The sequence below is a fragment of the Rutilus rutilus genome (assembly GCF_951802725.1).
Source record: "Rutilus rutilus genome assembly, chromosome: 1".
Taxonomy (NCBI): domain Eukaryota; kingdom Metazoa; phylum Chordata; class Actinopteri; order Cypriniformes; family Leuciscidae; genus Rutilus; species Rutilus rutilus.
This window is the reverse complement of record NC_140209.1, coordinates 59,784,750-59,856,838: the sequence shown is the minus strand read 5'-3', so window position 1 is coordinate 59,856,838 and position 72,089 is coordinate 59,784,750. Positions and strand designations below refer to the sequence as shown.

The following is a 72,089-nucleotide window of genomic DNA, read 5'->3' as shown; positions in this document are numbered from 1 at the left end:
ACTTATGTCTGCCCAGCATTCCATATGATACATTTTTCATAAATTAAATAATTTATCATTTTTGAGAAATAGTCTATGTTAACTTAAAAACGACCTGTATGTGTTTTTATTTTATTTTTTATTCATTCATTTTTATTTATTTATTGCTGTTTAGGAGAATTTGAGATCTCTTAAAATCCCCCTGTGGTGAGAATCAAAATTTTCATGTTGTTTATATATCTGTGAGGTGCTTTTAATATGTTTTAAGACAAACCATGGGCAAATTCATAAGTCAACACCATTGCTGAGTATTTTCTCCTTAAAACTGCAGTGAAAAGACAGTCTCAAAAACACGTTTTGAAACCATCCCTAATTCTTACCATCACAAATATGTAACCAATCCCATCAGTGTGTGGGGCGGGGCTTTTCCACAGTGAGCACAAGAACACCTTTAAGATGGGACAGGATAATCGGGTACATATAGCGATATAGAGGGTGAATTATGTATATTACAATGTTATAATGAACTATATGCCTTTCTCCACTGACATTTTACGTTGTTCAATGCACGGGAACATGGTTTGTGTAACATTAGCAACACATTATTAGCTGTTTGATAATGTAGCCAAAAGGCTAATCATGTCAATTATCATTATGTATCTGACAATAGAGAGTGATAAAAAAAAAAATAAAAAAAAACATTCTGATACATCGACTTATGGACAACCCTGTATAATTTGCTCTTGAAGAATCAGTTTCTTATAAAAGCTTGTTTCCGCCACAGACCAAGTCAGAATTGTAAGATTTAAACTAAACTGCAGGAAAGAAAGTCAGAATCACGAGAATAAAAACCTAGAATTGTGAGACAAACGTCAGAATTGCAAGAAAAATGTCAAAATTGCAAGATATAAATTCGTTATTGTGGAAAATAATTCTGAATTACGAGAAAAAGTCAGAATTGCAAGAAAAACGTCAAAATTGCAACAGTAAGAATTTTTGGCTACGATGTCCGATAAATATTTCGCCTTTGCAATCTTGGCAGCCTTTTGAAAATTATGCAAAGAGGCCTTCAGTATTTCATATGATACCTGAAGCCAATCCTTCTTCCACTTTCGGTCACACTGACAACATTGCTGTCTAAGTTCCTGAATATCATTGTTTATCCATGGTTGGGATTTGCATTTCCGATTAACAAGCTTTCGAGGTGCAATAAGATCTAAAATATTACAACATCTAGAGCCCTATTTTAACGATCTGAAACGCAAGTATCAAATGCGAAACGCAAGTAACTTTGTGGGCGGGTCTTGGGCGCTGTTGCTATTATACCGGCGGGATAAATGACTCTTGCGCCCGACGCAAATCTAAAATGGGTTGGTCTGAAGTAGCTTCAGTGTGGTTTGGGCGTAACGTGAAATAAACCAATCTGGGCTGAGTTTCCCGATAACGATGTATCTTAGCTCTTAAGAGCACTCTCTACGTGCAAGGTTACGAACGCTCGCCGCAATTCCACGCGCGTTTCCCAAAAATGCACTTAACATGAACGTTCTACGTTCTACGTGCTACTTAAGAGTCGCTGTCCATTTGTCAAGTGCTGAAATGTCACCTTGTAGAATGGCTCGTAATTGTAGCACACGCTTGTATTTTGAAATGTTTAAACTAATTGTTTTCAACTGATGTGCATTTTCTACGAGGCCAATAATCTACAAAAGCACAAACCTACAAGTGTTTACCATTAAACCTACACCAGCAAAATGGCTGAACCAAAAAAATCTAAGAAATACTTCCTTTTTTTTTAAAGAGGAGATTAAAACAGGTGGTGCCCAATGAGTCCTCCCTTCTCACAGCAGAGGAAGAAAAGGCCTTGTCAATGCTTGGCACAAGTGCTTCAGATGGCATTTGTGGTGGTATCGACATCCATGGAGGAGTAGGGGTAACACAGCTTGAGCCTGAGTCAGGTCCTTCATCAGTTTCATCTGCCATCTCCTAGTCCTCCAAACAACCCTCCCAGGCCTCAGCCTCCATCTTCTGTTGTCCAGACTGCAGCCACAACACCTCAGCAGTTTGAGAATGTTTGTAGTTGTTGTCAGGGCATATGAGAGTGTCCTTACTTAACAGGGAGGAATAAGATGAAGAGGTGGTGGAGGACTAGGAGGACAAAGATGGCATGGGACCACATGATGGCCAACCAATAAATGCCCAATACATGGCTGGTTTTCGTGCATATCAGCAAGTCATTGTCAGATTGTTTCCTATTTTTCCCAGTCTTTGAAGCATATCACATCTTTTATTTATTTTTTTGTTCATTCGTTTAATTTTTATTACAATTATTAGATTAAATTTTCTGACCTTTTTAATTATTTTATTTATACATTCATTTAAAAAAAATAAAAAAAATAATAAAGTAATAAAGTGTACAACAAAGTTCAATCAAAACCTTATATTATAATCACATTGCATCTGAATAAAGTTAAAGGTGTAATCTGCCGGTTGTCCAGGAGGTGTCCTCATAACTCTGTCTTCTTACGACGCACTTAGGGATTTACGATTACTCCAGAGCACTCGTAGATCTACGATGATTTTCAAGTGCTACTTAAGTTACGATGTTTTTGGGAAACAGACCGTAATATTAAGATCAGTCGTACGATCGTTTTTATGATCTACTTAGGCTTACGATGCTTTTGGGAAACGCAGCCCAGAACGACATCTCACATTCCCTTTAAGAGCAGGCGCGCTTGTTCCATGGCGGATGCTATTATAACGGCGGATTTGCCAGGTGCATGCCAGGAGCGGTTCACAGCTGAGGAGACCGACGTTCTCGTCAGGGCCGTAAAACACAGAGAAGTGACATTGTATGTGTCACGGGATTGTGAGTGCAGGCAGATGAAGACTATAAGGCTGAAGGCTCCAATATAAGAGTTTAATCACAGATATACTTCTAAAGGTACAGACAGGCAGGGTATACACTCAAAACACTAGAAGACAACGACAACTACAGACAAAGACTAACTGAACTGAAGGGAACTAAATACTAACACTGATGAACAGAAACAGGTGAGACAGATGATGATAATTAACAGGACACAGGTGATTTAACTGAAATGATAATGGCAGGCGGGAAAACTTAACTAGACAGACATGTGACTAATGACAACAGGAACACAGAACAAGCGTGACAGTATGGGGATGGAGAAACCCACCCAAATTAGCTTCGGTTAAACAGACATAAAAATGTGGGTAAATGTGTAAGTTATAGATTTATGCCTATTTTTTCACAAATTCATGGACACAACAATGATTTCCCTTGTGCGTTAATATTTTTCCTTGTAATAATGTATGGTTTTCTAAAAATGAGAACTGCTGCGTCTGTGTGTAGATGAGATAAGCAAAGTGAATGCACGTTGTGCACATGCTACATTGATTATGGCCAAGCATGCACCCTTAAAATAGCATATGAATAACATGGGCAACGCTTGTTATTCATATGCTATTTCATATGCTATTGTTTTCTAAACCTGCAAAATAGCAGCAGGGAACGTTTGCGCCAGAACACGCCTCCTCTTTTCGCTGAACCGCCCCCGGGAGCGCAAGTTCATTTCCTAATTTACCGACGTGCGTCTGTGGAGGGAAAAGTCCGCTGTATCATTCAATAGGAATGATACATGCATCGGTGTACAAAGTCAATTGCGCTGGGTGCAAGATAGTTGACCAGTTGCACTTGACCATCAACACTCAAGTGAGAAGGAACAGAGTCCGAGGTAAGAGGTTGATATTCCTCCAGATCCATATTAGAAAATGCATTACAAGAATGAGCAGTCAGAGTACGAGACCAGCATGCTTGAGCCGGTTTGGTACTGGGTAGAGAAGGAAGAAGAGTAGAGAACAGCACCGGTTAATGATCAGAAAACGAAGTGTCACTGGTGACAACATCAGCAACAGATAAACCATAAGTCAAGATCAGATCTAACATATGACCAAGACAGTGAGTGGGACCGTTTACCCATTGCACAATGTATAGTGTAGATATGAGGTTTAAAAATCCTTTGCTAAGGCATTGGCTGCACATGAATATTGAAATCACCCAAAATTTTGTCAGAATGTCCCCCAAAAAGTCAGCAAATTCTTCAATAAAATTATTCGATGCCAGTGGTCGGTAGATTAAAATGATCAATACAGAATTAGAGGAATTCAAATGAATCAACTGAACCTCAAAGCTAGTAGGACTAGCGGTAGTCAGCAGTCTGCATTGCAAGTTATTTTTAAAAACCGTCACAAGACCTCCTCCTCGACCTGTAAGACGAGGGGTATTGAAAAATTCAAAGTCAGGGGGTACTAGTTCAGAGAAAGGACTTAGGTCACCTGATTTTACCCATGACTCAGACACAAAGAACAATTCCAGATCATTTGAAACGATGAAGGCGTTGCAGATAAAAGTTTTGTTGACCAGGGAGCGAGCATTAGCTAGCGCTTCATTTAACATTGGTCAGACCGTTTGGTGTTCTCCTTGGCTTGGCTTCCAACTGGCAAGATGGCGCCGGTGTGTGTGGCAGGCCGTCTACTCTCAACTTTATCCATGTTAAATCTGACCTATATTAAATGAAGCAAGGGTGCTGAGATACATTCAAGCTATTTTAAAACAGTAAAATTGATTGCAAGGGGACTTTAAAACATGTGAGATTACTGGGGGGACTGGAGAAGCAGGAGACTTGCGTCTCAATTTCGTCTCATTACTGTCTGGAAGCAGCAGTTAAGATAGTAATGAGATCTTCTCCATGCTTTTTCTTTTTACTTTAGCTTCTCTGCTGCTCTTCTTTGCATCTTTCATGCATGTGAACCCCTCCTTACCTGTTCCCTACAGGCAGTTATCCACATTCCCTGTCAATTGAGTCTTTTCCAATTAATAGTTTTACCGTCTCCAGTGCAGTGACTAGGATGAGGCTGGCCCTGATCGGAGAGGTTGCCATGACAACATACCTTGTTATCTTCTGATTAAATTTCCGTAATATGTAATAAATTCAGCGGAGTGGCAGGCGTTACGAGCACAACTGCAGGCATTTTCAGAGGTTTTATTGAAGCGCAGCCATCCAAGGCTACTCTACTGTTCTGATCAGACAGAAGAATGAATGCATGGTGTTCAGACAGCTCTGAGACTGTATGCAAACATTTCTTTTTAAAGTTTCAGCAGCATTATGCAACATTCACCAAATATTTCACAGTGGGTGCCATTTTGTCTTTGTTCAGTCTCTAGTGTGACTGCAAACAAGACCAACGACCCGGGCACAGTGCAAACGTATTAAGATGTATAATTCTGGACAGCTAGAGAAGAAATATTTCTGGCTGATGAAATGAACCTTGCATACACTGACCTGATGCCATACGTTCTCAAGGTTTATTAATTTCTGAACTTAGGAACTTAGGAACACATTTGTAATGATGAAGTTGCTAAATTAGTACATTTGAAATATATTCATTTTAAATGTGATATTGAATAACACATTACAGTTAAAATTTAAGTACTTTACATGTGTTTTAGTATGTTAGTCAACACATCAAAATAAGTGCACTTCTTTAAAGCACGACAACATATTATTAAAGCATAATGATTTAAAATGTACTTTAAAGTAAAACTTGATTGTAAATACCTTTGCAGTGATATACTGTTAACAAACATCCGGCGCCGTCCACGCTGCTGAGAGCGACTGTAAGATGAATATGTAAATATGTGCCGCCGCACGCTTTCCTCTCAATAACAAAATAAGCAAACAACAAAAATGATAGCGGTGAGAAAACAGCAGTTCAGAAAGCATCGGATCATAGTGATGATGTGGATATGTTTGAACCAGCTTTGCGATTCACCGGCATCATGTCGACAGATCAGGTAGGATAATTCAAATTAAACTGTTATGATATTTTAATTTATAAAGTAGGCTATATTTGAGACTATAGACTATAAAGATCGATATGTCGGACTATAGTTTGAATTAATCCCGTTTCTCAGCATGAAACATTGACAATACAGTACAGAACTAAACCAAAAAGCCCTATTCGGACGGTAATCGTTTCTCATGGGGTCATAAGGTATTTTCAAGATTTTTAGGGGCTAGCCGATGATTTTATTGCCTTCCGAATCCAGAATGACAGTGTTTTTTTTTTTCCTCACACCACCTGCATAAAAATCCTTGGCCAAATTACCTACTGTTTTTTGATAAACCAAGGTCGTGTTTAATTGTCGTCAGAATCCCCACCTCTGAGTTTACAAGAAGAGATCAAGTGTTACTACATCCTCCTACTAATTATTTGGAACAGTGCATTTGTATTTGTACATCTATGTTAAATGGTAACTAAACCCCTGGTCAGAGCCTGACTCCACCCACTGGCAATATTTGAAAAATGCTAGAAAAGTGGGCAGACCCCAACGGAGATAGAGGGGACGAACCGTGAGCGGAAGGGCGTGCACCTGAGAGTCCTGATGTCAGACTGTCTAAAATGGAGAGTTTGCTCACAGGGTCGCAAGACGACGTAAATATGCATCTGATGAGTTTTATCGAGTTGATGTCAATAGTGCGCGCTCTGTATAGGCATATTCATATTTTGCAGCTCTGTGAAAAAATCCAGCAAAATGCGCCGACGCGTTTGTCGACCCCAGAGGATTAACTTTAGCCTAACCATAAATTGTGATTTAAATATATATGATCACTCACATCAAGACGCCGCTGCGGTGGTGGAGTCCATGCAGGATCGAGGAACAGCGTTTGGCACTGCGTCGCTGTTCAGCGCGAGCTGTGTGGAGAAGCCAATGTCCACCTCTATTGTATCGTTGGAAAAGCAATTCCGCGTAAAATGCAGGTTTTACACTTACGGTCTTCCAGGCCAAGTGCATGCAAACACTGGCGCCTAATTTCCAAGTCTGCTGGAAAGCTATGCAGTTGCACCCAGCAACACTATACCTACCACTGTACTAAATACAGATAAATCTACGCTAGCTCATCCAAGGGCGTGGTGAGCTCGTACCAAGTGAGGGCGTGGTGAGCTGGAACCAGCCTACGTCACGCAGTACCGTTTACGTCACGCAGTACCGCAACATCCAATAGGAAAATTCAACTGTAGTAGCCACCGTTCAACCTGAAGAGGGCAGCACTCAGACGTTTTTACACCATATATTGTAGAATTAAAACACTTTATACCCAAATATCAAAAAAGTTACTCGAATCAATGAACAACACTAATAAAGCCCCATTCTTACAGATCATTAACAAAAAAAAGTTGGTTTAGGGTTTAGTTACCCTTTAAAGTGAAAAAAAGCATGAAAACTCTAATGACTGAAGTCATTGTAAGCTTTTGGGGTTTTTGAAAGGTTTTGGATAATGACTCAAGTGTTTCCTCATCTTTCTAAAGAAATTACTAATTATTTGGAACAGTATTCTATAGTGAAGGTCATGGTAACCCACTAGTAATGGTAATCCATTGGAAGGAATTACTATCCAACACTTTATAAAAACCTCAAAAGCTTACAGACTTCGGTCATTGTAGGGAATTATCTTGCTTTTCACTTTAAAATACTAATGCAAATAATTATTAATTCCTTCCAATAGATTTGGTAATACTTGAGTCATTACTAGTGCTGGGTTATCATGATCTTCACTTTAGAATTAATGATAGCTTATGCATTATTCATGTTAATTATGAACCTGTAAAGTTCCTAGTAGTCCTCTGGGTAGTATGAAAAAAAAATAGTACTTATTGATTAGCTAATAGTGAACTACCACATTCAACTGAGCGCTATTACTTACTAATTCATTAATCTTGTTAGTTTAAGTATCTTATTAGTTAATAGTAGTTACTAGAGTGTCAATATTGCATTACTCATTTGTTCCTGTGTATTTATTAATGACGGAACAGTATTCTAAAGTGTTACCGTTATATTATAGTTATACTTTTAATATTACTTGAACTACACTACAAGTGGACAACACAATTTTGCACAATTCTTTTTCATGTATACTGGATATGCTGGACAAACCCGAGCTACAGTTGCATTATAAGTCTGTTGTTAAATTATTAAATCTGTCGACTAATTTCACAAAAACTGGCCCGGTATGATTTGAGTCAGACTAAAGTGTTTACATCACATTTTAAAAAAGACAAATGATTGCTTTTTCCGACTTAAATCAAACTTTTAAAGTGCATGCAAATATATTTAATGAAACAGCCCACAAAAGATAAGATCTGATAATTAAAGGCAAACATAAGGGTATATAGAGGGGCACAAAGCAATTAACACAAGAGAGTAAATGTGTAGGTTAGGTTTGAAAGTTGTAAAGGACATATTGAGAGGAGGCAGCAGACAACCCTGACATTATCATTTTTTAAAAACATCAGTGATTAAAGCAATGAGTCACAAGACCTTGATCCTATTCAGAACGCTGTAGTTAAAATGCCATTGCGTGGATGTCAGCCACAATTCTATCACAGACTCTGTCTCTTATCTGAAAACCCTATGGAAGCCCGTTTCCGCCACATTGAGTAAAAAAAAAAAGATTCTTTAAGTCATAATAATGAGAAACTTTCTCATAATAATGACTTAACATCTCGTAATAATGAGAAACTTTCTCATATTAATGACTTAACATCTCGTAATAATGAGAAACTTTCTCGTAATAATGAGAAACTTTCTCATAATAATGACTTAACATCTCGTAATAATGAGAAACTTTCTCGTAATAATGAGAAACTTTCTCATAATAATGACTTAACATCTCGTAATAATGAGAAACTTTCTCGTAATAATGACTTAACATCTCGTAATAATGAGAAACTTTCTCGTAATAATGACTTAACATCTCGTAATAATGAGAAACTTTCTCGTAATAATGACTTAACATCTCGTAATAATGAGAAACTTTCTCGTAATAATGAGAAACTTTCTCATAATAATGACTTAACATCTCATAATAATGAGAAACTTTCTCGTAATAATGACTTATTTTCTCGCACTTCTACGCATGCGCAAAGCAGCGGAGCAGAAGATCCGCTGGTCAAAGCCCTGTAAATGCATCACAGCAAACATGGCACACTCTGCAGTGAATAACATTAATGATAAATTCAGTATATGAGACGGGCTTCCATACTAGATAGTCTTTTATTCATCATTTGTAATATTAATTTGTATTTTTGTGTATGAACAAGTATCAACACAGAATGTGATCCATGGATTTCAAATAGATGGAGGAATGATAAGACAGCACACCTTTCCAAATCTGTTTAAGAACACTTCATCTAGAAATCTGTGTTTATACAGAACGCGCTTTTTCACTGCTTTTCTAGGCATACGCGCACTAGACGGACGTTGCAACGCTCGCTCTTCTGCAGCGTCTCGCGCATGACACGGCGTTCTAAAAACGCGGCGCTCAATTGAAAAGTTCAGCTTTTAAAAACACGTCTCGACCTTGCGTTTTCCCCCATTCCACTGCCCACTTATGTGTAAATGTCCCCAAAGTCATAAACATCTTAAACGTGATTTCTGTATTGATATCTTCCAGATGAACCTGCACATCAAATATCCTAGAAGTATCTGCAAAATACGTGTTATTAACACACAATACCCATATATTTTATGAAGATGTTACACTTAAACTTGACGAATGAATGTAATATTCCAACTTTAATCTGATAGTTTTGTAAATTCATGTAACAATTTCCATCGGTGTGCACAAGCAGGCGTCCGATCGTTACCATGGTAACCGTCCTGCTTCTGCATTCCACTTTCACACCTTATCGTGCGCATGGAAAAGTATGGAAGATATAGGCCTACTGATGATGTTATTTAATGATACTAAAGATTGCACTTAGTAGATCACACTGACTTTTAATGAAATCAACTGTTTTGCAGAGCGTGCCATTTTTGCTGTGATGCATTTACATGGCTTTGACCAGCGGATGTCGCTAGTGTGGCATGCTCTTCTGCTCCGCTGCTTTGCGCATGCGTAGAAGTGAGAGAAAATAAGTCATTATTACGAGAAAGTTTCTCATTATTATGAGATGTTAAGTCATTATTTCGAGAAAGTTTCTCATTATTACGAGATGTTAAGTCATTATTTCGAGAAAGTTTCTCATTATTACGAGATGTTAAGTCATTATTACGAGAAAATTTCTCATTATTACGAGATGTTAAGTCATTATTACGAGAAAGTTTCTCATTATTATGAGATGTTAAGTCATTATTACGAGAAAGTTTCTCATTATTATGAGATGTTAAGTCATTATTATGAGAAAGTTTCTCATTATTACGAGATGTTAAGTCATTATTATGAGAAAGTTTCTCATTATTACGAGATGTTAAGTCATTATTACGAGAAAGTTTCTCATTATTATGAGATGTTAAGTCATTATTATGAGAAAGTTTCTCATTATTACGAGATGTTAAGTCATTATTATGAGAAAGTTTCTCATTATTACGAGATGTTAAGTCATTATTATGAGAAAGTTTCTCATTATTACGAGATGTTAAGTCATTATTATGAGAAAGTTTCTCATTATTACGAGATGTTAAGTCATTATTATGAGAAAGTTTCTCATTATTACGAGATGTTAAGTCATTATTTCGAGAAAGTTTCTCATTATTATGAGATGTTAAGTCATTATTTCGAGAAAGTTTCTCATTATTACGAGATGTTTAAGTCATAATTACGAGAAAGTTTCTCATTATTATGAGATGTTAAGTCATTATTACGAGAAGGTTTCTCATTATTATGAGATGTTAAGTCATTATTATGAGAAAGTTTCTCATTATTATGAGATGTTAAGTCATTATTTCGAGAAAGTTTCTCATTATTATGAGATGTTAAGTCATTATTATGAGAAAGTTTCTCATTATTATGAGATGTTAAGTCATTATTATGAGAAAGTTTCTCATTATTACGAGATGTTAAGTCATAATTATGAGAAAGTTTCTCATTATTACGAGATGTTAAGTCATTATTTCGAGAAAGTTTCTCATTATTACGAGATGTTAAGTCATTATTTCGAGAAAGTTTCTCATTATTACGAGATGTTAAGTCATAATTACGAGAAAGTTTCTCATTATTATGAGATGTTAAGTCATTATTACGAGAAGGTTTCTCATTATTATGAGATGTTAAGTCATTATTATGAGAAAGTTTATCATTATTATGAGATGTTAAGTCATTATTATGAGAAAGTTTATCATTATTATGACTTAAAGAATCTTTTTTTTTTTACTCAACGTGGCGGAAACGGGCTTCCTTAGAAAACTTCCTGCTCCAGTGAAATCGCAAACCAAATCTGTCGATTTGTTTTTTTTTAAAGCAGATGCGATTTTTATTTGTTTTTAAAAAATGTTCAGTCAAGCAAGATTCAATCTGATATCATCTGACACTTATATTAAAATAAATTCTCTTAACCCAGTTTAATGCTCATTGACTACTATTAGTAAGCCGTTCATGGGTTTACAGAATTGTAAACATTTAGCCTCCCAGACACCATCTAAAGAGCGGTTTGCGCAGATCTGTCAATCACTTTTCAGCTCAACCAATTGCAAGAGTTTGGGGCGTGGCTACTGTAGCAGGCAGAGCCAGAGGGTGTTTAGCCGTGTGGGACTATGGCTGATGCGTTACATGGGCTAAGACATTCAGCTTTGATTAAAGAAGTGGAAGCCAAAATTTGCTGCATTTAGACCTTCAAAGATTAAACAGGTCAAAGCGAACATTGCATTGCATATGGAAGAATGATGACAAATGTGCTTGAGTTGCACTAATTGAAAAAAAATCCTTTACATTAACAGTGCTTGCATTTTAATGCATTAGGGGCTGACATTTTTTTTTTTTTTTACAAATTCAAAACATTTCACACACATTTTCATTGTTAAAAATTCAATAATTCACATTCGCCTTCCAGACTTCACTTCCAAAATATTCAGTCTGTTTAAAAATACAGCTTATATTATTCGACAGGCAATTTTCGGGCCATTTTATTTCACTTAACAAATTCGCTTCCACAAATTCAAATTCCAAAATGTTTTTTTGTAAGGTTTTGGATAGTATATAGACTTTAGTCAGGGTAGCACCATATTGAATTTTTGACAAGAATGAGAACGATTCTGTGAGGGACAGAAGTACAGTGTGTTCAATGGATCGTACTGTACGTGGTTTAAAACCATACCGATTCCTCACAGCCTTTTCATCTGTGTTAAATACAATATGGCATCTAACCTGACTAAGGTCTATAGTTTATACGATGATAGTCAAATGATTACATATAATGAATTATATAAATAAAAATTCCTATAGGCAAACATATTTAAATCATCAGATATCTACGGAACTACTCCATGTTGCGCATATAGAAACATGTTTATGTATAATTCATATTGTTCACAGCATTTATATGAATTGTATTCCATTTAACTTATACTTCCTGAAATATAGTATTTGAGTTGAGGGTATACTGAAGTTAAATTGGAATTTTAGAAGCATTCTCAATTTACCTCTGAACGTGCAACGCTCTGGTTGTTATGGTGACAGTCGAGTCCAAGTTTGTGATATTTTTCGTATTCTATACCACCATTCTACTGTATCTCTCTCAGACCATCAGATAATGCCATTCATAAGCACTTGACACTTAAACACGATTGAACAGATCTAACAAAGGCATGCATGAAAGAAGAGAAGCTCTTCTCTTCCCCCTCACGTCCTTCACCCGCACTCCTCTCAGAGGCCTGATATTTGTTAACACAAGCCTGAAATGACATGCTTTTTCTATCGCATGACACCGCGTTAGTGTTTGACATGCCGGTAAATGTTATTTTCACATGCACAAGTTGTTGGAGTGCACATTTCTGTCAGGGTTATGGTTGGTTTGTCTGATTTTTAGGGTACGTCATTTACACGACAACGATGTACTAAAAACAGAACAGTTTTTCCTTCGTGTTTTTCGCATACAGACGACAATGTTATCAAAATGATCCCGTTCACACAGATCCGTGAAAAAAAACGAAAACGCTGTATTATTCATGCCAGGCCAGTAGTTGGTGATGTCACTTTGTACAGAAATACTACTTCCGATTTTAGTTGAAAACGGTGTCATTTCATGTTTTGGTTTTTGCTTGCCTGCCTGTTTGATTTCCTTGTTAGTTGCCTTGGTTACTGATTTGATTTACACACCTGTTTTGTAGTTGAGTTGCTCATTATCTTGTTTCCTTCCTTTGTTCTCCAATATATACACTGTATAGTCCTCTGTTTGTATCATTGGTTGTCCGTTCTTGTCATTATATAGAGGTTGTTCTGTTTGTGTTTAAAGTGTTTGAAGTTACCTGAGTATTTTCTTACTTTTTTTTTTTTTTTACTTTTTTTTTTATTAAACACCTACTTCTACAATTAGATTCTTTATTTTTCATTCTCTGCGTCAACCCAAACGTTTTTTTTTTTTCGTTTTTTTTTTCTGCAAATACAATTTAGAGGTTGTGATGAAATCAAATGAAGAAATGGTAATGTAACTGGCTGATAAAATTGTTCTCTCTTTTGAAGCCCTTTGGAGGTTTGAGCAGCTAAAGGATTTAGACAAAAATGAGAGGGATTGTTTTTCAAACTTGAGTTCCCTAAAACCCTAAAATTATTAGTCTAAAAGTTTTTTTTAGCAGAATTTGAATCCAATACTACTTTATGAATGTTGAATATTTAACAGGGGGATTGTGTAAGCCAGCTTTATTGAGGGGGTTTGTCTTGTGCAGTCAGACTTATTGGCAATAAAGTGCTTAGGGTGCTTGCAGGCTTTTGCAAGTTTTTGGTGCAGATGTTAGAGTTGAGTGTTAGAGTGATATTTAGACATTGTCAAAAGCAGCAATTCTGACATTGAAACCTGTCCATCCTGGTCAGGACTACAGCTTCCTATAAACTGTTTGCGTAGAGCACCAAAAGGCACCATCTTAGTTGCACAAATAAATACGTTTGTATATTAATAAATCATATTTTTATATAGTTTTATATATTCATTTATTAAGTATTCCTCAATCTATTCATTATAAGCAATATAACAAGAAAAAAATATAAAAGAATGTCTGTCTTCTAATTCATTTTTTTTTTTTGTAAAAAAATTATATATATATATATATATATATATACCCGAGGTATGTAATAGTGTAAGTATATTTTTTCTGCGCAACAATTATGGAATCTCTGATGACTCAAAGTCCAATTCCCCTTTATTCCTCAAGGTGGCAAAGTCTGATGCACAGTGATGATGTGATGTTTCACCAAAGTCCCTTTCAAGGAAAAGTCTGATCACTCGGTGGACATATTTGCAACGCCTCCGCTCAGCTATTTCGGACATCCAAGACCAAATCCTATCTTTTTGAATGGGGGAATCCTGAAATCTCAAAAACTGCTTACTGAACTCACACTTAAATTACATATTTCAAATCAGCAACAAAATCTTAAATGAACTGTCCCATAAATGTTGATTCTTAGGCTCAAATAGCGTTAAAAAAGTTTATTTTTCAGGCTAGACCAGACATGGCATGTGAGGTCCTAAGTGCGATTCTCAAGTTTATATGGGAACCGGAGCTTCTAACAGCAGCTGCAGTGACGTAATGACTTTACCAATCAGTGATTGGCTCTTTTACTTAGAAGGCGGGACTATTCCACCATATTGTTTCTCCCATTCATAAGTAATAGGAGTGAACCGTCTTTCTATATCTATAGTCTTTGGTTTCACTCATAATTACCACAGGCATAAAACAAAAGAATACACAGCTATCGTCCTTTTACGCTCCCTAAAGGGACGTAGTGCTGAAAAAATATGAGATGGGAGGAAAAATTATATTATATTATATATATTATAATATATTATGCGTTATCTAAGAAATCTGTTGCCGAGAAACTTTTGTGTGTAGCACATATTTACATATTCATCTCGGGATGTCCACTAACAATGAGTCAATGCAAAAGTATTTCAAACTTCTTTTTACCCCTAAAACAATGAGCGAAAAAAAATAACTTTGCCGTGAGTATATCAGGGCCTTTAACTCTATTGACTTGCCATATATACAGGGTGTTTCCCTGCCTATGGCCCAAAGATGCTGGTATAGGCTCCTGCATTCCTGTCACCCTACATAGGACAAGCGGTTTGGAAAATGCATGGATGTCAAAACTAATCAGAGCATTCCTGACATTCATCCAGTAAGCCAGTGAAATGCAGCTACAGGGATTTATTCTGTATAATGCAGAAAGAGTTTCCCCCTCACTCGTCTCAGACGGAGTGGCCTATTTCGCAGTCGCGCAGAGACAGCTGATGGACGGCATTGCTTTTCTCTCGCTGATGTCACTATTGATTTGTGAGCGGGCTTCCCCGGCATTCCTTGACTCAGTGGTGGAGGAGCTCATTTTAATGAAGATGTGGAAAGACGAGAGAGAATTATCGAGATCTGCTTGATTAAGGGGGGGAATTCCGGGGTCCCTGGCCTGTTTTCAGACTACTTACACAATCGACCTTCAGATCAACCCTAGGATGATGAGCACGACTGAGTTTGACGCGTATCAAAACTACAAATGAGATTCAGAGGGAATGGAGTGATTGAACAAGAAACTGCGGGAAACACAGTCAGAGAATCAGATAGTGCAGACATACATTGGAATTACACAGTAGAAATGAAATATAACAATAATATAAGAAACACAATATTAAATAATGCAATATACTACAGTTTCAGAACAGAGAGATATATATAAATAAAAGATTCAGTTCAGAGTAAGAAACCGTTCTCAGTTCATTGGATCATTGGGTTGATGCAATCCTGTTACAACATTACATCCATTGTCTTTGCCTGTGAAAGAGATACACAATATTATTCAGTTCATTTCAGTTGAATGATTCTGCATGACATTTCAAAGAAACCACAAAATATAGTGTTGCATAAAAGAAAACTTTTTGTGGCAGATAAAGGTAGGAACATTTGCAATTCAGTGCACTTTCAAAGCTTCTTGCTGTAAAGTTTTACATCACTCTGATACTGACAGCGGGGCTAAGTGATGACATCTTGTAACTTTTGGTAAGGATTTCTGTCTTTGAAATAGCAGCAGAATGGAAGGCAACAAATACCGCAATTCTAGAGGGTTTTTATATTGCATCTGTGCTGTGGCTTCACCCATAGGAGTGTGGCTGCCAAATGTTTGAAATCCCCACCATTTGGCCTCAACAGTTTCTAAGCCAGAAAAGTACACAGAGGACCACTAACAAGGTTAAGAGTTAATGGAACAGTACACCAAAAAAGTACTTCTTTTGTGGAACATATGAGAATTTTGAAGAATCTTCACACAGCATTACAGGGAAAGTTTGCCCAAAATGACAATTCTGTCATCATACCTCATTTCGTTTTGACCGAAAAATAAAATAAAAATTCTGTGGAACAGAAGATATTTTGTAGAATGTTGGAAAGACCGACTCAATCGGCCCAATGGAGGCATCCGATCAGCGGGTGAAGGCCTCTGCGTGTTACTGTCTTTACTCGTGACAAAGTAATCTGATTAAAATGAAATACTTTTTTTCATATGTATTACCTTGTTATTTCATCTGACTCCATAAATGAAAAGGTTTTAATGATATCTGTGCATCATTAAATGTGAGCGAATGTTTGACTATTCTTTTTAACTCTTCACTGAAAATGATGTCAGAGTCAGTTAGAATAAAATCAAATGTTTACAATTTATTATGTCAGGTTAATGTATCATGCCAATTTCATAATCAGTTCAAAGATAATAGAAACATCAAATGCTCTGGAATAAAGAGAGAAGATGTGAGCCTTGACATTATAAAATACATGATGCAAAGTGTTTTGCATACACTTCACATCACGGGATTATAGAATCGCCACGAGCCTTCTTCAGCATCTCTCACCTACTCAGACCAAGGCAGAGTTTACAGTGGCAATTTGCATTAATCACCATCCAAGACTTATTAAGGACAGAGGTTGATTTACATGGAAACATTTGCTGACTATGGGAATTTGCACTGACTTTACACCTTTGAGAGCAGGATGCCATTTGCCTGGAAGACACACCCTCCTTTGTATACAAGTTATCCCTAAAACTCTTAATAACTTATTACCTTTTGGTTTACCTCTTTGGGAATGAGACATTTGTACCAGTCGCACTGATACATTTCAAATGATACCAAACATGTATAATACTGTATGATAATTGTTCATATTAAACCATATAGATTTTTGGGTGAATTTCAGGTGATCTCAGCATGAGAGAGAGAGAGAGAGAGAGAGAGAGAGAGAGAGAGAGAGAGGGAACGGGGGAATGGGGGGTCAAGGGAAAAAGATGTAGATTAGGATTGCTTAGGTGAGACTTGCGTCTCGAATGGTAATGCTAGTTTGACAAGAGAGAGTTCAAATGTTAATTTCCAGAAAGGTCCTTTGTCTTCTCAGGGAGTGGTTGTTCCTCAACCACACTGCTCAGCATTTTCTAATTTCTCAAGTCTTACAGTTGGTACACAAGCAGTTTTGCTGACCGATGACTTCTACTGTATAGACAAAAAAAAAAAAAAAACTATTTCTCAAAATATATTCTTTTACAGTATGTTTCAACTATCCGTTTAAAGCATCATAAATGCAGTCACTAAGTTCTAATACTTATGAAGTCATGCAAAAGGTTTGTGTGGGAATAATACAAATTGAAAAATGAAAAAAAGTCTTTATTCACTTATAAGCAGATTTTGTAAAATCATGTCGAATTGGCATGCCGCATTGCGCTATGACACACATTATACTACCTAACATGAGATATTAACGTGCCATTTTTGCTCTTGAATGCAAATTAGATTATTAGCCAAGAGTTTTGGCAAAGAGAAAGAATGTTTTTTTTTTTTGCAGCACTTTTACTGCAAAGTAAAAGGATATGAAAGTATCTGTATGATGCTGTCTTCAGATTTAGATTACTGCTCCCAGAAACTACAAGTGAATGTGTTTAAAGACCCTGCAGAGATGTTCTAGTGGGCTTTTGTCCATGAAATACTGCTTGCAAGGATTTTATGGTAATGTTATGTGATCAGCGTTGAGGCTGAGAGCAGGGTTTAGAGATGATGGGGCAATGGGGAAAACTGTGGGTCAGCGAATCTGGAAAGTTGTATCAAAAATAAATTGATGGTGTTATTATCACTATTTTTGGGGAATAAACATTCATTAACATACAATATATTCACATTCAAAGTTGCAATGTGTAATTTCTACACCATTAGTGGCACCAAACTGAATTGCAATAAAGATAGTTTTCAAATAGATTTTGGTTGAGCCAGAAGCTTACAAACCACAGCATTATGGTAGCAAAAAAGCATCTTTCTCCATTGGTGGCCATTCAAAAGCATGTAAATATTTTATTATGTTATGATAGCTGTTTTAGCAGTGCCCATTTTGAAGGGCTCTTAACAGCTTGAAACAATCTTTCCTTATAAGCCGTTATTGACGTCAAAGCACAGGATAGACGTATGCTGCTTAAGAAAACCATAAAAGAAGAGTTCCCTTTCAGTCGATCACTTTCGACATAGTCGACGTGTCGACTGATCGGGATCACGCTTAGGGAGCCTGTCATCTTCGAGTATTAATAAAACGAACCAATGCACATTGGTGTGCGAGATTTGCATCTCGTGCTCCGCCCCGCAGCACGGGTATAAACACGGAAGCGGATGCACGCAACACTTGTCTTTCGCTTCGGAGCCGAACGGTCTTCATGACGGTGTCTCTGAAGAGTGTTGATTCATTCAACGAGCGAGTGTGTCAGTGCTTTTTCTGGAAGTCTCTCCTGGTGTGTTGGGTGGTCGCAAGCCTTCTGAGCACTCAACTCCTGTTCTAACAGCATTCCTTTTTGTGTTTGTTTGTCTGACGGCCGGTTGAGGGCGAAGAAAGTGAGTGCTTCACTTGTACAGGCTGCACCATCCCTGCCAGTGTTGCCGTGATCATTCCCCTGTGTGCTCCGGCACTGGTGAGAGTTTTAATTTACTGAAAGAGCAACACGGGTGCGTTTGCATCTTTTTCAAGATGTAATTCCACCCGTGCGTTTCTGGATGCGGTCGTTCCCTGTCCCCCTCTGACGGTCACAATAGTTGCATCACGTGTTTGGGCTTAGTACGCTGAAGCAGCTTTTGTGGATGCTTCATGTTCCCATTTCCGGAATATGACCATCTCGGTGTTGAGATCAAGACTCGGCTTCGTCCGCGAAGGTGGAGTCCCCATTACCACGCCCCACCCTAGGGTGCCGTGTGGGATGGCTGATCGGAGGATCATAGTGATGGCTTCCCCGCCCGGTAACCAATCCCTGTGGGCCCCTCACTCCTCAGCCGCAGCCGGTGGAGTCCCCCGTTGAGCGCGCTGGTCCCTCTGTAATGGACCAACCAGCCATTTCATTCAGGGCCCCTCCAGGGGACAGGATGCCGACTGCAACATCAGAGGGTGAGCTGACCTCTGGAGATGATGACTCGGCTGTGTTATCTCCCTCATGGAGTGTAACGTTGCCCGAGCCGGATCCACAGTTGTCAGCTATGCTGAAATGGGCCACCCAGGCTGTCGGGCTCGAGTAGAACCCTCCACCGTGTCCCAAACAGTCTCGGTTGGATGATTGTTTTCTCGGGTCGGACCGCACTGGTTCTTAGCCCGCCGCCCCAGTGCCTTTCTTTCCCGTAGTGCATGGAGAGCTTACCAGATTGTGGACGGCACTTTTCACTTCCAGAAATTGCCTGAGTAGCTCCTCCCCCTTCAATACCCTTGACGGAGGAGCGGTGAAGGGTTATGAGGCTATCCCTCCAGTGGAGTGGTCTGTCGTGGCACACCTTTATCCGGCGGCCGCTGCCTCTTGGACGGGGGATCCTCGTTTACCCTCTCAGGCCTGTGAGTCCTTATGGGCAGAGCTTACAAAGCCTGTGGGCAAGCTGCTTCCTCTTTGCATGCCATGGCTTTGCTACAGGTCTACCAGGCCAAGGCACTCATGGACATGCACGAGGATAGCCCAGACCGTGCGCTCAAAGGTGGACACACCTTAGTGGATATCGCACACTCAGACCTCGCTTGAGGCATCCCCCGGGCCTTCCGAGCCAGGTCCCTGTCCTCCACCTTGCTGCCCCACCCCAGTTACATCTGTGGTGCCTCTTGGGCGTCCGCCCAAGTTCAGCGGTGTTCGTTACACTTCGGTATTGAGCGAACGTGCCCCTTTCATGCGCGCGGAGATCGCAGTCCTACTGGTGAAGGATGTGGTAGAGCCGATTCCTCTAGCTGATATGAAGACTGGCTTCTACAGCCCGTACTTCATTGTACCCAAGAAAGGCGGTGTGTTGCGGCCAATCTTGGACCTGCGAATTTTGAATCGGGCCCTTCACAAGCTTCCGTTCAAGATGCTAACAAGGAAACACATTTTCAAATGTATCTGTCGCAGCGATTGACCTGAAGGACAGGCCATTCCTGCGCTTCATCATATCAGTACAAAGTCCTAGCCTTCGGGCTGGCCCTGTCACCCCGCGTCTTTACGAAGGTCGCAGAGGCGGCCATTGCTCCTATGTGAGACCATCTGAGGTCGCTTCGTGTCACTTATATTCCTGGACAGGATGCAGAGGTTCTAGATGATCTACCACAATCATTCATAGACACCATCACTTCTACGAGGCATGCTTACGCCCTGAAGTGGAAGATGTTTGTAGTTACACTGTTAACTTTAACCCTAATCATAACCTAACCATTCCCCCAAAGCTGAGCTCTAACCCCTATAATCCTAACCATATAATTCCTAAAGTGAACCATACCTCAAAATCATTGGCAGAAAAGTGGAAATTATCCAGAACAACATGTAGTTACACAGTGAGTCCATTGTCTTAGTAGTTAAGGCCACCTAATATACAGTGTGACCCTAATTTCTACACTCTTAGAAATAAAGGTTCTTTATTGGCACCTATGGTTCCATGAACCTTTAACTAGTGATGGGATTTATGGCTCTTTGAGGGGATCCGGATCTTGGCGATCCGTTCCTTTCAAAGAGCCGTTCAAAAGAACGGCTCTTTTGGCTCTTTTTAAATATTTAGTCAGTTTTAAGAAGCCAGCTTGGGGGCATCTCAGTTTATCCTGGAAATAATCACTGGGAGGAATGATGAGGTGAGATTTGTAGTCAAATAATTAAAACTCAGATATCACACACCAATATCTGAGTTTGAATTATTCTGAAATATTGATTATTACCTCATTTGTCATGTGTGGACTATATTCCATAGGGTTGCACAACATCCCTCTGCTTAGACAGTGACATCACTATTTTGGATTTACCTTTAGTACAAAGTGTGTGTATGTGTAAAGCTACGTTGATTTATGTTATTCATACAATACCTACTCACAAATAAACATCAAAAACAAAGCCGGCTGCAATGAATTTCTGTGCAAAACAGCTTTTACTACAAACACTTCCACACAAGAACATTGTTATCACACAAGAACATTTTGATAGAAAACAAAAAAATATTTAAAGTTTTAAATATATACTGTAGATAAAATTAGAATAAATAAAATGGAAATGTCTACATACAGTCCACTATTAGGCTACTACTATTACTACTGTAAACTTTGCAAATAGGACATAGGCAGTAGCACCCCTGCGCTGGGTGCGCCCCTCCCCTATAACTGTTCTGGGGTGCGTTTCCCGAAAGCATCGTTGGCCAACTATGGTCGCAAGTTCCGTCGTTACCAATAGAGTTCAATGGACATTGCGATGAACTTGCGACCATAGTTGGCCAACGATGCTTTCGGGAAACGCACCCCTGTCTCGCGGAGGAGCTAATTTGTGTGCATCTGTGTGAAACACGCATAGGAAAAAAAGAACGACAGAAAGAACGGCTCCCGTCCAGCCGCGACTCGGCTCCCATCGTTCATGTTTATGAGCCGTTCAAAAGAATCGGTTCGTTCGCGAACGTCACAACTCTACCTTTAACATCCATGGAATCTTTCCATTTTACAAAAGGTTTTTCAGATTATTAAAATGATCTTCTCACTAAAGGTGATGATACACAGGGCAACTTTTTGAGCGATGTTGATGTTGTAAATAAGACTTTGTCTGGTCGTTAATGTGCTTGGAACACCCAATTACAACATTTACGACTCCATTTGAAGGGATTGAGACATGTGCTGCCATCAGCCAATCAATCAGTGCTGTTCTTATGTTAAATGTGGTAGCATTTACAGCTCTCGTTTTGGCCCCAAAATGAATGAGCACCCATGAGCAAATATGGCAGAAATGTTATACTTTCAGGGGGTTCTGCACCCACTAATGAAGTGCTATTGAGTTCATGTGAATGCTAAGGGATAGCATCCAGGTATTATATAAACTTAGTTGGATGACTCAACCCATCCGAGGTGTCTGCCACTTGTGTACACACGTTTCCGTTGAGTTGGCTGTGCAAACACTGACTCAACATATTGTGTCAGTTCTCCCCAGCAACTGGCGGAGTAAAAGAAGCGACCATCTAAAAACTGTTCATGTCATGTATTATTGATGGACCACAGAAGGGAAGAGAGACAGAGAGATAAAAAAGAGGAAGATAAGATGCACATTCAGGCATTTCACTCTGCACTTAACTTTGGGTTTGTTTTATCAAGCCTGGGTAGTGGAACATTTCACACTTGTAATTTAGAAGGGAGGTTAGCACCGCTTTTTATCTGCGGTTATAAAACCCTGCTCCAGAGTTTAGCAGTGTGATACGATGTAGTTTAAAAATGTTTTGGCTAGATGTCTAGCAACAGACATTCACTCAGATATTGAAAGCACGTGCCTCATATCGCAAGCTTTGTACAGTCACACAAGCCAAACAGCCAAGGAGGATTTACGCAGCACTAATGGGAAAGTGCAAGACAAGTCAGTTTAAACCGACAGCGTACTTTTGTTGCAAAGTGAAATCTATGCTTCCTTACTCTTTCATGAGAGTGTCTGAGAACAGCAGTTCACTCCAGCTCCCCCAAGCCAAGCACACAAACACACCATTTTGATTAAAACACGACACAATACATGAGTCCAAGAAAATTAGATATCGCTTTCTTCTGAGCTGAACATCTCTATTGTGGTTCTGTTGTCGTAAACAACAACTGCGAGTTCTCTGGTTCACATCTGTGGCTCTGTCCCAAATGGATTCTTCTGAGTCCACACTTCCCTGGTGTAATGCCACTTTGACTGTTGGATAGAAGTCTGCTGCAACCTTCTGAAACCTAAAATGTCTAATGGGACACCCTACGGTCTTGACTTAATGGACACATGCACAATATTAAGGACATACAGGCCAAAATACAGGCCAATGTACCATGGTAATAGGAAGGAATTTTCTGTATTGACTTTTCACAGGTGTTTTACATTTATTTTGCATTATGCATTGCATTGTGTTGTTTTAGGGTTGAAGGAATTGTCTGGAAACCCGGAACTTAACGGAAAACAACCTGGTACATTTCAAAATATCAGTCCAACAATGCTGTCCACTTAAATAAGATTGATATAATAATAAGAAAAAAAATAGTTTTTAGACAATATTTTAACAGTTTGCTTTAACCCTTAAACGCATACCTCTGGTCTTACTATCCTCCTCCTCATTCATTTTTTAAAGTTAAACATCAACCTTCTCAGTATTCCTCAATCAAGTCATTATAAACAATATAACAAGAAAAAATGTCATTTTTGTAAAAAGGACCCAATGACCCAAGGTGTGTACAGTGTTTTTTTTTTTTTTTTTTTTGCATAACAATAATTTAATCTGTGATGACTGAATAAGTGCAATTCACCTTTATTCATCAAGGTGGCAATGTCTGATACACAATGATGAAGTGAAGTTTCAATCATAGTTATCGCAGGCAGAAAACAAAAGAATACACAAGTATCGTCTGCAAAACTTGAAATGACTCAGTGATTTACTGCAGAGCAAGTACTGAACACAATCGAATATTGGTGTCACTGCCACTTGATGGTGAGTCTGGTGAAGAAGCTGTCAGCAATCAAAATATTGAATTTGAAGATGTTGAAAATGATAGTTTTGAGATGGTGAATATGAGCCAGATGATGAATGTACTGGGAAATGAGCTCTGACGAAGACAGTGATGATGGTATAAAACATCTGCTCAAACTGAACCCTTCCAAGCTCCAAAAGGTAACAAAATATGCTTTATTTGCTATGTGCTAATATCAGGAGAGTTTTATATTACTTGACAGGTAGAGATCCAGGTCGCTAAACGAACGAATGAACGAATGCCACACGAAACACAGGCACCCGCCATTTTTAAAAAGCAGTGTTAACACACAGTTTATATACTTACTCCACAAACTAACTCCACAAACTTGGAAAACAGCGATAGATGGACCGACACCAAAGTTCAGGCACTTCTCAACCTTCTCCTTTATCACGAAACCCATGACACACAGCAAAAACACAGCTCCGATCATGCCGTCCTCCATTCTCCAGTTGTTGATGTTGTTAAATAACGCCGTTTTCAGCCGGTTTCAGTCGGTTTTCAGCCGTTTTTTTGATAAACCATCTTTTGATATCTCATATTTGAATTTTTTCGCACAAAAAAAAAAAAAAAAAAAGATCAATCACAATACTATAGACTGTTACAAATCCAGTTTCTATCAACATCAACAAAAGCCATCTTTACACTACAAATGTGGAAGAGAAGTTGCATCTGACATGCCATTTATGCTTATTAAAATTTACACAGACTATTAATGCTGTTAATTAGAGGGTGAAGCTATGTTGTCACAAAATCATATTGTAATAGTGATCATTACTGTCGATTAATAGATTGTATCTGTGGAATAAAAAAGCACGTCATATTCTTGCTACAGACGAAGCAATAAGCACCGTTTATAAATTTATTAGAAAATTAAGACTTCACATTGGTTAGTTCAGTAGCTGGTGTCTAGCTGCAACCAGCTCCAGAACACCTGCCTGGAAGTTTATAGTAATCCTGGAGACTTTGATGAGCTGATTCAGGTGTGTTTCATTAGGGTTGGAACTAAACACTAGCGCTATGTCAGCCAACTCATGATTGTTGCTTCATTATATATTAACATTACTTCAATATTATATGTGTAGAATGGTTAATTAAACCACGGTAGAAAGAAGTTCTTCTGGTCTTCTGGCAAGTAACACAAAAAGCCCACCAGGTGTCGTCACTAGATATTGCAGCTAGCATCTAGAGAAACTCGAATAGCAGAAACAATGTTAAAGTTCCCTTAACCACTTTAAGCTTGTTTTCATTATATGAATTAAATCATTAATTTACAAATTTAGTTAGTTAAGAAAAAAGATCAATGTGGGAAAAAAAAAGGAAAAATATTAATAGGAATTCAAATAAAATAAAATAAAATACACTAATAAATAACATGACATTGACAGGGAAAATATTTTATGTTTAAGTTTAAGGGTCACAGCTACATACAATTTACAACATTGTAAAAGAAGACCCACCCCCAACACTCAACCTAAACTGGCCCGGGTCTGGCCATACCCAAAATCAGACCAGCCTACACAAATGCATCATCACTGCAGTCCTCTGTTGATTTGCATAAAAAATACAGTACAGGCCAAAAGTTTGCACACATTACTATTTTTAATGTTTTTGAAAGAAGTTTCTTCTGCTCATCAAGCCTGCATTTATAAAAAAAAAAATAAAAAAAAAATACAGAATTTATTTTAAATATTGTGATATATTATTACAATTTAAAATAATTGGTTTTCAATTTATTATACTTTAAATTATCATTTATTTCTGTGATGCAAAGCTGAAATTACTCCAGTCTTCAGTGTCACATGTGACATCCAGTCTATCACATGATCATTTAGAAATCATTGTAATATTCTGATTTATTATGAGTGTTGGAAACAGTTCTGCTGCCTAATATATTTGATGAATAAAAGGTTAAAAAGAACTGCATTTATTCAAAATAAAAATAAAAAATATTTTCTAATAATATAAATCTTCTTTACTATCACTTTTTATCAATTTAACACATCCTTGCTGAATAAAAGTATTGATTTATTTCAAAAAAATATATACTGACCCCAAATTACTGACCAGTAGTGTATATTGTTGTTACAAAAGATTTATATTTTTAAAACATTTGCTGCTTTTTTTTCTTTTTTTTTTTCTTTTTTTTTTCTTTATTTATCAAAGTATCCTAAAAAATATTAAGCAGCAGAACTGTCTCCAACTTCGATAATGAATCATCATATTAGAATGATTTCTAAAGGATCATGTGATAGACTGGAGTAATGATCCTGAAAATTCAGCTTTGCATCACAGAAATAAATGATAATTTAAAGTTATAATAAATTGAAAACCAATTATTTTAAATTGTAATAATATATCACAATATTATTATTATTATTTATTTTTTCTGTATTTTTGATCAAATAAATGCAGGCTTGATGAGTAGAAGAAACTTCTTTCAAAAACATAAAAAATAGTAATGTGTCCAAACTTTTGGCCTGTACTGTATATATATATATATATATATATATATATATATATATAATCCATGGTGCTGAGTTGCAAATTAAGTTTTATAGTTCATGCGAGGTCACTCATAAAGTGCATTAAAACAGTTAAAATGATTTTAAATGACCTGATGAATGTACAGAAAATGAGAGCAGTCACTCCTGAATCAAATTAAACATCCTATAATGGCTTGTATAAAATCCTATGGGTTTTGATGCAGAGTCAATATAAGGGATTCTCTCTAAATCGCTATAATTTTAATGTATCTGTCCCTTTCCCCGTGGGATGAACTTAGATTGGATTTATCACTTTAATATAAGGTGACTGATAACATTGTGAGATCAGCTAGTGTGCTAGATAAAATCATAGTTGTGACTGACACAGATAGCTATAAAAGCATGTCTTTAATCGTTTTTACCTAGTCACATGCGAGGACATTTGCACAGCAACCGCAGAATGACCTAGATTTTACCGATTAAGAGAATGTAAGTGGCCGCCTTTAGCATAGACACGTGTCTGCGGGAAAAAGCAAAGACCTGTCACGTCTGGTGCATGTCGCTGTCTTCATTGTCTCTTTGTCAAAAACAAAATGCACCTGTCACCCTCATTCGATTTAGGCAAATATTACATCTCATGGCCGTCAGTGTCTTGGCAAAACATTGTCAATTCAATTTTTGCCTCATGCCTCCAAAGGGAAGTGGCAGCTGTGTCTTTCTAGCTGAATTGTAAACTTCAAATTCATAACAAATGTGCAATAACAAATCAAGGAATTAATAGCTGCTCATGCTATAAGTGAGAAAATAGCTGAAATAATAACGCATGGCATAATGGCAAATTCAAGTACCATGTGTGAGTTATCGGCTGCCATTTAATCTTATTTAACTTGCTCGGTAATGCTGGTGTTAAACATTTATCCTCACTCCAGTTTGTTTTCCCACATGCAGCTTGTTACCTTGGCGCTCTTTGCCTCCATGACAGGCGTTATTAAGACCCTGAGTGATTTTTATGACTCCGCTCTGTGCTCGAAAAGAGCCGCTCTTTCTTATACGGTTCAGCCCAGCGCAGGCACTGCAGCTTCAGGTAGAACCATTAATCAGGACCCTCAACGCATGACCCCTCCATCAAGACAGCTCTGCCAGGACCTAAAATAAATCAAGCTTGCACTTTAATGCGGGTTGTTACAATACTAAATGTGTTGCACAGCTCCTTCAAAGCAGTCTGCAAAATCATTACTTCCCCATTGCTGATATAGTCAGATCATTAGATGTGAGGAAGCCAAATGTAAAACAAAGGCTCTGTTCCAAAACCTAGTGGCAATATTTTAAGACATCGTAAGTGCGTCCCCGGTGGAAAGCCTGTTCAAAAAAAAAAAGAAAAAAAAAAAGGTATAGATAGCTTATAATGCTGCCTTCTAAAATATTTTTAATCATTTTTATGGAAAAAGCAATCCTAGGGGAACTGTAGAAAATATGTCACTAGGCTGGTACCCTTTCAAAAAGTAGGCTACTAAAATAATGTACATTTATATAAAAAAATAAATATAATGTAGGTACTAATTGCTACACTAATTGGTAACATTTCAGGTACTGATATGAATAAATGAGGTACAAAAAAGGGTACCACTGTATGGTTGATCTGTGTTCTGTTTATGATTGGGTGGGACACTAATTAAATAATTACACTGCTGCGAAGATCAAACTTTATTTGCAACCTGGCGGTGACAGAAGAAAAAATGGATCTAGCAGAAGATAGTATCCTCCTCTAGCAGGGGAACCAGTCACAGATGAAGCACACACAGGCGTTTTTGGACCTTTACCACCTCGTCCACTATGACGACTGCCTGTGTTTGATTTTTACAGGCCAGCTCTTCCACAATGCTTTCCCCTTCACCATCTGCGAGAGTGAGGAAAACAGTGTTCCACACAGCAAAATCCCCAGAGTAAAATTAACTCTGTTCAGAGAACATTTGGTCCCTCTCTACAGAGAGTTAAAATAACTCTGAAACAGAGTAAAAGTTAATGAGATACTTAAGTGATTAATTAAGTGATGATTGGGCATTAATGATGAACACCTGCTGTTAACAAGTTCTCAGCAGAGGAGGATTAAACAACTCCATAAACAGCATTACCAGCTTTACTTATTACTAACCAGACTAACTTTATTTCTGTCATACGTTTACAGAAGTTCGTATTGAGCATTGAGGTTTAGATGTTGACGATTTATTGAAAATGTATGATCACCATTATCGTGATGTATGTTTCCTTTAGTTGGGCAGTTTGACTCTAGCTTATATTTTTGAGTGTTTATGGTTTTTGTAACAGCTTTTACCAAAACATGTAATTTGTTGCAAAGAATGCCAGATGCAAAGATGTTCAGGTGATCTAGTTTTCATCAACAAGAAGTAGAATGATGCGCTTATATCATCACTGTCCAAAAGTGGTCATTTGATGTTAATAGATTATGTTCACTAACAATACACTCTTGCCACAAATTGGACATTTTGAATTTTTTAAATACATAATAGGGGATTTTTTTTTTCCTAAGACACAGACATCAAGAATTAGCTTATGAATCTCAACAATGGTGACATGTTTCATGCTGCAATGCATCCTGGGAGCCATGAGTTTTATACTATTGTGGCTCCCAGCATGCATTGCAGCATGAAGCATGTCACCATTGTTGAGATTCATAAGCTGATTATTGATGTCTTTATTTAAAAAAAAAAAAAAAAAAAAAAAATCTCCTATTATGTATTTTAAAAATTCAAAATGTCCAATCTGTAGCAAGAGAGTATTGTTAGTGGATATAATCTATTAACATCAAATGACCACTTTTGAACAGTGATGATATAAGCGCATTTTTTTGTACTATCTGCTGTTAAACACTATATCACCCAATCATCTTTTTTTGGCTTTCTTTGTAACAACTTGTTGATAAAAGCTGTTACAAACACCATAAACTTGCAAGAAGAGTCAAACTGCCCAACTGAAGGAAACACTCATCACTATAATGGTAATCATACATTTTCAATAAATCATCAACATCTAAACCTCTGTTAATTCTTAATAAGACCTTCTGTAGATGTCTGACAGAAATAAAGTCAGTCTGGGGTGTGTTTCCCGAAAGCATCGTTGGCCAGCTATGGTCGCAAGTTCCGTCGTTACCAATAGAGTTCAATGGACATTGCGATGAACTTGCGACCATAGTTGGCCAACGATGCTTTCGGGAAACACACCCCTGGTTAGTAATAAGTGAAGCTGGTAATGCTGTTTGTGGAGTTGTTGAATCCTCCTCTGCTTAGAACTTGTTAACAGCAGATGTTCATCATTAATGCCCAATCATCACTTAATTAATCACTTAAGTATCTCATTAAGTTTAACTCTGATTCAGAGTTATTTTAACTCTCTGTAGAGAGGGACCAAATGTTCTCTGAACAGAGTTAATTTTACTCTGGGGATTTTGCTGTGCAGCCGCAGCCACCATCCCAGTGACCGGCGAGCCTGAGCCCACCACGATACCAGCGCCAGCAAGGAGAGAGACAGAGACCGATCCTGAAGAAATGTCAGGTGTGTGAGCCGGCCGGACAGACGTCCGTCCCTGAGGGAATTCTGGTGGAGTTTGAGGGGATGAATTGGAGTCCTAGTCCCTCTACTGCGGCGGAGGAAGTTTCGCTCATTGGTTAGGAGAGTGAGTGTATCCTCCTGAGCTCGTTGTCACCCTGCACTGAACCCGTTAACGGAGTTACTGATGTCTGTGTTTCCACCCTGCCTCCCACTCCCACCTCGTCTATATGTTTCGAGTCAGCCTAGTGAAAAATGTCTGCCTGTTCTGTGTTGGCCAAGAGGGTCATTCCTGAGAGATATGCTTTTCCTGTGTCAACCTAGAAATGTATCTGTGAAATCCCTGTCTGCTCTGCCCTGTACTTCAGCCCTGTCTGCACTGTCTCAGACATTCAGCTACTCCCACGCTGGCTCCGTATTAGTGCTTGGACTCGCCTCAAGCTTAGTATTTGTCAGTACATTCCTGGAGTGTCAACTCTCTAGCTTAGCCCAGAACTTTCTGTGCCGGTCACTCTACCTCGGCCTGTCGACTCCACTGTGGCTCCTCGTCCCCTTGGCTGCACCCGGGACCATCATCCCTACAGCTTCACCATGCTTTCTCATCCCCTTGGCTCTGCCTTGGTCAGTTGTTGCTCTGCCTGCACCATGGACTTCAGGGCCTTCAGCTGTTCTTTGTCCCTCCAGACCTTCGGCTCTGTCAGGCTTCTCCTTCCTTCGAGCTTCATCTTGGTCCTCGGTCGCTCCACCTTCGCCTCAGTCCTCCACCACGCCGGATTCACCTCGGGTTGCTCTTCGCTGTGGCTCCGCCCTGCCCTCCAGGATCTATGGCATCGCCCCGTTTCTTCAGTTATTCATCTCCGCCTGGGTCTCCACCGACTGCAGCTACATCTTGTTCGGTTGTCCCTCTGGTTCAGCAGGTCAAGTCTCCACCATGGCTCCTCCCTCCCTCGACTCCACCATGGGCTTTCATTCTGGTTCTCGTGCTGGGGATTCCACCCAGGCTCCTCCCACCTCCTGTCTTCTCTGCCATGGTTCATACCGTCTTCAGTTCATCCCTGGCTCCTATGTTTATATATGGTTCCTGTCCTGTGTCGCCCTCCTGAGCCCCCTCATGCCCTCCTCCTGAGCCCCCTCCTGCCCGCCTCTGTTGTTTCGTCTTGTATTTCAGTTCTGTGTCCCAGTTTTCTGTGTTCTAGTTAGTTTATATGGTTTGATTCTTTTGCACACCTGTTGTCTATTTGGTTAATTCACTTGGTCTTTCTATTTGTCTTGTCTCATTTGTTTCCTGGTATCCTGAGTATATCGAGTTCTGTTAAATAAATACACTGCTGCGAATAGATCCGTTTCATCAACTTTAATTTCAACCTGACGGTGACAACTGCCCCAGTAGCAGCTTTTGTAAAAAAATAAAAATAATAATCTGAATTTTTGGACCGTTTTCCATGTCTCTGATTACATGTTTACTGGTGCAAGGGTAGGGCAAACTGTCACTCACATGAGATTGACTAATAGCAATCCAAAACAATTCCCCCAAGACAAAATAATATCCCACCCTATATTTTTCTATTCAAAGAATCTTAAAAAAAATGTAAACGATTTCCACAAAAATATTAAGCAACACAACTTTATTTCAGCATTAATAATATTAAGAAATCTTTCTTAAGCATCAAATCATCATATTAGAATGATTTATAAAGAGCAATGATGCTGAAAATGCAGCTTTGATCACAGGAATACATTAATTGCATTTTAAAATATATTAAAATAGAAATGTAATATTTATAACATTTTGTTTATACTGTGTTTCTGAACAAATAAATGCAGCCTTGGTGAGCATAATGTTAATGTTTTTAAAATGAACACCCCTTACCAACCCCAAGCTTTTAGAATGTTTGTGTGTATATATATGTATTTACTGTGCTAAGGTTGCTAAGTTGTTGTGAGTAGTTGTTAGGTAGCGTGGTTGTATGCTAAGATGTTATGGATGGTGCTCCAGTGCTGTTAAAATAAAGCTATTGAGATAAGCTGTTTCAGGATTTTGCTGAGCACTTTTGTTTTAGACAGACTATTAACGGTCTCTGCTGTGTTCATGAGGCAACACATAGCTCATGTGTGTTGTGGCCGTGAGCCCCTTTTCCAAGTGATAAAAGGCATTACATTGTGTCACACGATAACAAGCCCATCTAAATCTAAATTTCCATGTGCTGCAGAAGAGCCGTGCTACTGAAATAGAGTTTAACAGGCAGCTAAAGCAGAAAGACAATAGAGTATTAGTGTTGGTCACTGATTCTTCATTGTGTTGAATGTGCTCTGATTTTGTGATCATGACATCTTTTTTCATGTGGGCAGCAGGACATCCTGTGTTTGGGATGGTGTGCTAAACCAGAGCTAATTCACTGAAAAAGACTAAACTGGTGTGCTGATGTGTGCTGGCGTGGCAAGGTAGACGCCCAATTATGCTCAAACATACAGCATGAATCATTTAGCACTGTTAATTCAAGAGTTCCCTCAGGCAAGTGAGGAAATAAACTGCCATGAACAGAGGCTTTCGCTCAAAAGCGTCACACAAATGCGGTGAATGTGACAGCTTCAATTAATTCTCTCATCCAAGGCATCACAGCTTGTTTTGACAAGTAATTTAGGAGTGTAGAGAAAGAAATAAATTTTTACTCAGTTCTTGTCTCTGATAATGTAGAGATGAAGCATTATACTAATTTATCATCAACACAAACCTCTGCCTCTTTATAGACTGTACACAGTCTCACTGCACCCAATATCCTCACTGCAAACTTAGAGCAACATCTAGTGGTCAAACTCGCATACTGCAATCTAACAGCAGTGCTCATTGGCCAGTGAGACAGATACTCTTATCTGATATTTAGAATCAGAACCTTGATATCTAGAGGCATTGACATTTGGTTTTAACTCATTCTCTTTGAACGAGTTTAATCACAGACTTTCTGTCATGTGCCATTTTGCCATGTGCCATGTCATTTTGCGATATTCTTGTCTTTCCTATTGTGACGTATATCCGGGTGAAACAACTTCTCAAAGATGAAAATATATAGGGTGGGGCTTGATTGTGTCCAATTAATTTGGATGGTTGTGGTTTGCTATTGGTGGATCTCATGTGAGTGACAGGTTGCCCCGTCCTCGTGCCAGTAAACATGGTAAACGCCAGTAAAAAAAAAAAAGAAAAAAAAAAAAGATGTGCACGGATAATTCATTTGTAATAAATAATGCAATATACCATAAAAAATAAGAATGGACCATTTTGATTTCATGCTGAATTTAGTAAGTAACTGAAAGCACTGAAAGTGCACGTACTGTAAAATAAAGTGCAACCAAAACATGCCTAAAAACACAGTAATACCATGGTACATACCGCCACAAACAGTGTTGTTATTGTAAACTAAAACTATGAACTGTTAATTGAAATAAAGCTGAAATTAAAATTAAAAACTAGATGGCACAAACTTAAACTTATAAAAAAAGAAAAGTAGAACCATTGCCTTGGCGACTAACTGAAACAAAACAAGTTTTAAGCTTAAGTACTAAAACTAGCCAACTACAACTAAAACTAAAATACATTCAAGCTAAACAGAATATGACAAAATAACATACATAAAAGAAATTACTAAAACTTTAACTAAAATTAAAATGAAAACTGAAAGTGTAAAAATAAAAACTATTAGTTTCAGTACTATAAAGCAACACTAAATAACTTTTTTTGTTTACCTTAAAATAATGTTTCCGAAATCGTTTTTAGTGGTTCATCAAGTCGTAACAGGGTGAACGGCACTTCTGCATTCGCTTTGCGGCCCTATATCTGCTATAACTGCACTATGAAAGTTTGCCAGATCGGGTCGCGTTTCTGTAGTTCGAATGAGACATAAGAAAACTACAAATTTGACTTGCTTTACGGCAAGCGTTACAATAGTAATTTTTGATGTCGCAATACATCATACTTTCATAAAATCATGCGACATACTCTACCTTGTCTGTGGACATCGTTCTAAAGCCGGGCAATTCCGCTTACAACCTGTAGGGTGACCGAAGGTGACCGAAGAGTTATTTAGTGTTGCTTTAATATGCATAATAGTAAAATAACACCGGCCAAAAACATGGAATTACCATGCCCAAAAATATGGAATTAATTACCATGGTGCGTGTCAAAAAACTGTTCACAGCAGAACAAATTGGTAGAGCTTGACAGTTCAACCACACTCTAACCGTACCCATAATAACCCTATTGCTAAACATAACTCCACCCAATGGGTTCAGAGAGGTGGAGCTGGACTAGGTTAAGCTCCACCCATTATGTCCAGTGAGGGGGAGATAGACGTCATTTGGCTCTGCAGTGAGCAGCACATAAAAATGTGTTTTTTCTATGGTATGTGTTCAAAACCATAGTAATATCTAAAAATGTCCAATGAATACACGGTATAACAATAGTTACCATGTCAAGAAATTTGATATCATGGTACCATAACCAAAAAAAACCAAGGAGTGCTACCATGGTACTTTTGGTGTTAGTGCTGGACGGATGCCACACCGTAGATTGTCTTCTTAATCTTATATATCGTTGTGATGTCTTCAGCACAGCACTGAAACAGGAGGCCTTTGAAGCCGTAAACAGAATGGCAATGTTTTCAAGGGCCTGGACGAACCAAGCGTTCAAATACACACATCCTGAGGAAGGAACACGTTTCCTGATCTACGTTAAACAAAGAAAGGCGGTTCCTTGTGATAAGTGCGAGCATTCCACCCTTCTCTCCATCCTCAACGTCCTTCACATTCATGAACACTCACCTGTGAAGATGAGCGTGTGTCTTCTCTGGCTCGGCCTGAGCGCTCTGTGTAAGGACACTCTGGAAAGATTCAGACCATCATCATCTCATCCTCATCCTCTTTTTATTCATTTGTCTCACCTCTTTCTCACTTTTGCTCTCATCCGCAGGGCAAGCGGCCGACACACAGGCAGGTAAGTCCTCAGTTTACGTTTTATTTGCATGTGAGGGAAACGTTTCGGTCACGACGACAGTTTTGGGGCTGTTGAGTTATTTTTACCTCTCTCAGATTCACCTGACCGCTTGATTTATATAGTTGGGCAAAGGGAGCAGTGAAATATCATGACAGTTCTGTGCTTTTCTGGGACTTCTTGGATGTATTTTTAGTCAGAGCAGATCTGTGATTCGCTTGGATGCTTTGATCCTTCAGAGATATTTTGTCACACACTGTTTAGCCACTCACAGGAAGTTTGCGCTTCGTATAATAGCAAGATGTTTAGTCTGCGTTTAATTAGAGGCTCAAACAAGATCAGTGATGCAGAACCCACAAACTCTGTCGCTTTCTAATCAACCCACCGCCATTAACTTTGGGTTCGGATTATCCTTGTTTAATCAGATTTTAGTGGTGTTTACTGGGCTGACATGTACAGCGGAGAACTCTGGTTGTGTTTGTTGGCCAGGACGAGAGTTGTGCGGCAGAAATGCAGGCTCTGTGCTCCTCAGGGAATAATGTGTTGTGTTTGTTTATGTGCTTTCCTTCCTTCCTCTTCTTTCTGTTGAGAACGCCACTGCTCTCCACACTGTCAGTGTGGCCTTCTTTAAGACTTCAGGAAAAGAATGTGTTCTGCTCAAAGTAAACATACCGAGAGGAAGACTCTTTAGAAGTTTTCATCGCTTTACCCTTCACTGAGAAGACAATCCCAGAATTCACCCCTTGTGTTAAATAAGTGCACTTAATAGATTGTAGTGTACTTCAAATCTTAAAAGAATAGTTTAAAACATGCACTTGCATATAATATAATATTACTGAAATAAAAGCCACTTAAGTGTACTTAAAGAGAGTTTTCATGACTGTTTCTTAACACACTTAAATAGGCCTTTAAACCATGCACTTAGTAATAATGTCAAATTAAAGGTTTCACTTTAAAGTAAATTTTAAATCATTTTGTTTCAATAATATTTTGTCGTGCTTTAAAGAAGTACACTTATTTTGATGTGTTGACTAATATACTAAAGCACATGTAAAGTACTTGATTATGATTTTAACTTTAGTGTGTTATTCAATATTACATTTAAAGTTAATATATTTTAAATACTTCACCGTGTAACAATGTGTGATTACAAATTTATTTCAATATATTGCATACAAGTTTCAATATAAATTACAATAAATTATATTTTACTGAATAAATATGTTGTATATGATTACCTTAAAGACACTATAAACGTGTGACAGGAAGTTTGCAGAATTCACAGCAGATTTAACAAAAATTAGCTAAAATGATCTCAGAGCCAACATGTGTTTTTGAGAGTGCACTAAATTTGCATAATCTCTTCAAACAGAAAGGTTTAAAAACTTTTAAATAGCCATCTATTGTGTAACACTGCAGACGACAAAATGTTAATAATAAATGTGTAAAATAATTGGATTATATATATAAAAAATTATTAAATATATTAAATATAAGTTTCACAATTATTTACAAAATGATTAAAATCGTATTAATATGATATTAATAATATTACAATTTATTTAAAAATGTAATTCATATTATTGCTATATAATTATTTATAAAAATTCAGTTAAGTTAACAGCATATTCAATATACCAAACTTATATTGGTTAGATCGTAAATATACTGAACGTTTTTTTATGATCTGCTTATATTCTGTCCCAGACAGCAACATAGTGTCGGACCAGATCCAGCCCACATCTGGGCTGTGTGGAATCTACGTGTACCAGATGTGGGCTGGATCTGGGCCGACACCATGTTACTGTTGGGGGTTGCTTCATTAATGTTTTAATTTTTACGTTTTTTCTTTATGAAATATGGAATGTCTTTGACACGCCCACACAGTGTGTGTGTGTGTGTGTGTGTGTGTGTGTATATGCATGCGTGTGTGTCAGTGGTTCAGGTAAACCCTATGTTATTATGGGGACAAAATGTCCCTACAAAGATGGCAATGTCTGAAATCCTTGTCCTTCAGGGGACATTTTTTGGTCCATGAGCAAGACAGCCTAAAATGTGAAAATGTAGAAAGTTTTCTGTGAAGGGTAGAGTTAGAGTTAGGACCCTTAGGCGCTTCGGGGGATCAAGTGTGTGTGTGTGTGTGTGTGTGTGTGTGTGTGTGTGTGTGTGTGTGCGCACAGGTTTGGCTATACTTGTGAGGGCTAAATGTCTACACTTATTAAATAAAATATTATGACAAGCGACTAGTGAGAACATTTTACTGGTCCTCATTAATTAAAAAGGTGTAGCGAATTAGCTTACAGTATGTTACCGTAAAAATACCATGGAAGGTAACTCATATAATTTGGGAAACCGATTGCTTTAAACAGTTCGAGTTCAAAAACTTGTATTTATACTGATATTACTGTGAACTGACTTAATTTGAGTCCACTGAAAATTAATATCTCTTTATATAAATCTGCAAACACCTAATGTGTAATAGTGAATTAATTAAAAACATGATTCCAACTAAAGTCTTAGCAGTTCGTATAGCGAACAATAGCACACGTATGTGCTAAAGTACTTAGCAAGGAGACTGTCACTGTATCAGCAACTACACAGTTAGTGCTTTTAAATAAAGAAACCAGCAGCAAACATCAGTGTTTCTCTGCTCATCTTTGACTGAAGCACAGGCTCTACTCTTCAGCACAATGGTGACCCACAAAACTAATTAATTAAACTAACAGATCTCTCCTATATCATCTGTGCAAAAACACATAAAACACTTCAGTTTAATATTTACTCTCCTTTTTAGTTATTGACTTTGCATAACTTTTTTTTCTATGAACTTTCACTAATATTTCAGTGAAATTAACTTCTTTTGTTTAATAAATCTGACTGTTACATTTTACAGTATATTACTGTTTTTCCTTGATTTTACAGTAATATATAAATTGCTGTTTTTCTACAGTTATATGCCGTAAATTAATTTACAGTTGATTACTGTTAAAATACACTTCACTTTTATTTTATTTTACACATTTAACCCTTTAACCTCAAACTGTTTAGCCACTCACAGGAAGTTTGCGCTTCGTATAATAGCAAGATGTTTAGTCTGCGTTTAATTAAAGGCTTGTCGTAGAAATTTTAAACTGTATATTAAACTAACCATGTTTCTAACATCTAACCTTATTTAACATCTAACATTGGAACAGGATGTACTGTATGAAACCAATGGAAAACTTGTGCCTTTGACCGTGTGCGTATGTATGTAAAAATAACACAGTTTTGGGAAATGAAACTAGACAGTCTGTTAGAATCTTGTGATTACAGATGAAGTCAACGCAAGATCAGAGTTTGCTTTACCTAGTAACAGAGGGGTTTGCATATGAAGAACCAATCAGATAGTGGGGATATTATGTAATGCAGCCTGACATTATGTCTCTATACTATAAAAACTGTTGTATATGTGTTTTACGGTGGGATGTCTCAATGGAATTTGTCTGAGATCCTCCGGCCTTGATTCTTCTTGGGAGAGTTCTCTGAGAACTGCTCGAAGACTCTCCCGGCCGTTATTAAAGCATTTAGAGGACATTTGCTGAAAGTCTGTCTGTTCATTTCTGCTGCGCAGCAGGTCAGTTTAGGGAATCAAGTAAGTTAGAGTAAGAAACTCGGCCAGATGTCGACTGAAGACGCAAGAGCTGGAGTATAAAGGTTATTAAGTGTCGATTGTAGACGCTCTGTGTCGATGAGTAGACGCAACAGTTTTATTATTTATTAAGTGTCGACAGTAGACGCAACAGTTTTATTTTAGATAGTCAGGTTAGAGTTTTATTCCTTTACAGGCTCAAACAAGATCAGTGATGCAGAACCCACAAACTCTGTCGCTTTCTAATCAACCCACCACCATTAACTTTGGGTTCGGATTATCCTTGTTTAATCAGATTTTAGTGGTGTTTACTGGGCTGACATGTACAGCGGAGAACTCTGGTTGTGTTTGTTGGCCAGGACGAGAGTTGTGCGGCAGAAATGCAGGCTCTGTGCTCCTCAGGGAATAATGTGTTGTGTTTGTTTATGTGCTTTCCTTCCTTCCTCTTCTTTCTGTTGAGAACGCCACTGCTCTCCACACTGTCAGTGTGGCCTTCTTTAAGACTTCAGGAAAAGAATGTGTTCTGCTCAAAGTAAACATACCGAGAGGAAGACTCTTTAGAAGTTTTCATCGCTTTACCCTTCACTGAGAAGACAATCCCAGAATTCACCCCTTGTGTTAAATAAGTGCACTTAATAGATTGTAGTGTACTTCAAATCTTAAAAGAATAGTTTAAAACATGTACTTGCATATAATACAATATTACTGAAATAAATGCCACTTCAGTGTTCTTAAAGAGAGACACTTTCATGACTGTTTCTTAACACACCTAAATAGGCCTAAAACATGCACTTAGTAATAATGTCAAATTAAAAGTACATTTTAAATCATTGTTTCAATAATATGTTGATGTGCTTTTAAGAAGTACACTTATTTTGATGTGTTGACTAACATAAGCACATGTAAAGTACTTGATTATGATTTTAACTTTAGTGTGTTATCCAATATTACATTTAAAGTTAATATATTTTAAATACTTCACCGTGTAACAATGTGTGATTACAAATTTATTTCAATATATTACATACAAGTTTCAATATAAATTACAATAAATTATATTTTACTGAATAAATATGTTGTATATGATTACCTTAAAGACACTATAAACGTGTGACAGGAAGTTTGCAGAATTCACAGCAGATTTAACAAAAATTAGCTAAAATTATCTCAGACCCAACACGTGTTTTTGAGAGTGCACTAAATTTGCATAATCTCTTCAAACAGAAAGGTTTAAAAGCTTTTATACAGCCATCTATTGTGTAACACTGCAGACGACAAAATGTTAATAATAAATGTGTAAAATAATTGGATTATATATATACAATTATTAAATATATATATTTTTTATAATGCACCTTTCAAAAACACTGTGTTTCACAATTATTTACAAAATGATTAAAATCGTATTAATATGATATTAATAATATTACAATTTATTTAAAAATGTAATTAATATTATTGCTATATAATTATTTATAAAAATTATGTTGGTTAGATCGTAAATATACTGAACGTTTTTTATGATCTGCTTATATTCTGTCCCACACACGGTGTGTGTGTGTGTGTGTGTGTGTGTGTGTGTGTGTGTATGCATGCGTGTGTGTCAGTGGTTCAGTTATGTTATGGGGACAAAATGTCCCTACAAAGATGGCAATATCCGAAATCCTTGTCCTTCAGGGGACATTTTTTGGTCCATGAGCAAGACAGCTGAAAATGTGAAAATGTAGAAAGTTTTCTGTGAAGGGTAGGGTTAGAGTTAGGGGATCAAGTGTGTGTGTGTGTGTGTGTGTGTGTGTGTGTGTGTGTGTGTGTGTGTGTGTGTGTGTGCGCGCACAGGTTTGGCTATACTTGTGAGGGCTAAATGTCTACACTTATTAAATGAACTCAGAAGACAAGGAAGTATTGTTGCGCTCAGATGAAGGCTAGTTGTAAGTACAGGTGCGTGAAAACCAATAAAGTGTGAAAGAGACTGTAGAAGGTTCGCACTCTGAAAAAACTAGACAAAGTCTTTAACAAAAAGAATCAATTATTTTAATAGAGCAAGAGCAGACGTTTCAGCCATCCAGCTTTTCTCAATGCTCATAATGAATCAACAACAGACATGCAGTCAATTAATACCCAATAGTTAATCAGGAAACAATGAACAGGTGCAGAGGGAGGGGCTTCAGCCCAGACCCAGAGAACAAATAGAAACACAATTCTTTTAATAGAAAAGTTAACAATAATTATCTCTAAAAAAGAATTAGAAGCATTTACAGAAAACATGAATAGTTTATCTCTTCATTCATCCCTTTCGGGAAAAGACTGTTAAGTTCATAAATCCAAAAAGATTCTCTCTGTAACAGTTTTTTATCTACATCACCACCTCTCCTTTTAGGCAAAACTCTTTCAATGCCCAGAAATTTCAGGTCAGAAATTGCATGCTTAGCTAATTGAAAATGTTGAGAAACAGACGAAGTTGCATCACATCTTCTGATTGCACTCAAATGTTCCAAAATTCTCGTTCGTAAAGCCCTGATAGTTTTGCCTACATACAACAATGGGCAAGGGCAAATCAAAATGTACACCACGTGGGTAGATTTACATGTAATCAATTGCTTGATTTTATATATCTTACGTGTGTGCGGATGTGTGAAAGACTGGAGTTTGAGGTAATGTGAACAGGAAGTGCAACTTTTGCATGGAAAATTACCCTGGGCATTAGAAAGAGTACCAGAAGGAGGCGTGGCAATATCAGCATGGACCAACCTATCTCTAAGGTTTGAGCTTCTAGAAAAGACACAGAGAGGCAAATTTTGAAAAAGTTCATTCAGTTGATAGTCACTTTTAATTATATGCCAATGAGAATTAACAATGTTTGTAATTTCTCTGCTCAAAGGACTATGGGTCAGTTTTAGAATGCAGCGATTCTCATTTTGTTTGGAGACCAAATTAGACGAATGTGTACCAAAGGCACGTACTTTGTTTAGTGCTGTATCAAGCCAACTGTTGGGATATCCCCTCGAGTTGAAATCTCTATATAGAAGTCTTGCTTTTACCTCAAAATCATTTTTGTCAGAGCAGATACGATGCAATCTGGTGAACTGACTGAAAGGCAGACCACGTTTCAGGGATGTTGGGTGAGCACTTGTGGCATGAAGTAGGCTATTTTTCTCTGTGTCTTTCCTATATAAAGAAGAAACAATATGTCCATCAATAACAGAAATACAGGTATCTAAAAAGTTCACACTAGTGGCACTTGCTGTATAGGTGTACTTAATAGAAGATCTTAAGCAATTAAACAAGACATTGACGAGATTCAAATCTCCATCATTGATTCCCATGATGAGACTGTGTTCAAACAACATACTGAGCTTCTTGAGAAGTCTTTGGCAAAATTCAGACAGGATCTACAACAAATTAAGATAAGAAAATTTCGCAGAGACACAATGGATTACAGGGATAACCAAGTTTACATATGGCTAAATCAGACCAAAACAACCAGGCCCCTTCGCAAAGTCCGTTTTGAAGATGGTGCCTCTGTGACCTCAGCATCTAGTGTCGAGAGTGATTTTTTAGGCGGACAGTCCAGCGACACCGACAGCCTCCAAAGTGGCATACGTCCACGTCTAAGAAGACGCGCCGAGGTCGACGAGGCAGCAAGACCAGACAGCAAATCCACATCAATGGTGAGGAAGCAGAGCCGGAAAAAGACGACTTAATCTTCAACCTTACAGGCAACACTCTACACCCAGACGAAGTAAGCCTTTTAAATAAGGGTTTGAGTTTTGTCCCTAACAAACCTGCTGATTCCTTTGTTACCAAAATAGAACTGTTTAAATTTTTTCGTAATCTGAGACTGAAAACCTATTACAAGGATACTACAACTACCTCTTCTCAGATGTACAACAAACAGGAGCGAGGTAAATTTAAACCTACAAGTACTTTTTGCCCTCCTATTTCTAACCCCTCATTGGACACTTTTTGTAGACTTGTTGAACGTGATGTTGAGCAGCTTTTTAGCAATCCTCATCCTCACAATGGCGTGAATAATTTGACATTTTCTGAAAGACAGGCCCTTGACAAACTTTGCAAAGATAAAAACATTGTGGTAAAGCCAGCTGATAAGGGAGGTGGTCTAGTAATTATGCCTAAAACCCTGTATGATCAGGAGGTTCTAAGACAATTACAAGACCTGACTTACTATAGAGCTTTGCCCATTGATCCTACCAGTAGATTTCAAAAGGAAATAGAACTATTCCTTCAGCAAGCTCACTCCTCCTCTCTTATCTCTGAACGAGAATTTCAATATTTGTTCAATCGTACCCCAACTAGACCAGCTTTCTATATTTTGCCTAAGGTTCATAAAAATCTATCTAATCCACCAGGTCGCCCAATTGTTGCAGGTAATAATAGTCTTACTGAACCTCTTTCTAATTTTGTAGACTTCATTCTTAGACCTTTGGTTACTTTGCTCCCAAGCTATCTCAAGGACACATCTGATTTCCTTAAATGTCTGTCTCAGATTGGTCATCTAAGTCAGGGTGTTTTGCTTGCTACTATGGATGTAACTTCTTTATATACAAACATTCCCCATACTGATGGTTTGACTGCCTTGAAGTATTTTCTTGATCTTCGGACTAATGATGATGGTCTACCTACTAAATTCATTGTAGATATGTCTGAATTAGTGCTCACTAAAAACTATTTTTTATTTGAACATCAATATTACCTTCAGATCAGTGGCACAGCTATGGGTGCCACTATGGCCCCTGACTATGCCAATTTATATCTTGGTTTTTTGGAAGAACAGTATGTGTTCAATAATAATCCTTTTCTGGAGAAGATAATATTGTTCAAGAGATACATTGACGACTGTTTTGTGATTTTTCATGGCTCATTATCTGAATTTGAACTGTTTGTCTTATACATGAATTGCTTAAGATCTTCTATTAAGTACACCTATACAGCAAGTGCCACTAGTGTGAACTTTTTAGATACCTGTATTTCTGTTATTGATGGACATATTGTTTCTTCTTTATATAGGAAAGACACAGAGAAAAATAGCCTACTTCATGCCACAAGTGCTCACCCAACATCCCTGAAACGTGGTCTGCCTTTCAGTCAGTTCACCAGATTGCATCGTATCTGCTCTGACAAAAATGATTTTGAGGTAAAAGCAAGACTTCTATATAGAGATTTCAACTCGAGGGGATATCCCAACAGTTGGCTTGATACAGCACTAAACAAAGTACGTGCCTTTGGTACACATTCGTCTAATTTGGTCTCCAAACAAAATGAGAATCGCTGCATTCTAAAACTGACCCATAGTCCTTTGAGCAGAGAAATTACAAACATTGTTAATTCTCATTGGCATATAATTAAAAGTGACTATCAACTGAATGAACTTTTTCAAAATTTGCCTCTCTGTGTCTTTTCTAGAAGCTCAAACCTTAGAGATAGGTTGGTCCATGCTGATATTGCCACGCCTCCTTCTGGTACTCTTTCTAATGCCCAGGGTAATTTTCCATGCAAAAGTTGCACTTCCTGTTCACATTACCTCAAACTCCAGTCTTTCACACATCCGCACACACGTAAGATATATAAAATCAAGCAATTGATTACATGTAAATCTACCCACGTGGTGTACATTTTGATTTGCCCTTGCCCATTGTTGTATGTAGGCAAAACTATCAGGGCTTTACGAACGAGAATTTTGGAACATTTGAGTGCAATCAGAAGATGTGATGCAACTTCGTCTGTTTCTCAACATTTTCAATTAGCTAAGCATGCAATTTCTGACCTGAAATTTCTGGGCATTGAAAGAGTTTTGCCTAAAAGGAGAGGTGGTGATGTAGATAAAAAACTGTTACAGAGAGAATCTTTTTGGATTTATGAACTTAACAGTCTTTTCCCGAAAGGGATGAATGAAGAGATAAACTATTCATGTTTTCTGTAAATGCTTCTAATTCTTTTTTAGAGATAATTATTGTTAACTTTTCTATTAAAAGAATTGTGTTTCTATTTGTTCTCTGGGTCTGGGCTGAAGCCCCTCCCTCTGCACCTGTTAATTGTTTCCTGATTAACTATTGGGTATTAATTGACTGCATGTCTGTTGTTGATTCATTATGAGCATTGAGAATAGCTGGATGGCTGAAACGTCTGCTCTTGCTCTATTAAAATAATTGATTCTTTTTGTTAAAGACTTTGTCTAGTTTTTTCAGAGTGCGAACCTTCTACAGTCTCTTTTACACTTATTAAATAAAATATTATGACAAGCGACTAGTGAGAACATTTTACTGGTCCTCATTAATTAAAAAGGTGTAGCGAATTAGCTTACAGTATGTTACCGTAAAAATACCATGGAAGGTAATTCATATAATTTGGGAAACCGATTGCTTTAAACAGTTCGAGTTCAAAAACTTGTATTTATACTTATATAACTGTGAACTGACTCAATTTGAGTCCACTGAAAATTAATATCTCTTTATATAAATCTGCAAACACCTAATGTGTAATAGAATAAAAACATGATTTCAACTAAAGTCTTAGCAGTTCGTATAGCGAACAATAGCACACGTATGTGCTAAAGTACTTAGCAAGGAGACTGTCACTGTATCAGCAACTACACAGTTAGTGCTTTTAAATAAAGAAACCAGCAGCAAACATCAGTGTTTCTCTGCTCATCTTTGACTGAAGCACAGGCTCTACTCTTCAGCACAATGGTGACCCACAAAACTAATTAATTAAACTAACAGATCTCTCCTATATCATCTGTGCAAAAACACATAAAACACTTCAGTTTAATATTTACTCTCCTTTTTAGTTATTGACTTTGCATAACTTTTTTTCTATGAACTTTCACTAATATTTCAGTGAAATTAACTTCTTTTGTTTAATAAATCTGACTGTTACATTTTACAGTATATTACTGTTTTCCTTGATTTTACAGTAATATATAAATTGCTGTTTTTCTACAGTTATATGCCGTAAATTAATTTACAGTTGATTACTGTTAAAATACACTTCACTTTTATTTTATTTTACACATTTAACCCTTTAACCCCACTGCAAAATCATATAAATGAACACTTGTGTGTCCACACTACAGAGTGTTGGAGTAACACCAAAGCAGTGTTGAAGTTAATTATATAATTCAGTGATTAATTAACTGATGATCGAGCATTGTTGATGAACACCTGATGTTAACAAGCAGAATCACTGAAGGACAGAGGAACAACAAGAAGATAAAAAAGCGAAACACAAGAACTACAACTGACTTCAGCCACAGAATACATTAAATCTCTCAAGATCTCAGCAAAGGAGGATTAAACAACAGCTTAACTTATTACTAACCAGATTTACTTTATTTGTTTTATATACATCTACAGAAATTCCTATTGTGAATTAACAGAGATTTAGATGTTGTTTTGTTTCATTTGATGTTACCATTATGGTGATCAGTGTTTACTTTAGTCGGTCTCTTGACCCTTGACTTTAACATTAGTTTTTTCTTTGGCTGCTATAACTGTATGTTTTTTTAAGACACATTTGTTGTGGAAAAATCAAAGCCAACCAAAATGAGATCAGGTGTTGCTGATTATGATGTCATTACATAATGTTTGGATCACTGATCTAAGCCTGTGTCTAATCCCTTATTAAAAATGTGTAGATCATATTACTATACTGTGAAACTACAACAAAAGATCAAGCAGTGCTGCAAAATCAGTTATAAAGGATTTTTAAACTCATCATTCACAAAAAAAATGTTGAACTATGGCTTCAGTCAGACACACACAGACATCAAGAATCAGCCAATGAATCTCAACAATGGTGACAATCAACAAAAAATATCTGAACGTCACAAAACACGGTACTAAAAGTCAACACAAAACCAACAGCAAAAATAAAAGCAAAAAGTACAAATTAAATAAAATAACCAGACAATTCAGCTGCATAACTTATTTAACTATGCTGGTACCCAACACGCATTGCAGCATAAAACTTATGATTGTCACCATTGTTGAGATTCATTCGCCGATTCTTGATGCCTGTGTGTGTCTGGCTGATCTAGAAGTTCAAAATATTCTGAGTATAAACTTTTTAAAATCCTTCATATTTTCTGAATGTCATATCCCCGATAGATCTCGTTCTGTAAAATCACAATGACACCAACATCAAAAATACAAAACATCACCCACATAAAAACATTAGACAATAAATTAGATCAGTGAATCAGACCACTAAATGATGATTGTGACCATTAACAAACAGCCATTGTCATCTGATCCTGTTTTCTTTCAGCTTTTTTTGCCATAGCAAATCTATTTTAAAGACACAGCTGCAGCAGCCAAAGAAAAACTAATGTTCAAAAGTCAAGGGTCAAGAGCCCAACTAAAGCAAACACTGATCACCATCATGGTAACATCAAATGAAAATAAAATTACATCTTAATCTCTGCCACCTTTTAATAATAACTTCTGTAGACGTCTGACAGAAATAAAGTCAAACTGGTTAGTAATAAGTGAAGCTGGTAATGCTGTTTGTGGAGTTGTTTAATCCTCCTCTGCTGAGATCTTTTGCTAAGATATTCCCCCGGTTTCACAGACAAGGCTTAAGCCTAGTCTCAGACTAAAATGCATGATTGAGCTGTTTTAACAGAAAGAAACTTGCACTGACGTATCTTAAAATAAGTCAGTGCCATTGTTTTGTCTCAAGATAAACACCAGTGATGTTTTTTCTAAGGCACATTTATAAAAGTTAAATGTCTACTAAGGACTAATTCTGGCTTAATCTAAGCCCTGTCTGTGAAACCAGGCCTTAATGTCTTTTATCTTGATTTCATCATTTTTTTCTGTTCTTCTAGTTCCTCTTTCCTTCAGTGATTCGGATTGTTAACAGCAGGTGTTCATCAGTGTCTCAATTAACTTGATTAAATTAAATTAACTGAATTAACTATGGAATGATTTGCTCAGTCACGTGGACTATATTAGTGAACTAATGTAGAGAATAGTGAATGAGGGTATCTTCTTATCAACTCTTAAGAAAGGTTATTCTTCTGGTCATGAATTACTATAAAGTACTCAACAATATAAAAGCTTGAAGCTTAAGATCACACATTTAAGAGACTTTGTTAGGTGAGCATCAGACAGAGACAATCAAGCGTGGGTTTTAATACGAATACATACGACTATACTTAAACAAATAATACATTTAAACAGAATAAACAAAAAGTAAAGAAAGAAAGAGAGAGTAGATCACAGAATGGCAAATATCACAAACTGTTAACTTTTGAGAGCCAGCAAAGAATCAAATCACCTTAAGGCAGGGGCAAACAATCTTAAACTAATCTAAATATCGATAGAAATAGTACTTGCATGGATCTTTGGTGCTGAGCAAGCAAGCAAAGTTGCCAGAAAATCAGGGTAAGTTTCACCCAGAGATAAAAATGAATGAGCACAAGATTAAAACAAGGCAAGAAGCCGGAGATAAGACCAAGACAAAAAGCTAAGAACAAGACAAAAAAAGCAAAAGAATAAGACTAAGATACATAAGACTAAGACATAAGACTAAGATACACTGTAAAAAAAAATCCCGTAAAAAAACGGTAAATCTCTGGCAGCAAAGTTTCCAGACGGGTTCCGTTAAATTACAGCAAATAACCATTTCACAAAATTACAGGCAAAAACCGTAAAAATACAGAATTGACTTTACGGTCAAAATTAATTAAATTACAGTACATTACTGTTAATAATGGCTTATTAAACCATGGAAAAACAGATAAATTATGTCAAATTACATAAAAAGAACATTTAACTTTAAGGTTAAACTGTAAATTTAGGGGTTTATAAATTTATTTTATAATAATGCTCTGTCTATCTACAGTAATTATCTTTTAATATATAGTTTTTCTGTGTAAAATAACTATGAAGTTATGTATAAAAATGTAATAAGTCCATAAATTCAAATACAAAGTTTGTATATTTACAGTTTTAATTTTTTGCAGATCCAGTTTCACAACTTTGACCAATCTCTAATTAAGTACTTAATAATAGCAAATGTACAGTCAATTTCTGTTAAATTAACTAAACGTACAAGTACGGAATACCTGCACATTTACAGTATTACTCATTAAACAAACACTGAACATCAAGATACGTGAATGATAGGAAATACAGGCTTAGTATATCATTTAGAACATGTAAAAATATCCACATTAAAAGACAATTGCTGTATGCCTTTATACTCTAATATAACTTATTTCAAATAGTTAATATTACATTTTATCCAAAGTGACTTAAAATTAAGAGAACAATAGAAGCAACAAGTGCAGCGACAAGTCCCAGTTAGTGTAGCACAGTACACAAGTTCATTTATTTATTATTAAAACAAAGATTTAGTATTATTGGGTCAAGTGTTTATGAAAAGATGGATCTTTAGCAGTTTCTTGAAAATGTGTTGAGTTGGGCAGGTCATCCCACCAGCAGGGAACAGTCCAGCGCCGTTCACTTGCAGAACACAAGCTTCTGGAGACACACAGATCTGAAGCAGTGAGTTTAGGTCTTGCTGCAGCATCTGGATCAGTTGCAGAGGTTTGACTGATGCTGGAAGAGCTGCCAGGAGAGCATTACAATAGTCCAGTCTGGATAGAACAAGAGCTTAGACAAGGAGTTGTGTGGCTCCGATAGGAAGGGCCAGATCTTTCTAATGTTGTATAAGGCAAATCAGCAGGATCGCATGGTTTGGCTGAAACTGTCTCGGCAAAGCAGTTCTGTCTTGGCAAGGTTGAGTTGAAGGTGAAGGAAGAATTTTCCATCAGGTAGGCTGAGAAGCGAGCAGCAACCGTCAGATCCTCTGGCTGGAATGAAAGGTAGAGATATGTGTCATTAAGTGATAGGAAAAGTCATGTTTCTAAATGACAGAGCCTAGTTACACTACAAAAAAAAAAAAAAAAAAAAATAGATGGGTGGAATCTAACACAATCGTGGTCTTACTGTAGTAAAACCAAACCTTGTGCAGCTCCATAGGCCTCACAAGGATCAAATGAATATTCACATGGGAAAATACAGTATAAAACAAATTAAATGTTCTGCCACTTTTAGTGCAATCATATGGAATCAGAAGACTCGGCCATTACAATATTTTAAATTACTTCTTCCCATACCTTGTTTGCCATGATCATTCTGCTTTCCACTTGACCTGAAATCACAAAAAAAAAAAAAAATAATAATAATTAACAACTCAGTATTACATTTACACATGTCAGAATATGTTCCACTGGGACAATGCAAAACCTCAACTGACTATGATCTGGAAGCTGAGCAGGAAAGGCTAACAGTGATGTTTTGAGCTGAGACACCTAGGGGTGTAACTTTCTGTTCATCTGGATCAATGCAATTTTCATAACCAATGATCAAAAGTATCCTATGAAAAAGGCTGCTATGATGACCCCAGGTCATCCAAAATGTTGATAAGTTCATTTCTTCATCAGAACACAAACATTCTATCAACTTTTATTTTATAAGCCTAATATATGCACATGTATGCATTCTATAGCTAACGTTACGTGTTGGCAAGCAGATGCAGCCAGAATATGCAATTTATCATGTTGTGTTCATATTCTAGTCTCATGTGCTTTCCTGTATCAAGTACAGTATTTACTGAATTCGTTTTCTTAACAGTCTTGATAGCCACGTTAACCCTTACGAAAATTAACTATGGTTTAACCACAAAGAAAAAACAAACAAACATGGTAGGCCTATTTGTAGTATAACTGTGGTTATTAAAAATGGTAATAAAAATCCGCCAAAAACGTGGTTACTATAATTTTACTATAATTAAAACCAAGGATATTTTTAAGAGAAGAGTTTTCAGCTTCCAGACAGTGTTTCAAAATGTCCCGCCATTTAAGAGATTGATTTACTGACAGATAGGCCTACTATCGCGTATTAACGAAGATTTTATATAACGTACAATTAAACGGACTGTGATATGTATAACATGTCTACGAAAGCTCCTTTTAGGTCTTTTGAGGTGTGGGTTCAACTGATCTTTCTTAAAACAGATGGAAAATGTAAAGACGCATGCTACATTTTCAGTGTTTTGGCCTCCAGCTCTCGCCAGTTATGACAGAACATAATTTAAGAATGTTAACGTTAGCTTGAAAACTGTAAACTTAACACAAATGTAATATAAAATATCGTTCACATGTAACTTAGTATAATGAGACTCTTACCTCAGCCGGTGATCGGTTGGCATGATGTCCGCTGTGACGAACAAGGCTCACTGAAAAGGGCGTTATTTCCGAAGAATCCAAACGGACTGACTGAAAACAGCTCCTGCTCACGGCTGCTCTTGATGAATACGATTGCTTTGAACCACTGTTGATCTCACAATCCACTTCACGAGAGTAGACTGAATTCAAATCTCCCACTTGCCCAAACTCGACTGATCAGCTAACGTTAACCGTTGTGGGCGGGAGTAAACAGCGTCAGCGGAAATGAATTTGAATCTGCGTCATCGCGCGCGCGCACTCAAACAAACACACACACACACACACACACACACACACACACAAAGCCCTGAATGTGAAGCAACGGAGATTTGGAAAAATATTTATAAAATATACATGAAATTATGGGAGAATAAGACTGTTTATTATTATACTGTACTATACTAGATTATTATACTGAGAATAATAATGATCAAAATGAGTATAAAATAAAATGTGAAATAAAAAATAATTCAGGCCTACTGTAGCCTATGTAGGGTACTGTATGTACAAATCACAGTCTATGGTAGCCTACAAATACTTTTATTTAACCTTAAAAAAAACTCACTTTAACCCCCATATGCTTAATAATCTGTTAGGAAAACATATTGAATAGATGCTGATTTTCGCAGTTATACCTTCTTTTCTTTGTTTTCTAATTTCACAGAAAAAATCTGTAAAATATTACTTAATAATTTCTGTAAAATTACACATAACTCTGTAAAAATACAGACAAGTTCCTTTTAAAAAACGTAAAATTGCTGTAAAACCAAAATACAAGCAATTACCTGTAAATTTAACAATGGACCTTTAAATTACAGCAAATGCCTTTTATTTTACAGATATTTGCTGTATAATGACAAAACGGTAAAATTCTGTAAAAAAATACAGACAATTACCTGTAAAATTACACTTTTTTTTTACAGTGTAGCCATAAGCCATCGTCATCGACTTTAAGGAGAACTTAGTCCACACCTATTTTGGGTGAGATGACCAATAGTTGTTGTCCAACTTTTAGCGAAAGAGAGTTTCTTTGTCTCCTTTTGACAGCCTAATTTGCATGTTTTATGATGGCGTCAAAACTGGTCATTTTTACTCAAAAGGATGGCAAACATAGTTTAAAACATTTTATCGTAACCTACTATATATAATTAGCTAAGGCAAACCGAGAGGTTTAATTCGGTACCAAGAAAGGGAGTGTGAGTTGAGTTGATTACGATCTTTTTGAAGCTCACAACGGAGTTTGGAGGTGTTTCTGTTTAGCCTCTGCCGTGCCACTAAAGTGACAATGGGGCAATTTGATCCAGACTCATTTGCGCTAGGCCTGTGATTTACATGAATGAGTCCAATAGGTTAATAGCTTTCTGAAGCTTAGAAAGAATAAGTCATTGTGATTTCGTCCAGACACTACAAAGGCTTATAAATTGGCCAAAACGTGTTTTGTTTTAAATCTAGTGTTTTGTTTCTATGATGGGTGTAGGTTTAGTGGAAGATATTTTGACATAAAATCAATGGAAGTCTATGCAATGTCCTCTCTAATATAGTGAAACAAATGTGTGTGTGTGTTTTATCTCTGGGTCTTTCTGAGCAGCATTCACCATTGATCAGGTGACGTTGACTGTGCTTCCTGGTAATAATGTGGCGAGTGGCACTAACCTAACCTTGCATTGTGAGGCCAAAGTCAGTCACAGCCTCCCCCAGCCGCTGACATACACCTTCAGCTTCCTGCTGGACGATCAGGTCATGTACTCCAAAAATACCAGCGCCTCAGTGGTGGAGCGCAGTTTATCTCCAGCCAGGGTGTTCAACTCGGGTCGCTACCAGTGCGCTGTCCGCATCTACGACAAGATCAAGACAAGCACCAGTCAGAAACTCATAGTCACAGGTTAGTTACATAACTGATGCTCATCAAAGCATAATTCTATTAATTCTATTTTAGCAGCTGTTGCTGTCCACTTACAGTGGATATAAAAGTCGACACACCCCTGTTAAAACAGCTGTTTTTTGTGATGTAAAAAAGGAAATATATCATAACAGATGTATTGCATGTTTATTGTAACAGTTGCAACCTCTGCAATGTCACTGAAAACAGCTGTTTTAACAGGTGTAGACTTTTTATATATATATTTAACCACACATGTTTTGCGACAATTTTTTATTTATTTTTAGATTCGCACCAATAATGTTTGAGATCTTTTTGGATTTGGAAAGTATTGCATGGTTTTTGTTGTTGTTACTAAATTTTGTAGTTGATGAGAGGTCAGGGGTTAATAAAGAGTTTTTAAACTCATGCAGGCCTTCAAGTCCCCACGCTGAAGGTGAAGTCTGATATCATTTCTGAGGGGGAAAACATCATTGCCACATGCAGTGCACCAGAGGAGACGGGCAGTCTGAACTTCTATTTCTACGAGGACGATCAGGAGGTCAAGCGAGTCTCTAGTAAGAGCAACTCTGTGATGACCACTCTCACCATGCAGAAGCTTAAAGACGTCTACCTGCACTGTGTCTATGTGGTTATCATGCATCCTGACGCGGGCTTCTCCAACAAAAGCAACACGGTGAAAGTGATTATAGAAGGTAACATCATGTACATTTTGCTTGGTCAAAGAAACTTCGTCTAAAGACCCATGCATGAAATCAAAATTGTTTTGTGGCTTTTAGTCCACATCTGTTGGCTACACTCAAAATGATTTTAATCTGTTTTTAAGGGTTAGTTCACCCAAAAATAAAAAATTCTGTCATTCATTTCTCACCCTCATGTCGTTCCAAACCCGTAAGACCTTCGTTCATCTTCGGGACACAAATGAAGATATTTTTAATGAAATCCGAGAGCTTTCTAAACCAGCCATAAGCAGCAACGTCACTGCAACTTTCAAGGCCCAGAAAGGTGGTAAAGACATGGTTAAAATAGTCCATGTGACTACAGGGATCAACCTGAATATTATGAAGCGACGAGAATACTTTTTGTGTGCAAAAATCCCCCAAAATAATGACATTATTCAACAATCTCTTCTCTTCCACATCATTCTCCTACGCTGTTGACGTAGTGTAAACAGTGCAGCGCTTCCTGGTTCTATGTCAAAATGCCAGCTCACTATTGGCCAGCTCCTGTATCAGCATCACACGCATGTGTCATGTGCTCACATCACCAGCGTCAGCCAATAATTAGCCAGCATTCTGGTGTATAACCCGTAAGCGCTGTACTTTGTTAACTACGCGAATAGCGTAGGAGATCTGACACAGAAGAGAATTTTTTTTTTTTTTTTTTTTGCACAAAAAAGTATTCTCGTCGCTTCATAACATTAAGGTTGAACCACTGTAGTCACATGGACTATTTTAATGATGTCATTACTATCTTTCTGGGCCTTGAAAGTTGCAGTGACGTTGCTGTCCATTAAGGAATCAGAAAGCTCTCAGATTTCATCAAAAATATCTTAATTTCTGTTCCGAAGATGAACGAAGGTCTTACGGGTTTAGAACGACATGAGGGTGAGTAATCATAGACAGAAATGACATTTTTGAGTGAACTAACTTTTAAGAATTATGCATTCAATTGTATGACTGATTGATTGATCAAATAAATGCAGCCTTGGTGAGCACAAGAAGCTTCTTTAAGAAACATTAACAATCTTACAGAGCCCAAACTTTTGAATGGCAGTGCAAATGCTGGTCATTAATATCAAAATTATTGAATCATCTTTCACTCATGGATTATGTACATTTTAGTCCAATAAAATGTAAAGTTATAATGCCTCTCAACCCCATATGATATGGCAAGAAGTATAGCAACACAAGAAAATACAGCTAAGCAAGTCATTTCATGGGGTCTTTATTGAGCATATCCACAGCTGACTAGATTTTGCATCGACAGTGAGATTGATATTTTTTTTCTTTTTACAGATCTTGATGCGATCAGGCCGCAAATAAGCATCTCCCCCAATGCGAATGTTGTTGAGGGTGACAGGGTGCAAATCACATGTCAGGTGCAATATTCCTCAATTCTCGACTTGTTCCTTACCAAAGGCAACACCCTACTTCGTCAATATCACACAACGTTCACATACAGCCTCACCGTAAGAGCTGAGGATTCAGGGGACTATGTGTGTAAATCAGAGAAAGACAGCGTGCAAAAGAGAGCCGTCTATGGGCTTAATGTCACAGGTAACCAACCACAACCATACACATTTTGACTAATCTTAGAATGCTTTCAGCTATCAAGAGTCCGCTTTCATCTCCAAATTATATTGTTGTATTAAGGGGTTTATTTGTTTTTTGTTATTATTGCATTAAACAAAGTTTTTAATAATGTCACTTATGCAACAAATTTGCAGCGAAAATAGTAATATCACACTGAAATGGAAAATGGAATGTTAAACATTTTCACCATTAATAAATATTTTACACACATTTCGCACATAATCACATAATCAGAGCTCTGCACATGCAGATTTAATTCTGATTTGTTTATCAGAACTAAATTAATATATATTATTAATAAACAAATAATAAATTATATTTTGCCAAGAATAATGATGCATATTATAATACTCAACATTTAAAATAAATTAAACTGCATCAGTGTTATTGAGATATTATTCTAGATTTTATTCATATTTTGAATGGTTTTATTTTCTGTTTTCATTTTAATTGTAGTTATTTTTAGTATATATATATATATATATACAGTATATATATATATATATATATATATATATATATATATTTATTTATTTATTTATTTATTTATTTTTTTTTTTTTTTTTAAACAAAACAATTTCTATATAGTTTTTGGTCATTTTTATTTCAGTTTTTGTTATTTTAGTTTGAGTTTTTTTTATATATATTTTATTTATTTTTTAGTTAAAGTTTATTCTATTTCAAGCAATGAACTATTCTATGGTTTTGGTTTTAGTTAACTATAATAACCCTCCACTGCATGATAATAAACTACATTTTTCTGACTCCATGTTCACTCTTTAGAACTGTTCTCGAAGCCGATTTTGAGAATGAGCCCAGATCAGGTTTTTGAAGGGAAACCCTTCACTCTGACCTGCCACAGTGCTGTAAGCTCATCGGAGAAGATCAAACAAGCGGACATAAAGTATACTTTGCTGAAAGAAGATCGGCACATTTATTCAGGTGCCGAATACGTTGCCACTGCGAGCCTGGCCACCAATGGGAAATACTCCTGTATGGCAGTGGCTAAAGGAGTTACCAAGACCAGCCAACCGCTTGATTTAAAAGCTAAAGGTGAAGAGTTCATGCTTTTGCCAAAGCTCCGGCATTAGAGGACATGCATATATTATCCACATTATTAATAGATTGTTATAACAAAGAATTTTCCATAATTACTATGTTATAACATGTTATAACTTAGTAATATCAAAAGATGTTTGATGAACTAGTATCTAAAGAACTCTGTGGAATGGAAAGTTTGCATGGATGTTAAAGGTTCTTCATGGACTCATCAATGCAAATAAAGCAATTTATTTTTAAAAGTGAAGAGCTGACTGCTTGGAATATGAAGCAGGCATATTTTTGTAAATTGATAGTGAATAGGCACCCTAATGCTTTTTTCATGCTTCTCATTTTCCTCCCCTCTTTTTTCCAGTGCCTGTTTCTACCCCAGTCATTCGTGTTGTTGATAGGGTGATTGTTGGTCGGCCATTCAAGGTTTTGTGTGAGGCTGAGAATGGAACGCTTCCAATAACATACACCTTACTGAAGGCCCGCAAGCCAGTGGCTGAGAGGAGAGTGGTTGAGGCAGCTGACAAGGCACTCTTCAGCAATAACAACATCAGTTCTCCAGAAGAGATCCACAGCTTCACATGTCAGGCCCAAAACCAGGGACAATCAATCAGTAGCGCTAGTCATCCCCTTAGAGCAGAAGTCATAGGTAAGAGGACCAAACCCTGACATCTTCATGCTCAATGATGTGTGTGCCTATTCCATAATCACTGATAGACTTTTGTGTCCGGTACCATTTTTGATGACTGTTACATTCATTGTATTCCTGTTCTGCACAGACAAAAGCTTTTCAAGACAACAATCAAAGTTTGTCTTGACGATTTTTTTGCAGCACAAGTTAATTAAAAAAAAAAAAACAAGCCTCTATCTACTTTTTTTTTTTTTTACTCTAAAAATATACTTATGCATACAATTCACTGCGGTTTCCAGCTGAAATAAACAAGAGCGGCAGTAAAACACCAACAGCATCAAATCCTTTTCGAATTATGATAACAGTTAATTAGCACTAATTAATTAATAATAATAAATTAGCAACAATGTCCTCCTCACTAGCATTTCTGTGTTTTCCATAGCGCTAGCTAGCTATTTTATCAAAAATGTTCCCCCAGATCACAGTGGGCGGACCTAGTCAAAAACTAAGTGATAACAAGCCCCACCCATTCAGAGGAACAATATGATTGGTCAATTTTCCTGTCATTTGATATTCGTCTTTTGACCTCAAAACACTTTTACCATAGTGCATGATTTGTAAACATACATTTTGACGTTTACATTACATAATCAGCTCCATGTGTATGGCGTTTCTGCTGTAGTAAACTTGTCCAGTATCCAGTAAAACATAAATCATGCTAAAAGAGCTCAATTAATTGCTTCAGCATATGAGTCTTTATCTTACTTTTGCTTTCCTTAACACTATCCGTTAGGTTTAGTATATGGTTTGGAGTATCTCATTTAAAATCAAGTTTAAAATCTGGGGACTCGTCCAAAGGAATGAATTAATTAATCAGTGTCAGAGAAACAAACAGTGAACATACTTTATGAATGCATGTTAAATCTGTCTATTGTCAAAACACAAGTTTATAAAGTTTTTAAAGGGGTGGTTCAAAATAAAAAAAATCATTATTTATTCATACACACACACACACACACACACACAAAGCATTCAAATATGGCCTAATGCACTGTTGTCATGGTTAACGTTTAAAAAACACAAAGAGATGCATGACGCAGGGTGATGATTGTCATTTTAAATAAATTTAATAGATTTAATAAACACCCACTATTAACGCTAACGCAAGACAAAGAACTGAAGAAAACTGAGGGCTTAAATACACATGGAATGAAAATCAGTGGAACAGGGAACAGGTGTGAACTAATCAGACGTCATGACAACCAATGAAAGAACTAGAACTCAGGAGACAAAAAACAAAACAAATAAACAGAACAAGATAATTCCACTAAACAGAACAAGACATGATTGTGACAACTGTGTTGCAGTTAATATGAGGAAATTTTCCGAATTGATTTTTCGCTGGAGTTTTACCTTTATTTTGAATTACACATTGCATTATGTTTGCCGCGATATTATCAGTTTTTCTTCTGATAAAAAAGTGATTCATTTTTTTATTCAAAAAGTCATTCTCTATTTCTTCTTAAGTCATAAAATAGTTTTAAATAACAGAAGTTGAAATCAGAAATCTCATTCCTGTTCACATTCAAATACAAATTTGACATGACATTGACTCCACACCGGAATGGTGAATGGGATTTAAAGTTGCGACAGAGCAGCCGATAATGAATGGACTAGTATTATTGGCGTGAACTGTCTCTTACTATTTTTGACTAAAGTATTTCTCTGTCTGTCTATCAGTACCAGTGTCCAAACCAGTCCTGGAGCAACAGGACGTTACAGTCACAGAGGGCTCAAATCTCAACCTCACCTGCCGTGTACAGAAGGGCACTTACCCAATCATCTTTACCTGGTATCACAACAGCCTCCCTTTAGCCACCAAAGAAGTCAGATCCTTAGAAGGAACTCATATCATCAAAGCCATAGAACGAGACCAGCGAGGCGACTACTACTGTGAGGCATCCAATTACAACACTGAAATTAAAAGGAGTCACCCTGCCAGGATTGGAGGTACATTTTTAAATACCACACCAACACACCATTTGATCACCCTGATAAGCCATAGTAGAACTTCTCTGTTTTGAAATATCATTTTTTGAATGATGAAAGTTAAAGAAAGCAGTCAGTTAATGCAGTTTTTATTAATTCTAACAATGCAATGTTGTGAGAACGTGAACGTGAACGTGAACAAACATGCACGACACTCTGGAAAGTTGACGGGCCAGTGCTGCAACGTCACAAAATTGTAAGCCTTGCCAATTTAGATATTTAAGTGCAAGAAGACGTGAAAGGGAACTCAATGTGTCACTCGCGTTTCAGACAGCGCTCGAATACTGAATTGAACTCTCTTTTACGCCGTCTTGTGCTTGAACGGACAAATTCACACAAATTTCAGTCTTGGCTCGAGTATCCTAGTAAAGATAGTCGGTTACGTCTTAAGTGAACGTAAACAGTCGAGAAAGACAACGCATGTGTATCAGTATATTGAATCCGTGCATTAGGTATAGAAGTGACAGCAGCTTAATATTTCTGCTGCACTGTGTTTTTAATGTTAATAAAACAACAAAGGAGAAAGATTAAAAAAAAAAACACTCTCTGCTCTTGACTGAATAACATTTGTAACTTTAATTAGGATTAATCTGATTAATTTATACAGTGAACTTTGTTCAATGTCTCTACCTGAAAACTACAGTTACTTGTCTCAATGTTTAAAATTTATATTAGTTAGTTGGTTTAGCTGCGGTATCAAAATTTGAATAGAGAATTCTGTATCACCGCATTTTGTTATCATAACTGCCTCATTTTGCAAAAACATGGGCGGTAAAAAATATTTATGGCCGGTAAATTTTCTTATGTCAGCGGTTATTGGCAGGTGTGGCAAAACGTGTGTTTTAGGCCCTGCTTGTACTCATGTAGAGTATGTTTCTGGCATAAAAGTGGCAATGTTTACAGAAGATGTTGGTAAAGATGTTCACAAGTTCTTTCTGATATTTGTTGTCTGTGTGTGTGTTTTATAGTCAGTTTAGCGCTGTGGAAGAAAGCTCTTATTGGAGTGTTCTGCATCTTGCTTTTGGGGGCTATCGTCATAGTCCTGACAGTCATTTTGAAGAACATGCCAAATCCACGCAGAAAAAAGCAAGCAACTGAGTTATCAGTGTAAGACGGCCCAGATTTAACATCTGCAGTTCATATGTCTAATATCATCATTTGAATGTTTCTTTCATTCTGTTTGAAAATGCTTTTTGTCTCAGAAAACCTTCAAGGCCCAAATCAGGTGACCCTATGAGAATAAGCCTCACTCTCGACATTGAAGACAACACCATTCTCAATGGTAGAAAATGTCCCTATTCTTGTCATATTAATATTAATAGTGCATTTGGCTATTTTTGAAGCTGCTGTGTGTTTAAGGCAAGGCGCCACAGGTGAATAGGCTAAACTCTAATAGATATTACTATACTTTCCCTAGTTGATTAATCACAGTATATTTAGACAATCGTTTTGTGGGATGTTATGTAATATGCAAATTAGGCATTATTTAATTACATATGCACACATTTACATAAACTGCATAAAGCCAGGTTCAAAACTCTTGTTAAAGGTTTTTGAATTTCTCTATTTATCACAGCATAAATCAGAAAGTACTGATTTAAGTAAAAAAGAAAGTAAACAGCCAGATAAAAATATATTTTTAGGTATAAAATGTTATATAAATCAGATGAATGTGCTTCTGAAGTGGATATGTCAAAATCCAACTTACGTTTTGTATGACAAATTCAGTTTTTAAAGTTTATTCAACTATTTAACATGAAAAAAAGTTGAGAAAAGTTGAGATAACTCAAACACGTAAGTTGAGAAAACTCAAAAATGTCCTGCAGCTGGGTGCCTTAAACTTTTAAGTTTTCTCAACTTTTTTTTTTTTACAGTGTGGCTTTTCTCATTTTGATAATGGCCTTTGATGATATACTAATTGAAATAGAGTGGAAAAATAGAGAAAAAATTGTAATAAAAAATAAAACAATGTTTTTTTTTGTTGTTGGTTTTTTCACTAGTATAAAATAAGACTAGTTATGTGCCTGTTTATTATTTGAGCTGTATAGTGTTCTAAATTGTACTTTCTATGAGTACTTTTCTTAGTGAATGAACTTATGATTTTATTATTACCAGTGTAATTCTTGTGGAGTTTGGTACACGCAAACAGTGATATGCGGATCGTTACGTCATATCTGCTATCTTTGCGTGTTGTGTTAGGTTAGATTATTATAATGGCTGAATTGTATTTTGATTACCAACTCATATTGAAAACTTTTTTTTCCCTGACACCGAATGTTGAAGTCATATCTTGTTTGTTCTTGCCTTACAGGCACTCCCTGTGTGATGGGCAGGAATGTGTGGAGTGAAAATGTATCTGGCTCAGGTACAGACTTTAAACAGGATGAGGCCTCTGTGATGTGAGTTCATCTCATGACAATGTCTGCTTGCTATCAAACTAGATACTGACGATCACACCGATGTGGACTCTGAGCTGGTTCACCCACAGGAAGTGGATCCCACCAAAGGTGAGATGCAAGCATGTCAACGAATCCCTCAATCATTGCAAAAAAAAAAAATATATATATATATATAATATAATAATAATCTGTCAGTTCTAGCTGAATATTAAAAGAGCATTGGAGCGATTTGGGTATTTTTGTAAACTATATCTGGTATAAATACAAAGTGTTCAAATTATAGATTTGTCTCTGTGTGAAATGCTGAGCCACTGTAAACGTTGTCGTGACACTCTGCGTATTTTCTAATCACAATTAATTTTATTAAGAAATTGCAAGAACACAATTTAGTATCCACATACAATGATGTCACTGCCACCAGATTTTCTAACTTCCAAAATTTAAAATAAATTAAAGTATAAGTACAATTGGTTGTGCTTCAAGATGCAGATTTCAAACTGGCGACCCAACACACAACATGTGGTACAAACACTGATATTGATTAAGTACAGTTTTCAAGGTTGAAGGCATAACCTTTGACCTGTTTATATTTGGCCAAATGAATTTGCATCAGTGACATTGAGATACTATAGTACTAGTACTATATAGTACTGTTAATTCGGTTTTATTTCTGGTTTCGGTTTAATTTTAGTTTAGTGATTTTGTTGTTTTTGTCTTTTTTTTTTTTGTTTATAGTAAAAAATGTATATATATATATATATTTAGGCTACATAAAGCAATACAATAATTGTAAGATTTTTATGGTTTTAGTTAACCATAATAACCCTGATTTGCATTGGAATTGAACTGACCACGACACACAGGAAAATGAATTGGAATAGGAATTTTAGATATTCAGAGAAATTCAACACAGGTAGCAGACACCCTCAAAATGAAATTAATTTATTACTGTAAATACTACGAAATATGCCAATTTGATTTCGGCTATACAGCAGCTTTAAAAGAAAATAGTCAGCTGAAGTCGGATCAGTGTTAATTCAATTCCGTTTTAAAGATCTTCAATTATTAAATTAGTTTATTTAATCTATAAAGCAGTTCTGCAGAAAACAGTGATCATCATCATCATCATCATCCGGCTCAATTCAGTTTTCATCCGATGGTGTCAGTGCAGTTAAATCAGTAATGTTGTTGAATATTAAGTGTCCCCAACTAAGCAAGCCAGAGGCGACAATGGCAACAAACCAAAACTCCATCAGGTGACCTGAAACAGAGGGGAAAAAAAAACAGACTCGGTTGGAAGGCCAGTTCTCCTCTGGCCAACGAACGGACATGGTGTGCTTATGATTCAGGATGCATCTCAAGTCAGAAATCTGATTGTGGATCGGTAGCATCGGTATTACAACCAAACTCAGACCACCTCCTACAGGTAGTCTCGGGGTTCGGTCCCCCGCACGTCCTGATTTTGCTGAGTCAGTCGCGTTCCTCTGTCAACATATTTTGTTGATCCTGGAACAACATTCCTGTCTGAAAATGTAATCCTAACCCTATCCCTACCCCTAAACCTAACCGTACCCATAAGTTATCCCTAAAATCAGAGGAAAATGATAGGTGAATAACACTGATGTAGAAGCACTTAACCCTCAAATCTTGTTCGGAATGTTGTTCCAGGATCAGCGCAGATGTTGATCCAGGAACATGTTGCACTCGGTGAAATCAGGTTTATTTTGCTGTCCTCACTATGCATGATTATGGTTAGTTTAATTATTTGCAGTGTTTATTATATTTTAAGTATTATTATTATGTGTGTGTGTGTGTGTGTGTGTGTGTGTGTGTGTTTTTTCCCCTACTGTCTAAAACCAGAAATGTAGTTATTGGATCATGACTATTTATAAAAGCACTAGTCTACACAGTAAAGTATAAATGAAATAAGTAAAGAAGAGAAATTTCCATGTTTATGCTGAAAAAAATAAAATAAAAAATGTTTTCACATTTCTATTAGAAGTTCTTGTGAAGAAAAGCATAGAGCCTGATTACAGTGGCCAGCATACAGAGGTCCAGATGTCCACACCAGGTGAGCTCTGATCTTTGAATCACACACATTACAGCACGACAACCCTATGGAAGCTTGTTTCCACCGTAAAAAAAAAAAAAAAAAAAAAAAAAAAAAGGGTACTGTGACTTTTTATCTTGCAATTCTGACTTGAAAATGTAACATTTCTCGCAATTGTGAGACACTCGGAATTGCGAGGAAAAAAAAGTCCGAATTGTGAGATTAAAAATTGCAATTACCTTATTTATATTTTATTCTGTGGCAGAAACAAACTTCCATACTACCCTCCCCTTCAAGCATGACCATAACAGGCAGTAAAAGAGGCGCATTGTTGCATTGCGTACTAACATTGTTAATGAAAGTGTGGTTCCATCATGCATGAGACGCCAGGTGGCTTTTTTCCTGTGCCGGTGGGAAAGAGCTTCCTGTTTTCACAATAGGCCCTGGAGCCTCATGTTCCTTTGCCCAACCGACACAGAAACTCAGCCATTGTTTCATCAGCGCAAATAAACACTCCACAGCCCCTTGTCCCTAGTTGATTAATAGCAAGACCTCTTGATAATCATTGCGGTATGCGTGTAAAACAATGCTGAAACATAGCAGAGGTCACACTGAAATGGGTTTTGGCATGCCCACATGTCGCCAAACAATAGCTGCATCTGGAGGGAAACAGATTACTTACACAGGCACATTAGCATGGCACTAAAACGATAAGCCCACGGCAGGCATCACACTCCTCTTCCTTGGGAGTTGGTTCAGGAAGTTGGGCTGTAGTTATTAAATATGCATCTATTTTCCGCTGCGGCTCTTTTGTGACGGCGGTTCATTTGTTTTTTATAGGAGTTTCGGAACAGGCTGAGGGCGTAAGTGACGCACAATGTTGACACAGACACAGACACACAAGTCCACATGTAGGTATGTACAATTAGATTTGTCACAGGGAGGCCCTCTTGTGGAAGAAATGGGTGCTACAGAAGAAATACCTCATATCTCATGTGGTCTAACTTATGAAGCATGACAAGAAAATGTGCTGGTCATACAAAATCCAAAGAGGAATAATTAGAAACTATATTTTGCACAAACATTCTTTATTTCAGGATGGATAGATAGATAGATAGATAGATAGATAGATAGATAGATAGATAGATAGATAGATAGATAGATAGATAGATAGACTGATAGATTGATTGATTGATTGATAGATAGATAGATAGATTGATTGAACGTGACTCTGCAAGCTTTCAGTGAAGCTTATTTGTGTCTTTCTCAGCAGGCGGCTCTGGAGTATGCGCAACTCAACAACAGTGAACAAGAACCTGCATAGTGTCTCAACACATTACATCTAATTTATTCAGCTTCTTCACCACCAGAAGCTGATTTTCATTTATGATATGTTGACACTGAACATTTTGGTTTGACGGCATCATTAATATTACTTTGTGGCCTGGATGGTTTGTAATGTGAGTAAGATGTGTTGTGATGTTTGTATATCAGAGATTAAAATCTGAGCAGTCAAGTCAAGTCTTTATTCTTATTGTGTTTTTTCAAGAACTATGAGGAAAAGGAAAACCATCTGTGCTTCTAGAACATGGGCGAGCTGCTGATCCACCGGAAATATTAAGTATTTTAAAGTGGAGTAATGTTTAAACATTTTAGGATGAAATACCACTGCTAACTTTTTACATAGCAGTTTGAAATGACTCGACCCTTATGGGAAGTTGTTGTAACATAATTGCAAGAATATCTAGTTCTTTTCAAGAACTTTCACAGGTTTTAATTCTCACCATAAAACCAAAACTGCATTGATTGCTGTTGTAAACAATCTCAGACTGAGACATACATGCTGCCAATGGACAAAAACTGTGCCATTTCTCATGGAATACCTCAGTGTTCTATGTTAGGACCTCTGCTCTTTTTGTTTTATTATAAAAGTTGCCTTTAGTTTGTGTAATCATCTTTTTAAAAAAAAAATCTTTTTTTAGCGATATTTAATCCTTTTTTATTCCTTTTACAAAAACAGGTAGTATCCTTAAATTCAAGTTATACCTTTATAAGCTATCTCTGCAAATATTTTTTTAACATATTCTAAAATTAGTTTTTTGGGGGGTCAAATTTGAACATATTTTATTAACTAACTAACTCAGTGTTTGTGACTTTGGACAGAAGTAAGGTTCTTTTACAGGCCATCTCTGAATGTCACATAAAATAGTGCACTGCCTGTGATACTGCTGGTGTCCTTGGATGGTGTCAGGCTGCTTGAGGGCTCCAATGTGACACTCATGGGCTTATCAGCATGACTTCCCATCTATCATATTACATCATGGGCAGTCACAGCAATGGTCCCCCTTTGTGGAAATAAGGGAGTCCCATAATGAGGTGCCACTTTAGCAGCTAGCAATGAATAGATCTCCAGGGGTGCCACAGTATCTCCAGTGGCTTTGTGTAGGACACCACGCATTGCATAAGTCGTAGCAGTGAGGTGTGTACATTGAGCTTTTCACCACTCTCAGACGTGCACTTATTTTAGGGAGGGGGAACATCATGTACCTCTGTTTTACTGCCATAAAGTGTCCCTCTCTTGCTCTCATTCGGTCATAACATGAGCCCTGACTCGATGTTGCGCCGGATTCCAGTCCTGCCGTTAGCTGCAATGCTAAAATTGGCACGCTGACCCCTGTGAAATGTATTCTGGGAATATGTTGTCTTATACTTTGCCTTATGGGGCCAGTTCAGAACGCTACATTGTGAATATCTTAGACTTGTGACAAGAAGCTCCTCTTTCCTGGATACACACCCTTCAGCACTGTAATGCAACACTACATATCTTCAAATGTACTTTATTATTAGATATCATTAATCATAATGGTTGTGTAATCTGGTTAGTGTGAAAGTTAGGAGACAGACTTATGCAACAGTTCACAGGTTACCAAATATTTTTCTTAGATGACTCTGTTTAAATGTGGTACAACTCAGGTCAGTTTAGCTAGGAAATCTGTGTCTGCTAATTGATATTTCTCTCCAGGTGTATTATCCTTTCGATAAATATGTAAAATCTGTACACAGAAAATGAAGGACATACGTATGATAGCATGTATGAAATCTTTCATGTGTATGAATGGAAGTTTTGTTGTACTACACATTTAAGGCTACCCCACACTTAAGGATTTTTCAAATCTTATTAGATTTTCAAAATGTCAGAGGCCACAAAGATGATGATAAAAAAATAATAGTTGTACAGTTTTTTTTCTTTTCTTTTTGGATAGTGTGTGGAGTGCCGGGATGTGACCGAGACAGCACAGTAAACACTAACAGATTCATTCACAAACGTTTTGTTCCATGTGACAATCTACAGAGTGTGCGCATTTGTCTCCGGGTTTCCCCCACACAATAGGATTTCTGATCATAAATATTCAGCGTTCAATGTTGGACAATTTACAATTTGACATTGGTGTGGCCCCGACATTCTTCCAAGCAGAATAAATCACTCTTAACGCACGTCACACCACAGGAACATCTGATAAGGTCACCTGTAGAACCATGAATAGGGACTTTACCTAGGATTGTTGGAAGGGGAGAATTTGGCCAAAATTTGGAACCCAAAAAATTGGACATTTGGTGAGGGCCTTAAAATTGACACCATCAGATACCGCCAAAATATCCTGTCAGCAAGACGTGTGGCATTCCTGTCTCTACCTGTCTGTCTTCTTTAGATAAGCTTCCACTTTCCTCGAAAAGCTCCCGATGGGATGACACGATGAGGGAACAGGAAGGTGCCTGGAATAGACTATCATCCATCTGAAGTTGATATCTGTGTTATGTAATGAAGTCATGTAGTTATATTTCACTCCTCACTAACCTTCACCCAGCCTGAAGATCAAATTCATTTTCCAAATGAATGAAATTAATAGTTTTAGTGGATGTTAGAGCTTAACCGATTAGAACCTGAAGCTAAAATAGGTGTTTTTCACATATTTAGATTTTTTTACTGTAAAATTCTAAAACAATGTGCATCTTAATGTGCAAGGTGTCATCTTTTTCAGAAAAAGATTAGCTTTCAACAAATTAGAGTTATTGACCATTATTGTGTGTGGTGAGTTTGTGAATAGAATTTAAATAGACAAAAATAAAAATAAACGAGAATAAATTTACTGATTTTTATTTAGAAAAAAAAAACGAAAGAAACTAACACTTTTAAGTTGAAAAATGAACTATAATACACATATACAAGTCTTTTTTGTGACATTGGGTTGCACAGTTTTCATTTAGGACACTTTTTTTCATACATTCACACATACACATGGACACACCACATGCTAAGATACGTGAAAGAGTAACACCATCCGCCTCCCAAGTTTCATTAAAAATCATCCCCTTCTGCAGTCTACCACTTCTTTCGCCATGTATTTGTTAGTTTCTTTTTTATTTTATGCAGTCCAAAACACTCTAACCTGCCGCGCTTCGTATCTCTCTGTTCACATCCTTGATTCCCGCTCTGCCAGAAAGCTTCTGTCATTTGCTGACGGAAAGCATGAACTTACCGTAATAAGCCACATATTGCCGAAAAGCGCATGTTGTCTACTGTCAGGGGTAATTTGAATGGTTTTAATAGTGCAAACGGTTACGGAAATATGAATGCAGCTTGCTGGTATGTGTCGGCGACGACACAGCCGGTTCTAAAGGGTTAATGTAGATTTTCGACAGAATTTAGATTCTGAATGTACTTTTTGTATGTGCCCTAAACTCTGCAATCCAATGAAAATACCTGATTACCTATTCATCACATGTATTCAGAATATGTGCATATAAAGAGTGACAGTTCAATAGCATTGTGTACCATCTTCCCATAACAACAACCCTTTCTATATTGGTGCTGTAGTATGTTGTTATGGGGAGAAGGAGGTGGGAACCGGCGAACATTCAACTAGTTTGATAATAAAATAAACAAATGCAAAATGAAAGTAAAATCGTGGTAGCCCCTCACGGACGACTCTCTCATCCTTCACTGTCGTCGCTCTTCCTTTTATGCTTCCAAAGCTCATCCGTGAGAGATACGAGACCGATACTCAGTAATCACGCCACCGGCCTCGCCGTTCTCTCACGGCCCTCGACCTCGACCTGCTTTCCACAATCATTGAGTCATCAAGTAGCATCTATCTTGTCCCATGTTGCTAACATTGCAAAAAAAAAAAAAAAAGAGAGAGAGAGAGAGAGAGAGAGAGAGAGAGAGAGAGAGAGAGAGAGAATTAGAAGAAGTGCTCCAAATTTATTTAGCTAATATGCGTAAATGTAACCGAGCGCTTCGAACCGGTCTCCTGCGTGGGAGGCATGCGCGCTAGCAAGGACGCTAACATGGCTCTTGAGGCCAGCGCCGTGTGGTTTACACGCACATCTCTTACTGGTAGGGCTGTAGTACTCGAGTCCGGTCTTGGACTCGAGTCCGGACTCGAGACCGTTTTTCTATGGTCTCGGACTTGTCTCGGACTCGCTGGTATTCGGACTCGGACTTGTCTCAGTCTCGGCCACCATGGTCTTGCCAAATATGGCTTTTGGTCTCGACCGAGTCCAGGAGTCTTTATTATGTTCCCAGTAATCACACATACGTCGCCGCGATATTAAAACAAAATATTATTGGAGGGAAAGTGAAACACTGGCCACTTAATAACTATGGGCATTTCGGGTCTTTTTCGTGAGCCGGCTCGTTTCACTCAGCTCACTGCGGCTCTTTTTCGTGAACGGGCTCGTTTCACTCAGCTCACTGAAAAGAGCCGGCTCTTTTGACTCACAAACGGCTCTTTAAAAAATAAATGTTTAAATAAACTCGCTGAAAGTCCACCGCTAGTGCAACGTGAATATTCACATTTTTGATTGTCCATAACACCCCGAAAACTAGCCTGCTTGCCTTGCACATCTAATTAATGGGCAAAGGTTTCCGACTTTTTTTCTTATCTTTCTTTCTTTGCCTATTCCACGAGTGGTAACGTTAGGCTCCAATGACTGGCTGTTTTAAAATATAGCAAATATCGAAACAAAATAACCCAGCTCATAACTTGCAGGTTTGCTTAGTGGCAAACTTTTTTAATTTGATTGCTTCAGCCGCCAACCGCCTGAATTTAATTAAAATATTATTTTTCGTCACGTCATCCGCCCGATCCGCGGTTTATCCGCATCTCTTGTGTGTGTGTGTGTGTGTGTGTGTGTGTGTGTGTGTCTGTGAGTTGGCTCGGCCTTCCCTCATGCAGTTTAATTGGTTGACATCGCGTGTATGATTGACAGGAACAGAATGTGAGGCTGATCAGACAGTCGAAACGAATGTGTGTGCTCCTTTAGGCCTATATAATTATTATTATTATTTTTTTTTTGTTCTTTGAATTTGTCAATTATTTTAAATAAAATTAAAATTATTCATTATTTCATTATTACATAGTGATTTAATTTCTATAGGCTATAGCCTATATTTTTTTAGCAGACTTTTTTTTTCCTGTCCTGGACTCGGTCTTGACTCGGACTCGAACCTTTTTGGACTCGGTCTTGACTTGGACTCGACTAGTCCTGGTCTTGGACTTGTCTTGGACTCGACAAAGGTGGTCTTGACTACAGCCCTACTTACTGGCCTACGTCCGTAACACTCACCCCCCTAAACCTCACTCCCATCCGCGTCATGGCACCAAATGTAACCGGTCCTGCTTGACTCGAACCAGGGTCTCCGGCGTGGGAGGTTGGTGCTCTAACAAGGACGCTAAAGTTGCTAGTGCACCTCTTGAGGCCAGAGGAGTTTTTTTTTTTTTTTTTTTGACAGTGCATATTAATGAACGTACAATAGAAATTGACATAAATACGCCGGATTTAGCACAATGCTAATTTCCATAAAAAAAAAACCATACATAACAACTAATAGACATATAAACCTAAAAAAAAACATTAAAAGTACTTATACTATATAAAGTAATAATTAAAATAATTATTTAAGGTGTGTAAATGCCTGTGCATAGACATCCCAAAGTGCTTGTTATAAATATATAAATCTACCTATCTGTCTACCCATCAAAATCTACCTTTTTACATTTTTGATTGTTATTCAGCCATCTTTTAAGCTGTTTCTTAAATGAAACAAAAGTGGGGCATACTGTTCCAATTTGTGCAGCCTTTAATAGAAAGGACATTTTGTGCAAAAGTAGACTTTCTAAATTATACTTCACATATACTTTTCCCTAAATTATTAAATTTTATAGCATTGGTTACCTTTTATATGTGCTTTGTGAAAGTGAGGTTTGAATCTAGTATAACCCCAAGGTTATAGTGAGGAGTGAGGTTTACACAGCTCTTACTGGCCTACGTCCGTTACATAAACATATTAGCCTCATGCCCATTCCTTTTGCAATATCTCTGCATGAGTAAAATTTGAAGACTTTCTCATGTAACTAAATATTCAAGACTGGGGTACCACAGGTAAAAATGTAAAATGTAAAAAAAAAAAAAAAAACGCTATTGATCGACCACTCATCCGATGTGTGTTCCTCAATGTCTTTGAGGGTTACAACACTGCTCTTGGCACTGTGTTTTAAATGCCCCTTTATCCCCTGTTGCAAAGTGTAAAGCACTAACAAGTGTATATTGCAACATGGCACCTGTTGTGCTGAGTGTTACTCTGATGTATTTTTTTTTTTTCTGGGGCTAAATTAGCTTACCTTGTACTGTGTCCTTTCCACTTCCTGTTTCCTTGCTAAGAACGCACTCATTGGCTGCTGATGGTGTACAAGTAAAACTCACGCCCCCATTGTGCAAGCAACACAGTGACCGTTCAAAGCACCCACATCTTTTTTGGAGTTGGGAACTCAATCCCCACACAAACAATCATACCACCAAAGCTCTCTCAACCCACCCAATGAAGTCAGCCACACACATGCGCCTGCAATGCTTCAAAACAGCTGCGTGGCTCTGCTCAGCACTTCAGGCTATTCGCAAGCTAGCATTCTTCATACCTGCTCAATGTCAGTGTGCCCCGGCTCACATTTGCACAAAACAAACAGCAAGCGCTCAGGAGATTGGTGAGAATCAATCAATAAACACGTCATAAAAAGCTTTGAAGGGAGCATTGTGTGAAGCTCTCTGAGGTGGACAGACTGTATTTGTGGTTTGTTTTGTTTGGATCTAAGGAAAAGAAACAGGGATTTTCGTTCATTCATGAGCTAAGAGTGTTAACCCAGCTACAACCTGTGATGTGTTTTCTTTTGTCACCTGCATAGATCAGCAGTTCAGTGTTCCCCAAAACCATTTTTCCAATGAACATTTGCAAATGTCGTCGCAAAATGATGTGGTTGGAACAACAGCAATTGTGGTTAGAAGAATAGTTTCTTGTTATTATGGCCCGTGAACTTACATAGATCATGCAAAATAAGATGTGATACGATGTTTCATATGTATGGAATAATTGACTCCGGGCCGTTGAATTTCACAGCCTTGTTGTTTTTATAATCGCACACTTACAAACTACTCACATTAAAAAATGTTTTAAAAATAAAGACTGAGAGAATTGTTGGAAGCTTAGTGATGGTGATGTTGAAGTCATGCGACTGTGGTGTAGTTCACTTATAGCACATGTTATGTTCACATATTTCGCTTTTTACATCTGACAATTTTGTATTTAGCCTTCAAAATTCATAAAAGTTGTGTTCATTTGTGAAGATGAAGAACAAAACATGAAAGAATCAAACTTTTGCTGGTCATAGAGCTTATTTTCTGCAATAATATGAAAGTCAATGGAAAAATCATACTGGGTTTTTGTCGAGGGAATGCTTAATTTACG

General features: G+C 37.3%; 1 protein-coding gene across 6 annotated transcripts; it reads left to right on the top strand.

Moving 5' to 3' along the window:
• The first annotated feature begins 34,650 nt into the window (after positions 1-34,650).
• On the top strand, positions 34,651-64,802 carry pecam1a (platelet and endothelial cell adhesion molecule 1a). Of its 6 annotated transcripts, none has more exons than XM_084402083.1 (15): positions 34,651-34,911; positions 35,012-35,035; positions 52,502-52,795; positions 53,206-53,487; positions 54,811-55,071; positions 55,891-56,160; positions 56,522-56,806; positions 58,529-58,798; positions 59,806-59,944; positions 60,040-60,119; positions 61,149-61,202; positions 61,279-61,344; positions 63,236-63,307; positions 64,127-64,149; positions 64,557-64,802. In XM_084402083.1, the coding sequence occupies exons 1-15, from the start codon at positions 34,692-34,694 to the stop codon at positions 64,608-64,610; spliced, it is 2,394 nt and encodes a 797-aa protein (XP_084258209.1). In that variant the 5' UTR covers positions 34,651-34,691; the 3' UTR covers positions 64,611-64,802. The 6 variants fall into 6 exon arrangements, with proteins under 6 accessions (XP_084258209.1, XP_084258214.1, XP_084258212.1 ...); XM_084402088.1 differs by having other exon boundaries at positions 34,655-34,911; positions 64,127-64,201; positions 64,560-64,802; XM_084402086.1 differs by having other exon boundaries at positions 34,677-34,911; positions 63,239-63,307; positions 64,560-64,802.
• Positions 64,803-72,089: the final 7,287 nt, after the last annotated feature.

Coding starts and splice junctions, on each gene's coding strand:
- pecam1a (XM_084402083.1), top strand. CDS start 34,692: ATGGCAATGTTTTCAAGGGCCTGGACGAACCAAGCGTTCAAATACACA. Junction 34,912..35,011: donor GCTCGGCCTGAGCGCTCTGT/GTAAGGACACTC, acceptor TCTCATCCGCAG/GGCAAGCGGCCGACACACAG. Junction 58,799..59,805: donor TCACCCTGCCAGGATTGGAG/GTACATTTTTAA, acceptor TGTGTTTTATAG/TCAGTTTAGCGCTGTGGAAG.